This window comes from Ciconia boyciana, chromosome 2, assembly GCF_034638445.1.
Source record: "Ciconia boyciana chromosome 2, ASM3463844v1, whole genome shotgun sequence".
Classification (NCBI taxonomy): domain Eukaryota; kingdom Metazoa; phylum Chordata; class Aves; order Ciconiiformes; family Ciconiidae; genus Ciconia; species Ciconia boyciana.
Window position 1 is genome coordinate 66,123,435 of NC_132935.1, and position 72,089 is coordinate 66,195,523.

Genomic DNA, 72,089 nt, shown 5'->3' on the forward strand with positions numbered 1-72,089 from the left:
ACTTTGTGTATTTAATGATAAAATTATTTGTACTGAATTCAGAACAACTTTTCCACTGGAACTTTCTATCGCACGAAGATTTTACTCAGTCTAGGTAACAAGAACAGTGGATTAAAATGTCAATATCTGTTTGTTTACAGCAATCTTAGCAGGAATTATGAGTGCTGACAATGTGGGAACTTTCCTTCACTGATGTAAAAGCTGAAGCCTGTAGGTCTGACAGAAAAGGCACAATATAATTGTGTTTTCTGTTATTTTTCCCCTAATGCTCAGGAGCAGTCTCATAAGAACTCTATACTTTACAATATATACATAACAGAAAAGCAAAGCTTGAACTGCAAAACTGTCAATTAATCATCTAAGGAAACTAACAGAGTCAACGCTCCCATCCAAATCACTGCTGTGATTTTCAGGATGCTTTCCCTTAAAACTGATTTTGTTTCTGTACCCACTTTTCCTGCTTACTTGTCTGTAAAACAGTCTAGTATTCTTTGGTCACCTTTCAGGCTACACTGTTCAAAAGACAATATTTATTAAGAAAGCAGAAGCATGAACAATGAGGACTAAGGCAGCATTTCGGATGGAGAGTTGCGATCAATGCAATGTTAGCATTAACTTCAGCAAGGCTAGGGTTGCACTCCTGACATCCTAGAAAAGAGTAATGTCTGGCAACGAGACACAATTCAAAAGCAAAACATCAGTGGTATTCAAAAATATTTCTTGTATCTCACCATATGAAGGAATTCATAGTGGCAAATGCAGGTGTCAGCAACACTAAGGAAACCTATAGAGACTTCTATTCATTTTCACGATATACTCAGAGCACTTCCAAAAAGTCCGCAATATCTGATATGTTCTAGAAATGTTTAACAATGTCCATTCTCAAATCCCTTACAGAAGTAGAGACTAGTAGGTCTGCATGGTAATCAAACACGTCAACAAAATGATAGAGTATGCACATAAGGAAAAACCCCCACAAGACTTTTAGGAATCTTTATGAGTTTATTTTTGCTTAATACATTGGTAACTTCTAAATTGAGTTACAGCAGACATAGAAAACAGTTCAGTCCAAATAAAGGTTCCTCACATCTGTAGCAACTGCATTCTGCTCTCCCATTATGTGTGCCTTCGGATGTAATGGACCAGACCATACACAAGTTTAATTAAAATCTGGATCTGCAGAAGTCAATAGCTCTGCAGGCAGCTGCTGAGGTGCCTCCGCACAAGGAGCAAAAGGAAAGGCAGAAAAACCCCGTCAGATCGCGGACTGCAAAATAAGCGAACAAAAGCTCATTGCCTTCAACAGCACCCCTGAGCAGTGCCGTTCGTCCCCGCTGCTCCCACAGGAAAAGGGCTGCAAAGTAGCACCGAGCTCTTGAGCGAAGGGGACTCTCTGAAAGAGCCGCCTCTCTCCCTGCCCCTGCCCCTGCCCCTGCCCCTGCCCCTGCCCGTGTGCCCAGCCTGCGCCCGGTGCCGCAGAGGGGCTTCCAGCGTTCGCGGCCAAGATCCCTACGGAAGAGTGATACAACCCCGGCAACTGTAGCTCGCTGACCGGCAACGGGGAGGCTTTAAAAACCCTCCGCTCTCATTTCGGCACCTTTAAGAACAGCCTGCGGCTGCCCGGCTCCCACCCAGCCCGCCCGCCCTCAGCAGGGCTGCGGTCGTGCAGCCGCGGCGTTTTGAAACGGGCTGCGGGACTGGAGCCTGAAAAGCCGCCGGACTTTCTTTTCCCGTATTTTTTTGGAAGGAGCAGCAACGTCTGCCACCTTTTGTCCTGTGAGCTCCTGCATATTACGGAATGATTAATGAAAACCTGGGAGCGAGGTGAACAGAGAGAGCATAGGCGGCGTTTAGTCCGGACTAACTCTTGCTGCCGGCTACCTGTTGAGGTGGGTTTTCCCAGGCGCGTAATTATTTCTGTCTTTCCAAGGAGTTTATTTAAGCCAAGCTGGACCTGCCCAGCGCCGCTCCAGCCGGGCTGGAAGACGCGGCTTCAGAGCCTCCCTAGGAGCGAAGGCAAAAAGCAGCAAGAAGTTTTCTGAGCTGGGGGCCGGGGCCGGGCGGCTCCGCTCCGCTCCGCTCCCTGCCCGCGGACCGCCCCGCGCTCCGGCTGCCGCCCCGGGCCCCGCCGGGCAGCCCCGCGGAGGCAACTGCAAGCTAAACCGGGGGGAAAAGAAAAGGGGAACCCCCCGCGCCCCCGCTCCTTTCCCCCGGCAGACACCCGCGGGGAGCTCAGCCCCCCGCAGCAGCGGGCGGGCGGCGGCCAGCGCGGGGCGGCGCGGAGGCTCCGCCGCGGCGCCGGGCGGGCCCGGGCGCAGCGAGGGGGTGCGCGGCCGGGGCCGGGGCGCCTTCCCCGGCGGAGGAGGCGGCGGCCCCGCGGCCGGGCGGGCGGAGGGCGCTGCCTGCCAGGGGCCGGCCGGGGCTGCCGCGCCGCCTCCGCGCCCGGCGGCGCAGGCTGCGGGCGGCGGGGCACCCTGCGCGGCCGCGCTCTCCTCCCTCCTGCCCTCCCCGCCGGCGCTGGCGAGGGGCGGCCGCCCCTGGCTCGCCGCGGCCCGCCGTGCCGGGGAGCGGCGGCTCCGCTTTCCGCCCGCGGAAAGTTTGGCCGGCGTGCAAGGGGGAGGATGGAGGCGGGGGAGCCCGGGGCGGCGCCGCTCAACCGGTCCCGAGCCGGGGCAGAGCCGCCCCGCGGGGAGTTCAACCTCTCCGGGCTGCCGGAGGCGGGGGAGAAGCCCCTCTTCGGCATCGGCATCGAGAACTTCATCACCTTGATCGTCTTCGTCTTGATCTTCACCCTGGGGGTGCTGGGCAACTCCCTGGTGATCACGGTGCTGGCGAGGAGCAAGCCAGGCAAGCGCCGCAGCACCACCAACATCTTCATCCTCAACCTGAGCATCGCCGACCTGGCCTACCTGCTCTTCTGCATCCCCTTCCAGTCCACGGTCTACGTGCTCCCCGCGTGGGTGCTGGGCGCCTTCATCTGCAAGTTCGTCCACTACTTCTTCACCGTCTCCATGCTGGTGAGCATCTTCACGCTCTCGGCCATGTCGGTGGACCGCTACGTGGCCATCGTGCACTCCCGACGCTCCTCAGCCTTGCGCGTTTCCCGCAACGCGCTGCTGGGTGTGGGGCTCATCTGGGCGCTTTCCTTCGCCATGGCCTCGCCAGTGGCTCACCACCAGCGCCTCTTCCACCGCGACGCCAGCAACCAGACCTTTTGCTGGGAGCAGTGGCCCAGCCCACACCACAAGAAGGTCTACGTGGTTTGCACGTTTGTCTTCGGCTATCTGCTCCCGCTGCTGCTCATCTCCTTCTGCTATGCCAAGGTGGGGCAAAGCAGGTAGTGGTGAAGGGTACGTGAAAGGGATGGGGGGGGGGCAGTGGTGGCAGGTGTCCTTGAGCCATGGGGGCATCTCTGGGCACGTGGAGGGACGTGGCACTGTCAGGAGGCAAAGGGGCAGGGGTGGGTTTGTGGCGCAAAGGGAGAGGGCAGGTTTTGTAGCTGAGGGATGACTGGGGGGGATGTGTGTGTGTGTGTGTGTGTGTGTGTGTGTGTGTGTGTCACAAAAAGGTCAGGGCAGGGATTGCACAGGGTGGGGAGGGGGGTTGGTTCAGGCAATTACTGGGGTCCCCTCTGCCAGATTTCCTTGTTGCAAAATGTTAAGAAGCCCCAGTGCTCTGCTGCTTTCTCTGTCAACACAATTCTCCTATTTTCTTACAGTGCTGTATGAGGCGTTTAACTCCAAGTACAACAAAGCAACAAGTTGTTCAGGCTTCAGATGAAGCATTGCGGTTCTTTAAAATGCAGTGCACTTAAAAATTACACAAATCCACCGGTTTGGTCTGATCCAGTTAACACATTAAGAGCAAAAGGTGCATCACGCTGCCTGGTCCCTGTGAGCCCTGTCTTGCCCCAGTTGAAGTGGATGGGAGATTTGCCTCTGACTTCAGCAAGGGCAGGTGGTGCGAGGGAGCAGTGCATCAGGACCCGGGTAGGAAAAAGCAGTAAGTAAGGGTGCCTGAATAATGGTACTTAAGGACTTTTCTGCTCAGGCAAACTGTCACATTTTTCTGTGAATATTAATTGCAGCCTTCAGCGTAGGGTCCACCGCTTACTGCTGGACGGGATCTGGAGCACCGGCTGCTGCCTGCTGAGTTAGGCAGAGATCCTCCTGTTTCTGTGCCAGCAACCTTCAGTAGCAGGATTTCTCCTTAGGCAGTAACTTACATTCGAGAGGATAGGTCTGCTCTTGCAAATAAGGACTGCTTAAGTGTCGAAGTCAGTTCTTTAATTGGAAAGTTAAACAGATGTAATTAATGTATTCAATTTGAACAAATAATTTTATGTTCTGCTTGGTTTTATATGTATTACATCAACTTAATTGTGATGTGCAAATTAAGGATAGAATGGCAGCCAACTCTGCTAAAACTGAATTATGCAGAACTCAAAGGACAACGTTTCTAAGTTACCGTTTGTAATGAAACAAGTCTGACCTGGCAAATGGAGGAGAAATAAGTGTTATCATACATAAACTGAATTCTGTTTTCCCTAGGTGAATACACTGGTATTTCATCTACAGTGGTGAATATGACTGAGCCATGAGAGGGATGAAACTTGCTGTAGCCATAGGTCATCAGAGTTTTAAGAAAGCATTGCATATTTCAGGGCGACTGTTACCAAGTGTGCAGAAGGAGCTTTTCAGCTATTAAGAATTCTTACTTGTATTTTTCAAAGCCAAAGCATCTTCAGTTTCAGCATAAAGCACCGGCCTTCAAAGTCTAATTATATGACAGAAGATTGAAAACAAGTCTTTCAAAATTATAACAGTCCTGCCTAGTATAGGGGGGAAAAAAAGGAAATATGCTTAAACAAAATGTAAGCATAGTAAATATCACACACCATGTTGTTACAAAGCACCGCTACAAAAGTAGATATCTCATATTAGTAGCAATATGTAGTTTAAAAAAGACCAACCCAAACAACAAAACAACTCTGTGAAATACATGCCCAGAACAAGTTAATAAAATCAAGGTCACTCAAAGTTACAACTAAAATCTTGTGCTTAAATTATTGCCAAGGCTAGGATCTCACCCTTGCTTGGTGATGTGTTTTGAGCCTGTATGTGCGATCCTGCTTGCCATGGTGTCAGGCTGGAGGACCCAGCCTGAAGGGATGAGTTCTAGGAGTCACCTAGGGGATAGGTGGTATTCCCATCAGTGTCAATGAAGGTGAAAAATGCCGTGCCTTGTACAAGGCTATTCGAGGTATTTGTACCCTGCAGCATCGAGGGTCGTTCCTGCCCTCATTAGGAGCCACTGGCAAATCCCCAGTTGCAATATTTTGGCATGTGGGGCAGAGTGAGGAGAAATGAAGGGTGATAGGAGCTGAAAATCGGAGCTGAAGTTTTAGATTTGTCAAAGCCGTTGCTACTCGCCCAGGTCTCCAGCAGAGTGGTCACTGCGAGCTTTTATTGATGTCACTAGAGTACTATGAAGTACAAGTATTTTGGCTTCTGAATGCACGCAGGGTTAGAGGATCGCTGCTGTATAATAGCCTCAGAAGCATCATAAAAATAAATGCATTGGTTTCTTATGGACTCCACTGTTTTTCATGAACTGTGGATCAGCTAAAGAGCGCAATCTTCTGAAACAGTAGATTAAGACAAAGGAGACTCATTTCTCTATTTGAATATATTGCCTTTTCCAGGCTCCTTTAAGGCAGTTCTGTTTCTCTTATAAGCAAATTGCAATTGAACTTTCAGTTTTGAAAGTCTCATTTTTAAGGCACTCTAATAGGGAGCAGAGTTCTTTCTCTCTCTCACTCTCTCTTAAATTATGTTAGGGGAGATTTGTATTTTCCCCAGTGGGCAGCAAGACTGTTACAACCTATGGAAGTGCTGAAACAGTGCTAGGTATTTGGGAACAGCGTCCTCCCACAAAATCAGAACTGGAAATCTCATGTGATGTGCTCTGAAGGCAGAGATTTATGAGATCGTGCTCTGTGTTGTGGGTGTACAGCTACCTGTTTCCTCTCTCCCACAAATAACTTTGGGTCAGTTTCAATCAAATTTGATAGATGAGTGAAAATATCAAAAGGAATGGTATTTCCCTAGTTTTGTGAAAACAGGAGTCAGTGAAGAAGGTGGAGAGTATCCATTTTCTCTCTCCTTTAAGGAGTGAGTTTGCACTCAGCTGTTAAACATCAGACAAGCCATAGGGAGAAGAGGTCCTATGTAGCTTCTACTTATGGAGGAGACACATCTTTTTGGGAAGACACAGTCAAGAGATCGCAAATCCATAGGAAACCAGCTTTTGTTGGCCCACAAAACTACTCTTGAAAGGAGCTTACTACTCCAGCCAGAGGAGCAGTGAATATGTAGTTAGTAGTTGAGCTACAGCGCTACATACTTCTAGGCAGCCTGTATTCTTATTTTTTTTATTGCATATCATATTACTTATCGTATTTTTTTATAGCTGACTTTTTACATGTTTTGTAACATTGCTGCAACGTTTGCTCACTAATGTGTTCTTAAAGGGCAAAGTGGTAAATGATTCCCAGGGAGCTTCTAACAGTTGACATCTGCCACGGTAGTGCAATGTGAAAACTGATTTTGGGTGCCTCTGCTTTTGAGTACCCAATTATGAGGCTTCAGTCCTTGAAAGTCAGGCCTCCTTCAATCAAACCTTTAGGTTGGACACCTAAAATCACTATCAAACTTTTCCTTTTATAGATGTATAAAGTTAAAAGCTTTTTTTAAAAAAAGATTTCTTGCCTTAAGAATGTTTCCATTATTATCTATCATTCTGAACATTCTGAATTAATGGAAGACATGTATGATTCATAGACTTGGTTAAAAGTAAGCCATAAAAAGTAGGAGCCTCAACATAAAATACAAGCTCATATGGTTCTTTGCTTAAGATATTATATCTTAAATTTTGCTGAGCAGTGAGGGAAAACTTTATTAAACTACACTGAAAAGAAAAAGTAAGGGTATGATACATTAGTGACACACTATTAAGCAAAAGAGGGTGAAGGATCTGTTGTAACAATAGAAGTAGCACCTTTACTTTAAAAATGGATTGCAGGCAATGGCACTCAAATTTAAATCAGGTTCATACCATAAAATAAGGTTCAGAATGTAATGCTCGCATTATGGCTCTGTTAAAGCAGTTCATTCTTCCTAGGTAATGACCTTGGGCAGGCTTTCCTGCTGCATGATTTTCGATGGCTGATAATGAAGGTGTAGTCAGTGGAATGATTATATACAGCCAGACAGGAAATATGCTTTGCAACAAGTGCAGACTTCAAACTTTTATTTTGTTTGGTAGACCTATACGAATAGGCACAGATAGTTTAAGCTATTGTATTCTCTCTCCCTTAATGGAAAAATCCCTTTTTCAACTTGATTTGGTCATAGTCCATCAGCCTGGGCTCCCAAACCATCTGGAGGTAGTCCCTGAAACACCTGCAAAAAAAATATTAACAAATGGATAGTCTGTAGGCAAAATGTAGGGCCTCCCAAATGCCTTCAGTGGTAGTTGTGGTAGTACAGTCTGGACCAGCTTGGACCTTCTTATACTTCTGTGATCCTACAAGTCTCCTTACACCCTCTTTCACAACACCATAACTTTCTTCCCACAGCACCCCACCCTCATCCCCAGAAAAAAAGGAAAGCTATTCCTTCCCTGAGAGCCAAATGCGCTCTCTGATCAACAGGTACATGAAAGCTGGAGTTAGAAAAGTTTCATGTAGAGAGTTACTTTTTCCACAGAGCTGAATTTTTTAAAAATGTAACACCTCATTGGAAAAGGTTGTGACCTATTTTTTAGCAAGGTATTTCATTCCATGAGTTAAAAATGCAGATGTAAATTTATTAGTGGGTATTTTGAAAGACTTTCCTTAGAGAAATAACCTGAGACAAAATGAGAGGCACATGTAGAATTATTATTCATTCACGTGAAGTGACAGTGGCTGTTAGAGGAACAATTGATTATTCATTGGCCCAGAGAAAAGATAATTTGAAGAGGGCAGTGAGGAGAGGTGTCTTTAATTTGCCTTGTAGTGTTTGTGCATAAACATGGCTTTTAATATCCCTCCACAGCATTCTGTATAGGTCTCCGAGTGCTGTTCCACTGCTGTTGATAGGTAATTAAATTTTGCCTATTTCTCTTGCTGCTGGTTTGCATATCATCTGGTATACTACCATGTAGAGCCAGCATGTTTTCACTGCAGAGGCTTATTTTTCTACTGGGCTGTCCAGTAGAAACAGCCCATCGTTGTCAGTTATGTGAAGGGGGGACGATAGGTGAAGCAGCAGTGATGGGAAGAGAACTTCACTGTATTTCTCCCTTGTTCTTTTTTGTTTTTACATTTTTCACCCATGGACTAAGCAATTCGGCTATCTTGTACATGGTGACGGCAGGTGAATAAAGAGTGTGTGAGCCAGAGAATAGTCTCCTTGGTCTTCTGCTGGACCTCAGGGGCTCTTCTGTCCTTTCCTTCTCATCTGCTTCATCCTGGAGAAGGAAGGGCTGAAGCCAAAACCAGACCTTCTCAGAGAAAACCCATTTATTTTTCTCCTGCCTTTCCTGAGCTCAGGTTAGCCCTGGTAGTGACCTGGCTAGCGTTTCAGAATAGGGAGAGCGTGCAGGGCTGAGTCTTTCACGCACAAACATGTTAGTGCACAGATAAGCACAAATGAACCGCGCTTCCAATGTTAAGTGGTTACAAGTAATTTTTATTTTTATTGTTGTTTGTGGTTCACTGGTGGCTAAGAGTACATACTTAAAAAGTGGAATCTGCTGATGCGCTACGGTTATTCACAAATACCATCTTATTTATTTTAATTCATTATGTATGTTTCTAAGACTCAAATGCTGGAGTGGGATCAAGTCTATAGGTCATCTTGTCTGGTGTCTGTCCTGGTAGTGGCTAGCCATGCATCACAAAGAAAACAGAGAAAATGCCTTCAGATGATATAAGAGAATTTGAATTTATACCCTTTTCCCCACCTCAAGAAGTCTCCTTATAAGCCCTAAAATTTAGGTTTATATTCCTTAAAAAAAATCCTTATAATGCTGGATGATCTTACCTATTAAATTGTTCTCAGTTCATCTTAGAGCTCTGTAAAGTGCAACCTAGTGTCGTCGTCATCATCTAACTGAGCTCTACACTCTGACCCTCTAAAAAATTCCTCTTACCATATTTTAATTAAACCCTCGAGTTTAATTAAGCATCTCCTTTTTTTAATTCTGTATGGTTTACAACTGGTTAAACACATTCAGCTGAAGAGCATATTCCCTGCCCCCCATGCCTACAAATCATGCCACACGAATATATTAGATTCAGTTAATAATGACTGCAGATAAAGTAGGGCATGCACCTCCATGCATCCACTATCCAAAATCTTATGTGTAAATCTTTATGTTAAAATTCGGACCCTGCTCTTGGATGATGAGACTTTTTGAGACATATTTAAAAAAATTATGTGTGAAAGGCACATGACAAGTATCATCGAATTGTTGATAAATGTCATGCCTCATGTGAGATACATTTTAGTATAAATTATTTTTGAAAGCCTAGGTTTCTTTCGAAGATCAAATAGCACCATCATCCTGATTATATTAACCAAACATCCATCTGAAGAAAGCAAATTATGGTGACTCAGAAAAGCTCTGACTCAAAACATACACTTTTTATGTTACATGCAGTAAAGGTCATTCTAAATTAACAAGCATTGACATTTTTATGGAAGAAGAATGATTGCTAATTCTAGGTGCATGATAGGTTTCCATTTGTTGCCTTGTTCATTTGTAATATGTGTTTGTTATGTAATACATCTGAATTTTTATACAATAATTCAGTTGTGGTCTGCTTCATATTTGTTGATTCACACAGATGCAGATATGTAATTCCTTTGCATTTTATACTGTGCACTTTTGAAATGTGTAAATTGGATCAGCGATGTTTGTGAGCAATTTATGCAGTACTGGAGAGCATACTCCAAACTATATGGGTTTGGATTTTAGAAAATGGTGAAATACAAGATGCAAATTAATCTTTTCAGGTTCTTAATCATCTGCATAAAAAGTTGAGAAACATGTCAAAGAAGTCAGAAGTGTCCAAGAAAAAGGTAGATTGCTTTCATTACTAATATCTATTTGTTTATATTTTAGTTTTATGGCTAAGCTAATTTCGTATTATATTGCTTGTTGCCAAAGATGTAATGGAGAGAAGGAACTGTATTTAATGAGAAGAGAAAGTATTTAATGATGTATTGTGTATCTCTGAACTTAGCAGGATTGGAATCTTTTCTGATCGAGTTTTCCGTCGCAGTGCATCAAGCCATTACCTGAGCGCCCCATATTTTGAACTTCAGAGCATCTGAAGTTTAGACATGGAGAGACAACCTGTCTCTAATGTTAAATGTTTTTTTTTTTACCTCACAGGCATTTTTCCCTAACTTGTAAATCTTTCTTTTTTAATTTATTTTTTATTTAGCTGATTTTTTTAATGTTTTATGAAGAATTCCTAGGTTATATGATGAGACTTTAAAATAAGGTTTATTGTGCTTCCTGACAGGAGTCTACTAAGAGACTTTTAATGATTCTGCAATTCTTCTATTGATTTTCCACAAAACGATTTTTTCTCTTATGTTCAAGACTTAAGTTATATAATGGTTACAAGTAGAATTGTGAAAGGTTTTTAAAGCAGAATATAAGCTTTGAGATTTAAAACAATATTTGAAAGATGTGTTTATATATTGAATTTGTCAGTTAATATAATATAGTTCTCATTTTTGAGCAGATTTGACCGTGGTAATCATTTGACTAACTTCTCAGTTTATGAATGTGGAGTCAGAAAAACCCCTTAGGCTATAGCTCTTCATTTGATCTGATCACTATTACCATATGGGCATGCAGACGGTCTGCAATGTAAATGAGATATACATGGGCTCAACAGGGAATAAGTAATCTATTATTTATGCATTCTCTATTTTTTTGAAAAATATCCTAGTCAACAGATTTTAATTCCTAGAATTAAAAGCATTATGGCCCTGATTCCGTAAAATACTTAACATATATAGTTGTGCACTTAATGTCGTCAAGGCCAAAGGTGTAGTTTTCAAAGCCATTCTGTACATTGCCATCTCTACTCTCATCTAAATTATTCTCAAATTGGAAATATCTGTGCATTTCCTCTAAACAGTAACTCTTAAAAATTGCAAGTGAAAATCAGATCTGGCTAGGGACCAGCTTTCATAGCTTCAGGGAAAAGCATTACAGATATGCCCAAGACTGCTTGGACGTATCAGGGTTTGGTAACCAAAGGGCAGAAAAAAAAAGCAGCCCAAACCTTTTTTTGCCTTAGAAAATAAGTTTCTGATCCTAAGGCCTAATCCTTTTTTTTAAAGCAACTCTATTTTCACTAGTGTGCTGTCTCTCTCTGGTTACTGTATCTTTCTTCCTTTCCTTCTGCTGTTTTGTTAAGAATGCTTTTCAGGCTTAACTACACATTTCTAGCTTTATTCAAACCTTTATGAAAATTTCAGTAGTAGAATCTTAAAATGAATTTGCTATATGTGTGGAAAAAAGTTAATGAAAAATATGAATGTGCCTAAATGCTATTTTTTGTGCTTTTTGGTCGCAAAGCATCGATATTAATGTCATGTATTTCAGGTGGTTTTTATTTGCCAGTGAGAAACCCGAAGCAAGCTCCCGTTAGGTAAACAAGAGCTGCCCTTTAGTGTTACCTTGGTTGCAAGGCATAGTGATGATTTTGGAAAGGTAAGCTCTGAAGTTAGGCTTAGGAGGAAAAATGGGATAAAACAGATGTTGCGAGGTTTCCTAATGCAAAATTACTTATTCGACAGATATGAAATTCCTTAAGTAAAATAGTTATGAGACACACATGGGCAACCTCTGCTTTCAGGTGCATCTATGCAGTCTATTGAAAGTCAGTGATTTTCCTGGTGTAATTTTTTTTAGAATTTTGAACAAACTGAAGTAATATGCCTCTTTGGAAGTAATTACGCATGTGGTATCCAGACAATCTGTTTTCAGGTGGAATATCAACACATTGAAGGGATCAGAGAATGACCTGCTCTTAATTTATACTTCCTTGGTAGAGCATATTCTCCTGATGTGGCTTGAAAGAGAAAATATTTGTGTGGCTGTTTGTTAGTGGCAACTGACTTGAACTCCATAGGGCTAAGTAGAGGAAGGGCTTGTGAAAAGGGAAGAATCCTTGAGACTAAACAAATTATATTTACTACAGATATAATGTCCTTTGGTTTCTGTTGTGAGATTTTGCTAAGCAACAACAGTATCTGGTGTAAGTTATTTTGGCCTGTTGCCACAGAAATCAAACTTTTTTTTTTCTGTAAGTTTCTGTAAGTTAAGTCATGTTGTGATTAGGTAGGTCAATCTGAATTATTACCGAGCATTAATCAATTCAAGCAGTATAGACCAACTTCAGGAAACTAGCAAAAAGTCTGGATATTCTCTGTGCTGCAGTATTTATCACTCTGTGGCCACTTCTTCTGTTGCCTGTGAAGAAGAGCCTAAATTATCTGAAAAAATATGTTGTGAAGTGTTAATGTAGTAATTATAATGGTCCATAACATAATATGCTTTGGAATTAATATTAGGCTTTTATGGGGAGAGTGCTTTAGTTGAAAGAGGTACTTGTTAGAGGAGCAGATATTAATTAGTTGAGCAACTGCAAAGCACTAACTGCTGTTTCTGAGGTAAGTGAAAGCTAAAGAAAACACTGACGGTCAAACTCCGCTGTGCCCTGGCAGAATACCTTCAGCACCTGGAAGGGTTGTACTGACTGATACTGTAGCTGTCTGGATGGATCTAATGAACTTGATGGCCCTTCCTCTCATAAGTAATGAAAGTGGAGTCAGGAGGCAGCACTGAGGATATTCTGTGTTCCATTTTTCTGAATTCAGTGTTTGGTGGTGAGCTTTAATTTCCAGATTGGTTTTGACAATGTGCAGTCACCAGAAGTTTCAAGCTCCTCACTTTTCTCTTTTTTTCCCTAGTTGTATGAGATTTCCCAAAGACCCATGTTATCATTAGTTTACATCAAGCTAATGTCCACCTCGGAAAAGGCGAGGCTTTTGCGTAGGGAATCAGGAACATAATTCGTTACCTTTGAGCAAAGTTATACATTTGCCTTTTACTGTGGCATTTTCAAGGCTAAGGTTTTCCTTGCAGTAGTTCACTATGCAAAATAAAGCTCATATAGGTAACAGAGTAAAATCAGTAATAAATATTCCAAAGTGTGTTCTCTCTCAGTATACCTTTTTTCTCCCCAAATAATGGTTTTAAAGCAGGTTAAAGCTGATTCTTCAAGTGCTCATCAGCCATCTGTGTTTTCCTTTCCCTGTCTCAGACAGCACAGACTGTGTTGGTGGTGGTAGTGGTTTTTGGCATCTCCTGGCTGCCTCATCACGTGATTCATCTCTGGGCTGAATTTGGAGATTTCCCACTGACTCAAGCCTCCTTTCTCTTCAGAGTAGCTGCACACTGCCTGGCTTACAGCAATTCTTCCATGAACCCGATTATATACGCATTTCTCTCTGAAAATTTTAGGAAGGCCTACAAACAAGTCTTCAAATGCCAGATAGGTAACGAGTCACCTCTGAATGATGCTAAGGAAAATAAAAGTCGGATAGATACACCACCATCTACCAACTGTACCCACGTGTGAACTTTGAGAATTCCTGTATGTTGGCTCTTCATTTGTGTGAACTAAACACCTAGAAGACAAAGCACAATGAGCTTTATCCTGGCTTTATCTTGACAAAGCTAATTGGTATTTAATGTATCGAAGTTGCGTTTGTAGCAAAAGTTTGTGGAACTGGTATGAAAGAAAACTGGGCTGATCCTTTGCATCTTAGATGGCTTTGTCACATGAAGCTCTTGGACCTTTAAAAGATAACTGAGAAAAAAATGTTGGAGATGATATGTCTGTATTCTTACTCACTAAGCGTACGGTATGTAAACATTCAAATATGCAAGAAGGATGTAAATGTTGATATGGACAAGTAACTTTCTGACATCTTACTACATCAAAATGAAGAGATGGCTAAATTTTCTGTCTTACAGATAATAAATACTGTGGTACTATGATTTCAGAGAGGAAAACTTTTCTTCTCTCTTCAGATTGCTTTGACAATGCCTTTTCTCTTTTTAAAGTAGGGATGGGCTCTGATTTGGAGTCGAAATAACCTGTGTACAACTTGAGGCACTTGCTTTAGAGAGGAAGTGCTAATTTTATCTGTTTAGCTGTCTTTTTAATGTAACATACGGAGTAATGATGGACTTTTTTCGACTTCATATGCCTGCCTCACTGTATACACAGAACTTTTGTGTACGCTATATAAGGTTCTGTTTACAGCCTGTATGTAGTTGTACCAAAATGAGGATTTGTGTCTCTGAGGGAAGCTTTTCTTCATGTGTTGCATGTGCGCGCGTGTGTATGTTTTGTTAACTTTATAGACTTTGAGGTGCAGATACAGTTTTAAATGTGCAATATATACGTATGTTTTAAAATACTACGTTCCATAAAGCAGCTCTGGGCAATGCTTAAGTGTTTTAAAATAGCTTTCCCTTAAAAGTTGTAGGAGGGGCTTCATATCATGTAGCTCTAAATTGGAAAAATTCAGAAGGATGCGTTTAAATCTATACAAAGTATATAAGGTAAACGGTCCAATTCTGCAAATTCTTAAATAAGATGAGTAGTTTCAGCAGTCTTATAAAGGTACTTAATATGTCTTTAAGTGGTAATCCACTAAAGAAATAGTGGAAGGGCACTCAGTCCTTTGAGAACATTATTGTTAGCTGGAGTAAGATATGCTTTTACCTTTTTTATTAATGACCCATAGACTGATAGAGTAAATTAAGCTGAAGGAACCTCTGGGCATCCTCTCAAGGCAGGGCTACACTCAGAGTTGGATCGCTTCCTTGTCTAGGCAAGTTTTGAAAATTTCTAAGGATGGCGATTCAACAATTTTTTGGGGGCAACCTGTGCCAGTGCCTAAAATCACCCTCACTAAAATATTTTTTCTTGTCCCCAGTGGGATTTCCCTTGACGTAGCTTGTGACCATTGCCTTCTGTCCTTTTGCTGTGTACTGAAGTCTTCTCTCTGACTAACAAATATGTAATTTAAGACGGCAATTACATTTCCCCCCAGCCTTCTCTTCTGAAACAATGCGTCACTCTCAGTCTCTCCTCATCTGTTGTGCTCCAGCTCCCTGGCCAGATTAGTGGCCTTCCCCTGGCCTTCCTCCAGCGTATCCATCCCTCTCGTGAACTGGGGTGTTCAACACTGAACACTGTGTTCCTGATGTGGCCTCACGAGCCCTGAGTAGACTAATGGCTTCCCTTGACCCGCTGGCCGATTCTTGCTAATACAGCCCAGTATTGCAGTAATTTATTGCTGCAAGGGTACACTGCTGACTCATATTTAATTTCTGCTTTACAAGCACTCTCGTGTCCTTTTCTGCAGAATCGCACTGAGTCCCAGTCCAAGTTTCAGGACTTTGCTTTTGGTTTTGTTGAACTTCATGCATTTGATAGCCGTTACTTCCCTTCTTCCGGCTGATCAAGGGCCCTCTGAAAGGTAGCCCTGCTCTCCAGCATATCCACCACTCCCCCAGGTTTGGTATCATGTGCAAACTTGCTGAGAGAGTCCTGCACCCTTGTCTGGGTCTTTGAAGATGCTAAATAGTGTTGGCCAGATGCTCTGTCAGATTCCTTTTTCTCCACAAACTTGCTTTAAAAAAAAAAGTTCAGAGTGGCGGAACCACATCAACTATGGAGGGTTAGTTCACATGAAAATGTCTACGCTTATGTGTCAGTATTGTCTGCTTGGAATCAGTAAAATAATATTGAAGACATGCTATTGCATGCATGGTGTTTGTGTCCATTCTTTTATATGAAGAGACAGTTTGATGATATTGCTAGGAACACAAAATATATGAAACCCCCCCCCCAATTGGAGAAGAAGGGTTTATCTGTGCAGGAAACCATTTTCTGGATTAGGATTGAGGTTAGGAAGGAAACGCAGCCTAGAACAATGTTGAAGATCCTTTGAGTTTTCAGATCCTCATCACCCACTAATCACTCGAATTATTGAAGCACTATCAGACTTCATCTGAATTTATAACATATTAGGAGATTCTACAGCTTTGAAAATATTTTCCTTTTTAAAAATTGCTTGTGATGTTATTACTTTGAGTAAAAAATTACAATGTAAATATGTAATTGTATAAAGTTAACATGCTGAACTTATTGTTTCATCTGGAAAAGGCTTTTTTTTTTCTTAACTGTACATAATTTTAAACCCAGGTGCTTGATAGTAATGGAGCTACATCTGTTTGAAATTTTAAGGATGAGGGGGTGGCTCCTGGTGAGCATCAGGAAAACTTCCACCTCCCTTTTCAGAGAAACCTTAAGAAGCGGCAGGCACGCCAAGGCTCAGTTTCCTGCCTAAAACACGCTTTTGTTGATCAGTGTCTCTAGCGTGGCTTTGACGTACTCAGCTCTGACATGGAGGCTGTGAATGTAAAACCAGTGTTAACGTATGCTGTGAACTGTGTCTAACCCCTGAGCAGGAAGTTGTCGTGCCACAAAAATGGCTAATTGGGGCAGAAAATCAGGGAATGGGCACTGATGATCCCTCACAGCTGAATGTCTGCTTTCAAGTTCTGAACTTGCTGGCAGGGATCGTTGCTTCTTGGAGGACGAAGCAAAAGTTTCACCTCACTTACTTGTCTAATATGCTTTTTTATATCTTTTTTAACCAGAAAGGTTAATTTCAGCGTACACTGAGGTTAAAAAAAAAAAAAAAAAAAAAAGATTTCTCTGGCTAGGGCTGAATTTTCCATTCATAGAAAGATAAATAATCCCACTGAATTCCACCCTGTTGTGTGAATTTGAAAATATTATTCTGTACAAAACAAAATAGGCAACAGGAATGGCTACTCAAATTCCTCTCGAACTAAAGCAAGATATGTGTGTGTAATTAAGCAAATACTTGCATTTCTCTTAAATTATATTTCTCATAAGTTGAGAGAATTGGAGAACCCCAACTGAAACTGCTACTCACGTATTTTTTTTATAAACTCCGTAAAATTTTGTTGTATGTATACTGCCAAAATGCTACCTCTTTGTGCTGCTTCACGGGCGTCTCCTGATGTTTAAAACATACAATGCACTTTCAACACTGATGATAGAAGTAGTGTACCCCATCAGACCAAGTAGTAGGAGTTGTTCAGTCCATCTTAAAACTGCGTTTTAGTGGAGAAACGTAGAAGTCTTTCCCTGTCATAGTTTTCTCTGCAGAGTGGATGAAAGACATGTGGAGAGGTAGTGTCTCTGCAGCACCTCGTGCTAACGTGAGAAGCCCTCCTTTCTTCCAGGCTCTGGAAAGGACCTCACTTCTGTCCATTTTCTGAGGTTGTATTAGGACATTGCAGCAGGTTTCTAGCCAATTTTGCATTTTATATTTTGGATTTTCTCTTTTTTACCTTTTGCCTTAAAAAGATGCAGAAAACTCGTTAAAACACTGCACCAATGGAACTTTGAAATTGTAAAAACTAGTGTTTAAAGAGGTCAAGAAATTAGTCATCAAGGTTCTTTGTGCAATGTTAGCCCTGCCTATTTGTGGGTAGGTGTTTGAGGTATGACACAAAAGATTACGGCAGTGCTCTTCTTCAATTAATAAAGCCTAAAATACATTTTGCATCCTCCAGGATAGGTGTGGATCCAGATGCACACCATGCACTACTATACATAAATCTGATTTAGGATCCATATCCAAAATAGCACTTAACCACCATACCGTTCATCACGTGCAAACACCCTGAAAAATGGGACTGGCTCACCTATATATTCAGCTCTGCTAACTTCACAGGTGGTTGTATCACCCATTTAACTAATTTTGAAGAAGGTAATCATTTTAGTTGAAAGTGAAGCTAATGCTTAGTGGCCGCTTCTGAGTCGTTAAACTACACATAGTGTACAGTCAGAAGCATGTACTAAACATTTGTGCTATGTAAACATTCTGAATTGCCTAAAATTTCTATCGTGTATAAAAAATGTAGAATTTCCTAGTATTTTTCGTATGTCTAGGGTAGGTAACAAAATCATATGCTATAGTAGATTACAAAGATATGAACAAATTGTCTGAAATTATATGTAAAAAATTATTATGGCTGTATAAGGAGCAAACTTTAATTTTGTAGTTGAGTGTTCCCATCTGCAATCTTAATATTTTTCCAATATTTTGTATGATGAAATTAATTGGATCTTTGATTATTTACAAATTCTTCTGAAGTCTTTTTCTAAATTTAAACATTGAAAAAAATATTTTCAAAACCATTTAATTTTTGGCAAGATAAAGATCTTTAATGACATGTTTTAAGTTGCAGTCCTTTGAGCTTTGTATTCACTTTCACTTTGTATGCATGCACCTCTTTCTTAAAACCTTAACTTTATTATTTTCATAATCTATTATATCTTCATTTAAAAAAGAAAATGTCACTATCTCCAAGAGATAAACGTTAAGCTTTGTATATTTAATGTTGCAGTGAAGTAAATTTTACATTAAATCCCACCTTGTAGGGAGAGGGAGGGATCTTTTTATAAAATAATGTTGTGAATGCATTGTTATAGGCATTGTTATCTTCACGGTTGCTTCACAGCACGACGTCTCACGTTGAACCTAATCATATCTGTGGTATTTGGGGAAAGGATAAAAGCAGATAAAAGAACAGCTTCTAGCTTACAGAGCTTGTGTTAGTGTTATGTCTTCAGTACAAGTACGAATGTTAAAGACCAGAGAATTAAAATTCTGTGTTTGTTTCAGTGTATAATGAATGTAAAGTAACATGCAGTTGTTTTAAGATATACTGTACTTTGCATGAATTTTCAAGTGATTTTTTCAATAGGTCTCTACCATCTCTGCTTATCTCTATAACATGAAATACAAACTGCTTTTCTTACAAAATGTTTACGTAATACTTAAAAACAAGCAGTGCCCTCAGGAAAACTTCCGGAAAAAATAGTGTACACAAAACTCAATAGAGTTTCGTGGCTAGATGTCATTCTGGGTTGAAAATACCTTTTTGAAAATTTAACTGATATAAAAAACATTCTCATTTTCAAGTACTTAAGTGCAGGAGGCATGGTCCTCCATTCAGGCTGGTAAAAGTCAATTGAAATTTATGGAATTCATTGATATTTCTTATTCAAGTGCAATTTAAATCTCTGTAATTCATGTGTTGCTTAAGAGACATACAAACAGAGCTAGATCCATGTATTTGAATATGAAAAGAAAGCTCTCCAATGATGTGAAATCCAAACCTATTTTATGATATGAAAGCCTGTATGTGGCTCCACTTTCGGAAGGAGGCAGTCAAATCGGTGCATATTTGTGTGTAGATTTGTGTTAACATTGACCAATGGCTATTTCAATACAGTAAAAATAGCTAGATGAGCATGAAACCAGAATACAATCAGTCCTAATGAAATGTACTTTTAAAAACAAAAGTAAATGCTACGGCATAGATTTAAAAGGATGCGCACTTTAATCTCTCAGTTTTACTGTGCGGTTCTCAAACAATCATTTGTATATGCGTATGTACTTGACATTTGTAGATACATTGGTGCACTTTGGCCAGATACATTTACTGGATGCAGACTGAGGTCTCATTTTATAGAATTGGTTCCTGAAGTGCAGCATTCTCCCCTCGGAAAACTTTGTACCATTTCCATTGCATGGTTGTTCCATTCCCTGACAAACATCTAACTGTATTTAAAATTTGCTGAGAAAAATAAAATCTCTCTTTTAGTAATAAATCATCTGAGCTACATAGATGTTTCTAGCAATACTTGTAGAGAATTTATCAGCCTGGTTAAGTTTAATATAAGGATTCTCAAAGAAAATACAAAGTTCTTGCTGATGGCTTGTAGATGTGACATTTGCAGATGAGGTGATGACATGACTTATTGCTTTACATTGAATTTCACAATTTAGCACAAGCAAACTCATAGTTTTAATATAATAAAATGAAAAGCCGTACATTTAGGAATGAAGAACATGATGGAAACTTTAAGAACTGATTATTACACTGGAAAATGATGATTCTGAAATTGTCAGTTTAATTGAACATAACCTCCAGCTCTGTGTAACTGAAAGGACTTGCATAACCCCTGGAATCATGAATTCAGGACGTGGTGGTACCTGGGGTTGTGTCACTGGAAGCACTGCTGCAAACAGGGAGGCTTTTGCACAAAAAATCCCAAAACGCCCAAGCTGAAAAAAGTCAGCAATTCAGCTTAGAGGGATATGGTTAAGAAGTGGCTTAATTACAACATAGCTCTGTAGCCATACAGAGAAATACCTGATGCTCTGCCGCTCTTAAATGAGTGGATGAGTTAGCAAGATCCAGCACAGTGAAATTAAACTTTAACAGTTAAATCTGTAAATGAAGTGGAAGTCTTTTCATTAAGCCATGGGTATAAATAACCCTAGAATGCTTAATGAACAAATGTGATGTATTTGTCTTGCTTCAAATCACATTTGGGTATTTCTCAAAAGATTTTACGTATTTAGAGCTCAAAATATGTACTAGGTGGTAGCGCTGCTATGAGAAAAACCATGCAGCCTATGTTACAGAGTATTTAGACCTGCTGATCACAGTGGTCCCTTCTGGCCTTAGTCTATTAGCATTGTTACTCTTATTTTTGTAATTAATAGTATGAGAGCTATGCAGATATGAAGAAAAAACATCACAAAACTGAGCTATTATTCAGTCCATAAGTGATCATCTGAAGATGTATCTAGAATAACTCCACAAGTGGGCCACATCCTGAAACAATCTTACGATGATTAAGAAATCAGATTGAAATCTCTGGCATATGGATTGCCATTGTTAGAGAAAGAAGTAAAACGATGCTGTGTGCTCTTCTCATTTTACTTAATTACTTTTTGCCATGATTACTGTCGTGGTTTAACCCCAGCCCAAAACTAAGCCCCACCCAGCCGCTTCCTCACTCCCTCCTGGTGGGATGGGGGAGAGAATGAGAAGAGTAAAAGGGAGAAAACTCGTGGGTTGCGATAAAGACAGTTTAATAGGGAAAGCAAAAGCCACGCACGCAAGCAAAGCAAAGCAAGGAATTCATTCACTGCTTCCCATGGGCAGGCAGGTGTTCAGCCATCTCCAGGAAAGCAGGGCTCCATCACGTGTAATGGTTACTTGGGAAGGCAAACACCATCACTCTGAACGTCCCCCCCTTCCTTCTTCTTCCCCAGCTGTATATGCTGAGCATGATGCCATATGGTATGGGATAGCCCTTTGGTCACTTGGGGTCAGCTGTCCCAGCCGTGTCCCCTCCCAGCTTCTTGTGCACCCCCAGCCTACTCGCTGGTGGGGTGGGGTGAGAAGCAGAAGAGGCCTTGACTCGGTGTAAGCGCTGCTCAGCAGTAACGAAAACATCCCTGTGTTATCAACACTGTTCCCAGCACAAATCCAAAGCATAGCCCCATACTAGCTACTGTGAAGAAAATTAACTCTACCCCAGCCAAAACCAGCACATTACACTAAATGTAATCACTCTCCATTGCTTTTGCATCGCATTTTATCATTTGCATGAGAACTATGAGCTGACGGTTGCTGGCACATTTGAAACATCTGGTGGTAATTGTGTTTCACTCCATAAGTCAATGTTGAAGGTTTTTAGCAACCTGTTGTGAAACTGTATGGGAAATCTTTGCAAGCTGGAGGCTCTCACAATAATGTTTTCATTTCAGCTCGGCTTAAATGAAACCTTGTAAAACAGTAATACTATACTGAACACAGATGATCTGCCAAGGAGTTTCTAATAGAGCAGTCAACATTTTGGGGAGATTTATACAGGCTGGGTGGCAGATAAACCGGACTAATTCTGAGTGTCCTGTGTGAGTTTTAAGAAAAAAAACAGCTTCAGAATTGCTCCTGTCCTGAATTCTGCTCACTTGCAAGAGTTGTACAGTGCTCCAGTCATGGCATCCTGTCACTTTGGAGGGGTGTCCCCTGAACCTGCTGTCAGCAGTGAGGCTTTGCTGAGCGTGGTACATGGTCAGGCCATGTACCATGTTTTTGTTTTTAAAATTTGACATCCCACTGATACGCTGCTTCCCAGCTTGCTTACCTGCCATGCAAGGCTTCATGCGGGGTTGCAAGGTGGGAAGGCTGATGTGAAAGTGGGCTCTGCTCTTTTCAAGACTCTTGGGTACTCCCTACTAAAGTGTATACAGGGCAGGGTTTTGTGTTTTGTTTTGTTTTGTTTTTCCCTCACCCTCAGCGCTACAAGAGAGGAGCAAAGAGATGGTTTTGTCCTTCGACAGGAAGCAGCCTAACTGGGATCTTGAGCATCAAGGAAACCACTTCTGTACTTTTAACCCTGAAATCTGTGATCCTGCAATGTCACAGCAGTGACAGAGAGTGTCTTTTCTCTTCCTCCCCATGTTCTGCTATCTGCCACTTTAGGTGAAATTAATCTTGCTCTAGCTATTCAAGTAAATGAATCCCACAGTTTTATGTCTGCAAAGACAAAATGTGTTGTTGTAGATTCAAGGGTATCCTGATAATATGGCCTGATGTACTAGATGAAAAGTAGAACCTAATTATTAACATCAGAGGAGAAGGAAGGGTAGGAGGAGAGGGAGTAAATGTTGAAGACCATCAGTGTCTGTGAGTGGAATATATTTAGGGCTGCACTTTTCAACCTCTACCTAGGCAATACTTAGTAGTTTGCAGGCAATTTGTCAGTATAAGGAAAGAGTAGAATCTTCTGGACTTGGGTCATTATTTTTTACATCTCTCCATGTCTATAATCAACCTTGCAGAATCATATTTCTATTATGTTGTCCTTTGTTGCTCTACAGAGTTGTCCAGAGATGTGTTTTCAACTGTTTTTGCATTCATATGGATGAAGATTTAAGTATTCTTTTTAACTCTCATGGTAATCCTAAGAAAAAAAGGTTCATTTTACCTCCAGTTCTGCAGACACCTAACTGCAAGGCACCATTTATATGTAAATCACTATTAAACATACAGGGAAATAACCCAGTAATACTTGAAATGATTCTTGGGGGAAAATGAGACACAGCAAGTAGGTTCAAATATAGACTTAATTTTCACCCGCAGTATTACAGCTGATGTTCATGTGTGAAACTTGTTTGGAAAGAATACTTATACTATGATCCCATGCTGGAAAAAGTCTTAGGCTAAAAGTAATGCAGAATTATACTGTGACTATGGACAGAAAATATTGTCCAGATAAAGGGCTCAAGACCATTTTGCTATGGGTGAAATAATATGAGGATGCTTAGGATGGTTTGTAATCACAGAACCCTCATTAAAATGTTTTTGGTGTTTTGCTAATTTTGCCACATCCAGAAGCTTTCTATAATGACAAATGAAATAGAATATTGTATTTAAATTATTTATTCAATAGTTTCCATTAGTATATAAAGGCAAGAGTTTGTTCCTCTTCTTATAAGACAACAATATTATCAATGGTTTAGTTGAGTACAAATGGAAATAAATGGACGTTCCTACTTCTAATGTGAATCTTACAGTATTTACCCACTCTTAAATATACTATTCAGAGACCTTTCCTACTTTTGGTTGTGAAATACTGATTTTTGTGTGATTTTAAGTGAAATCACTTCCATCAGTGTAAAAGAACATGATAATAAAATGGCTGCTTCATGGCTGATAAAAAGGAAATTATTATGGGAGGAACTATGCTGTGCATATTATTTTGTTTTTAAAATTTGACTTAAAACTTGCAATTGTAATCCTTTTCTTCTTATGTATGAATGACATTTGTTGTATTTAATTCTGCCTGGCTAAAAAGACACAAACAGAACATACTATTTGCTTGGTGACTCAGATTTCTAAAAAAGTGTGTATTAATCAAATTAAAGCTCATAGCACTGAATGCTGTTCATGTCCTGCTTTTCTAATCTGTAAAAAAAACCCCATTGTTACTGAATAATACACTGCTTTTTAAATGACTTCTATCCTTCCAACAATTAATGCATATGAGAGAGAAAGAAGAGGGAGAATATTTTTAAGACTGTATTTCTAAAGCCAAGAACAGTATTACACCTCATTCTAAGAGGCAAAAGGGTAAATTAGCAAAGTGCAAATAAGGGTGAAACTGAGCTATTACTGCTGCATATTTATGGAGATGACTAAGTCAAGTGCATCACTTGTTTTCATTAGAAGAAACAATGAAAACTGTTCCTGTCAACCAAATTCTATTCTATTCTCATTCTAGTTGTATTGTAATTTCTATTGTACTTCACCTGAGCAAAATCAAAGTTATTGTTAAATTAATCATCTGGACTTTACTGAAGGAAGCAAAAGATAAAATAATGAATAAATAACGGTAAAAGATATTGAAAGAAATAAGTGGGATACTGGGGATGCCAACTATCACTGGGCAGTTGGAAAGTTGTCCAGGATGCAGTTTTTTGGGATGGATCACTATATGATTTAGCAGGTCAGTAAACTTTCCTACCAGCCATGTTCTGTTATGATCTGTCACTTATTTTGCCTTTTTAAAAAATCTGATCTAGTTTCTCAGGAAATGAGTGAGTCTTTCCAATTATTTCAGTGGAAATCGGATCTGACTCCCTCTCCCACTGCAAAATAGTGTTCAAATTGCTGCTTCTGCAGTCTTTCTCCATGCTACAGAACAGTGTTCTTGTGAAGACAGAAAATGAAGTATGCTCTAAGGAAGAGGAAAATCTCCTGGTAAGCTTTTGATGTCATGAAATCTGACCTTTATATCAGGAAAGCTGCAATGTCTGTCAGTATGACACTTGATCCCATTTGCTATCTCTTGAACAATACAAAATTGAGGGCTTAAATTCATCCTTGAAACTCCCTTGACTTCCTATTGCTGAAAAAAGAAAAAGGAAAAGAGAAAAGGATGATCTCATCTGTTATAGGCCATGGATTTTTGGATTAATGATATGTCCAGAAGTATCTAGATGATGCATAAACATTCCATGACATGGTTTAATACACACTGAATATAGCGTAGTAAATTTTAAAAAACAGGTAAGGTGATTATTAAAAAAAACCAAACCCTTGCATGTTACCATCAGTAATTCAGTTAAGGAAATAGACAATAGCCTTTTAGAGTGGCAGTCAACACATATTAACCAGACTTTTTGGTCTAGTTGCAGAAAGTGGAGGACATTTTTTGTCTCCTTCCTGTTTTCTATATTTTATCTTAGTATTGCTTCAGGTTTTACTTTGTACTTTCTGCTTACTTTTCTTTCCTTGTATGAGTCATATTTTTATGAAAAGAAATCCAAATCACACTTCTACAGAACTAGTCATTTACATGTCTGATATATTTATATTGTATTAGAAGTATACTTTTACAGGTAATATTAGTAGTAAATCAGCCACATTTGATTTCATCTATCCCTAAATCCTACTGAAGTGGTTAGCAGCTCTAACACTGTGTAAGCAAGAGAAACTATCAGTTTATCCAAAGGCAAGTGACCAGCCTAAGTCAAATAAAGTTTCCACAGAGACATCAAACAGATGTCACCAGAACATCTCATTTTGCAAGCATTATCATCTCATTAGGAGGTCTGAGACATTCTGTTCCATTAAACCAGGAACAGGCGGGCTGGAATAGGTGTCTAAAACATGATGTAGCTCTGTGTGTCTGCTTACTGTACTTGGTCATGTTTAATCCTCACTGCTTCTAACGAGGTTTTTAGTGAAGTTAATTGTGTTACAAGGTTTTGCCTCTAAGAGCTCTGTGACTGCAGTTGCAAGACTGCTTTGGTTAAATCACTGAAAGAAGGTACCCGCTGCATTCTGAAAGCTTTTTTTGGTATAGCTTTCTTCAGAGTTTCTTCTTTTGTTATTGTTTTGTATCTTAACCACTTATTGTTCATCAAAATCTGCTTTTATTGATGTTAAAGATAGTATTCTTTGTAGTTGTAGATGTTCCTGTCCCTGGAAACATTCAAGGTCAGGCTGGACGGGGCTCTGAGCAACCTGATCTAGTTGAAGAGGTCCCTGCTCATTGCAGGGGGGTTGGACTAGATGGCCTTTAAAGGCCCCTTCCAACCCACACCATTCTATGATTCCCATTGCTTTCAGTAGGAGAAAAATGGCAAGAAAATGGTGGTGTAACTAATGCAGTGGACCAGGACTATTGGACCAGTACCTGGATGTCCTTGGATATGACGTGTCCCCTGACATCATCCCTCACTTGTTTTAACTGAGGCACGGTGCTGCTGTCCTCTGAGACCCATGAGGTGTGTCTCAGTGCCTTCTTCCCAGGCTCCCAGTGACAGAGCTCTGGCAGCACAGATTGTTACTGAAGTCCTGGGCAATCTCATGCTCCAGGTGCTGGGATGGCATCTTCTAATGCAGCAGCTGTGAGGGACTTCTGTTAGTCACTGATCGCTCACAGTTACCTGGTGCAGGCCAGTACTTCCTCACTCCCATTATTTTTGGCATGCCTTGAAAATGTTTAGGTGCCTTGAATTTTTTTTCTGTTCAAGTTTAGCTCACAGAACATCCTAAACAGTGTGTCTAATACATTTTATTATTTTTATTAGAGTAGTGCTCCTGAAACCCAGAAGCAGGTTTCCACAGTCCTTAACGCTGACCTTTCAGAGGCAAAAAGCCATGCTCTCCCAAACTCTTCCTGAATCAGTGCCAGCAAAGCTAAGAAAGTTGGGAAGGGAAAGGATTAGCAGTACAACTGTTATTTCGTACTTCAGCAACTCATTCTATGTTTTTGGCAAATGCAAAGTTATTTATTGGTTTGCTAGGCTGTTTACATTTATGAGCTCAGCAGCTAAGTGACAGAGTCAGAGAAGATGACTGAAAATATGTTTTGGAAGCAAATACTTTGACGAGTGCTAAAGAGAAAACTCAAAATGAGATAGGAACGAGGATAGAGGTCAGATTTCTGACATTTAAATAAATGTGTGATAGAGCAAAAAAGTATGTTCTTTTCACAGAGTTCTCTTACTAAATATACAGGTTATTTCAACATGCCATGGTATTTTTTTTTAAATGATACATGGTTTTTAATGTGAGGGTTGTGAGTTAAGAGGCATAGCCTTGGTGAATGCACATACATGCCAAACAATTTATAAAGGTGGCAAATTAATCTCCTTCTCAGATAAACAGAGTACGCTGGAGACAATGGGAAACTTTCGTGGTAGCTTAGAAGTAATGGCAGATGATGATTTATCTGTGCTGTAGACGGGAGTAGTCATCGTTTACTAGCATGTCTCGTTTGTAGCAATCAAACTGTAGGCAAAAAATATTTTTTGCTTTGTTATTTTCCCATTTCCCCTCTGCTCAACATTGCTTCCCTCTTCCCTGACCCCTGTCAGAGGCTACACTCTGGAAAAACTATATGCCTGAGTCTTTCTCACTCCTTTTCTGTTTTCCCACCAAGTCCAGCTGCCCACTTTCATTTGCTGCGTACAAAGCACCTCTGCCTCCATTCTGTACAAAGACAGAAGTGAAAAGTGGAAACAAGATTATTAATTGGACCTTTTATTTGTTATCTCAGTATTTACCTTTTAATCTGATGAAATACTCTACAAAATTTTAGTCTTATTTAGAAGAAATAAGCCTTGGTAGTTGACCCATAGAAGCTTTGCTGGTTGTTTCATCCAGAAAAACACAATGGTATATTATGGAGGGCTGTTACCCCTAATTAGCTGCTATGTAATGCCAAATTTGGCCTTATGGGCAACAGCTCAAGATTACTCTTTCTGAAAGTCATTACGTTCCTTTGAGCCATTACTTAAAGGCATTTCAGCTGAAAGATTTACTGGCTCAATGTCGTCCCTGAGAGTCAGATAGCCAGGGAGTATTCAAAATACTGCACATTCAGCGGAAGCCTGAAATAATGACTTAGAGGAGTATGTTGCCTATTTATTTCCTCCATCTACATAAATTAATTTTAATAAGGTAGGTTTTCCATGATCCAGAGGATTCCTGTTTTGATCATTATAGTTCTCTTCCTCTCTTCAGTGACTAGATGATAGGAAATGTGTGTTCTTCCAGGCATGTATTTATTTGAGACCTGTTCAAATTCATAGCTGCATCTTCAGCTCTGGATTTATTAGGTTAGAGTAGAAAGGAGAGTACTTGAGGAATAAAGTATCTCTGTGGTGAAAATATCAGCTCAGTGTGGAAAAAATGTCCATGGCTTTCTAAGAATTCTGTGGCCCGAAAGGGTATTTCCTGAGATTTTGTGTGAAACCGTTGAACAGTTAAATTAAACAGACCCTTTCCTTCTTAAATCTAATTGACACATATCTTTTGCTTTCCCAGATATTGTGTATTTCATCTTAACTCACTCCTCCTTTCCTCTGCCAAATACAGACGTTCCTATGACCCTAATTGTAGTAGCTCTAAAATCAGAGAAGACAATTAAAACGATAATCTGGCAATCAAGGAAAATAAATATTAGAGCAGTACTAAACAATGCTGGGGTCAGACGTATTTCAAAATGTCATTTTGTTCACCTTTTCTTTTGAATCGGACCTTTTCCTTTAGGCGGATGACATGACAGAGCTGCTAGCTCTCTCACTAGCACTGGAGTACAACTAATAACCTAAAAGCTGAAAGAGTGCCATGTTATGATCATGAATATATAGCTTTTTTTGTTGGCTGGAGAGTAAATTGGCACACAGAGAAGTCTAAAAAAGGGCTCTAAGAGGGAGTTGTGCAATGTCTCGTGCTAACGTCGTGAACAATTGACATAAAGCATTCATCAGGTGAGTATCCGCGAGCCCATCGTTTTAATTAACATGCCAAAGCCACCACCTTAAAGGATTCAGGAGAAATTTCTGCTCATACTCCTCCTACCAGACCTTAGTCTGGACAGGTTTGGGCTTCTCCGTTTGGTTCAATTTGGGGTAGGTTTTGACCCGCAACTAAGCCATTTTCTGAAGTGAATCAGTGAGTAAAGACACGAAACACAGCATTAAGGCTGAGATGGCCCCGTAGGTGGTGGGAATGGAGGAGAGCAGCTATTCCTTACAGCTCCTCCTTGACACGTTTGGGTGCACCATACACTTCACTGTAGATGTGTCTATGCTAGTGTGGAGGGTTTCTTCTTCAGTTGTGAGCGTGCCTCGGGTCTGTCACGCCGAGCACACTGAAATACACGGGGTGCAGCTGACGACGTTTTCCTCCTGCCGGGCCACCGCTGAAGCTGTGCCCTGGGACCCACGCAAAGGCCCCTTCTTCCTCCCATGGAGGAAAGTGCTTCTTCTCCAAGGTCCTCAGGCGAGAGACTGTTAGTAACAGCATGGCAGTGTGGGAGGCCTTAGGGATATGTGCTTCGTGTCGCCTGCTAGACACAGACCCCTCCTGTGTGCCTGGGGTGGGCAACTGCGGCACCTTTGGTGCTCAGTCATGGCCAGGCAGGGCCATGGGGACGGGGCCAGACTGAGGCCGGGCCGGGACATGGGCCTGTGGGTGAGCCTGGCTTGGGGGTCCATGGCCAGGCAGGGCAGGGCTGTGGGGAGCTGGAGACCGGTCCTTCTCCATCATCGTTGTGGCGGGGACTGATGGCCCCGTCGGGCTGATGTGGCGTCCTGGGCCCTGGGCAGGTCAGGGGAGTCCTGGGGGCGGGCAGGGACAAGCAGGGCTGTGGATGCTCTTGGGGCCCTGAGGTAAATAACTGACATTTTTATTTACAAACTCATCAATACTTTAACCATAAGATGGAGCCAGTAATTAACATGTACTAATGATACGGAGTTGACTGGACAGCTTCGGAGGAATGTCATGTAAACCCTGTGCAATGGTGACAGAGCACATAAGTCTGGTGTATCCAGACAGTTACATATTACATATATTTATTCCATATGAAATTTCCAAATATTCATTGTCTATTAGGAGCTGAGAAAAATTTTTTAGGGAGTTGAATATATAAGACAAGACTGTATTTTCACAACCGTAGCATATAATAGACAAATAAAATACACTATATTGTACAAGGTAGTAAGTATTTCCCGTGTAGTCCATAAATATAGGGATACTGTAAAATGATGTCTGTTTTTGCAAAATGTACCAGACTATATCACTATCCATTAGATCAGCCTAAGGGCATGTTTCTGAGGAAAATATTTTCCTAATCACCTTTGCAATATTTTTGTTTGTTTCCTAGTAGGAGCATAGGAAGTAATAAAAGTTAAATAAGGTTAATATGAGAGGATTATGGATTGTTCAACTTCTACCAGTTTGGGTGAGAAATAACAAGATTATTAATAGAGCTAGAGCTCTAGAGAGCCAATAGGTTGCTATGCATCCAATTTTTCTACTATGGTGCAGATAATAATAGTAATTTGGGTTTCATAATGTGTTATATTTATCTGCAATGATGACTTACACACCATGTGAAAACACATTTTCAGCTGTGTTTTTATAACAGCAGTGGTTTGAATTTCTATTGCTCGGCATATACATTTTGTCTCATGAATTTCTGGTGCAACTGGAATGAGGTATTTGGAATAGTGCATGCTATTGTAAGCATAAAATAGATATAAACAAGGCCAGCTGATGAGGTAGCTGTGGGATCTGATGACAAAATCTGGTGTTAGGCTCATAGTCCAAGATCAGAAAGTCCATAGCCTCATGATACAAAGCACTGATCTGATATAAATGCATTTTGTTGTCTCTGCTTCAGAAAAAGTTGTCACTTAACTTGTTACTAGAAAGCTTTGTGCTGGATAAGGTCCTGCAAATTCTGTAAAACACACATAAAAGTATAAGCTGACATAAACTCCATATTGTGTGCTCTAGCATTTCAACAGATATGCAGTTGTATGTTCACATCTAACAGGGATCAAACTTGTGTTGCTGAGTGACTGAATGGTGCCCAGAGGTGAATAATGTCAAGCAACCAGGGAGTGCCGTAATAGGAGACATAAAACAGAAATATTGCCTCTTCAAACCAGAAAAGCTCACAGCAAAAGAAGACCATTGCAAATTCTACTGACAGCAATGGCAGCTTAAGACAACATGCTCTCATAAAAAAATCTTAGTAAAACACTGGCTAAAGCTCATATGCTTTGCACACCAAAGCTGTTGAAACTTTGTCCTCCTGGTTGATCCAACAACACAGCATTTCACAAAAAAGAATCCAAATGATGTGACAGTCAAATCTTCTATAAATTGCATACTTAAGGCCTGATGATGCCCTAAGCTTGTATAGTATTTTATATTTGCTTAATGTTAATGCTGGTTCTAGTGACTTCAAATGCTGTATAGGTAATCTATGAAGGGACAAAATGATGCATCCGCAATTAGGTAGCTGGCTTGCATGCTGTGCTTTTTTGCATTGCATGTTTGCATGCCTCTATCCAAGATTACAGATATTACCTTGCAAAACAACAGTTAACACTTAAGAAAAGAAAAAACCCACGACTACAGAACTAATTTTAAAAATAAATAATAGGAAATTCTAACTAGACAATACAGGTTTTTAAATCTATTTACTGAAAATTCTGAGTATGTGGTTCATTCCCAAGCTGTTGGTGTTGAAGTTTTGATATTTGAAATGGTATTTGTTTTGACAGAGCTCCTTGTTTTCCCGCTTTCCTTGCCAGGATGCCATTAGAACCAAACATTCGTTATTATTCTACTGTGTGAGAGTGAGAAGTTCTTGCAAAGAAATGAGCAGCTTTGTTTACTATTAGACTGTTAATATTAATCTACAGTTATTAACAGGTAGAAGGAGAGTACCAGCATTTTAATAATGACTAAAGTTGTGCATTTGATATTAGATAGAGCATATAATGTTGTTTTGATTGAATATAACATTTGTTACTGTGTACAGCTAGAAAAGCTAATGCTAATTATAGACAAATACATTTTAAGTTCAGAGGGGATCTATCATTTTCTTTTGACAGATCTCCTTTATGGCACCAGTCATAGGCTTTCATCCACCTCAGCTACAGGTTTCTCAGCGAAAGGGCAGGAATGGGAGAAGAGCAGAAAGTTTGCACCTTAGCAGTGATGGCTGTAGTTATGCTCCCAGCTGATATGCGGTGGCTGCAGCTGGATGCTGATGGTTTAAACTGGGATTGCATCCACATGCTCTTCTGTTGAGGTCAATAACTTTGTATTTGAGTAAAATCAATTGTCGGGAATGGGCATCCAACCCTGATCTGAAGAAATCGAATCAAAAGACCAACCTTTGTCTGAAGACATCAAAGGATGTACCATCCACCTCCTCCTTGCTAGTTTGTGTATTTCTAGTTTAAATGTGTTTGGCTGCCTCTTCTACTTTTAACTCCTTTTTGCCTTTCTCTTCCAGTTGAAGAATGTCTAAGAAAATACCAGTGACTCTTGCTCTGAAGCAAGCATGAGGACACTGTCGACTGTGATCAAGTGATCTTGAAATCTCAGACAGATTGTAGGTAAAAGTAACTGCTGCTGTTCAGCAAAGTATTTTTTTTAGAAAATTTAAAATAGAAGCATTTTCTATATCAGATTCTACTTCAAATATATGTAGTGATAATGGAGCAGGCTGACAGCTACTGTGAATCTGCCTGTTACCATTGACGTTGGTAGCACCTCCCCATTTTATGCTTCTTGTGAATCTGCTCTAGGCCTTATTTGTTTGAACAAAGACAATGAGAAACTAGGAAAGAAAAAAATGTAAATAGCCTTTACCAGGAACATATGTGAAGTAGAAAAAGAGGATGTACAGCAGAGAAAATACCTTGTGCTTCCTATAAAGTTCAAACCTTTTTTGAAAAAGCCTTTCTCAGATCTTTTCTTCATTTGTAGAATGGCAAGTGTTGGCAATTACAGAAAGGTGTGTGATAAGCAAATACATAGATATACCAACTGCACAAGAGAATAAAAAATGAGCCTTTCAGAGAGGAACAGATAGATTTACAACCACATTAAAAAAATGATAGATATACATTTTTTTATGATAACTAATATATGATAAAGCAAGAAGATTTACTTTTCACAACTCATTACAGATGCGTATACATTTCATTTTAGTATTTGCTGGCCGGGTTCTCTCTCACTCAGTCAAAACTGTAATGGAAGTTTCATGGCCACCTTAAACTGGCATATCCTTAATCAGATTCTTCATGAGCTTTAGCATATAGCTACCTGACTGCTACTTGTGCCAGTAGAAACATGGGGTGATACTAGACGGGGAGTGAGCACTTGCGGGCAGGAGATACAGACTGTTTCTTTTGACAGCTGTGCCTGCTTTATGTAATTGTAAAGTGGTTGTGAAATTACAGCTTTTCATTAGATTTCGTAGATGTCTTAGAAATGTCCACTAGCAAGGGCAATGATTAACGTTAAATCTTCCTAGCTCGTGATGATTTTTTTCTTACCTTCCTCGTCTGCATTAGATACAAAATATATCTATCCCTTATTCATCCCAAGGGACTGCTTTGCTTCTATCCTCAAACCTGAAAATTCTAAAAGAAAATAGTCCAGCTTATTCCCATTTAACTCCAGCAACAATCCGTTCTATGCCATCTCACTGTCCTGTCCTTTGTGATGCAGAAAGAACAATTTCCATCCATTTCCAATCCGTTTCCATCTAGGCGATTCAGTGCCTTTTGCTTTATTCAGACCAAGGGTTCCTTAGCATTCAGCAACAGCATCTCCTGCCTGGTTTTGCATTTATCTGGGTCTGCAAAAGGATGTAAGAGTCTAACACAACCTTTCGTCTTACATGGGGGCAAGCTGTCAGTATACCAATGGTCACAGTCCATAGTCTGGTTTGTCAGGTTACGCTGACAGACTGTAAATACTCGTATCTAGCTCCTAGACCAGATGAGGAAAAAGTACTGGCATCAAGTGTACTGCAAATGCAATAACTAGAATGCTGCTTATATGGATATTTGAAGTTAATCACAGCTGATGGAAAATGCTTCATGCAGGTATGTTTTCTGATAACGGGGATGTTGTATTTCTCTATTATTTCTTATTCTGTTGGAAAAGGCCTTATTTTCCCCCTCCTTTTTGCCTGCTGTTTATTTAGGCTTTGAACAACAAAGTAACCTAGCTATTGAGTTATTTGATTAGCACAAGCGCTAACTTTGACAAACACAGACAAAACCATAGTACAGAATGTTTTTACTGTTGTCTTCAAAGGGGCAAGTTTGAAACATCAAAAACATATCCTGAAAATACGGGCAGGTGTAAAGATGGAGTACACTTTGTGGCTGGAGCTGTTAGAGACTTGCTAGGGACAGCTGGTTGGTGCCCAGTGAGCAATGCAATTTGCCTTCTGCAAAGTCTTCTCTTCGAGTGCACCGGGAATGTTTAACCACCTTTTCACTCACCATGGAAAGTTCACTAAAAGAATTTAATGTTACTCCCAAATCCAGCTTGGATCTTGTCACAATCCAGATTATAAAACCAAACAGAAGTGTAGGTACAATGTATGTACTAAGTAGTCTCATAACTTCAGACACCTTCTAGAACATATTACAAAAAACCCTCACCCAAATACAATGACTTTACTTGTCCATATTTCCAGAGAACCACCACCAGGACATTTCACCACTCCATCCCTTGCCAGTCACAGTCTTAATTTTGAGCAATATACATACAATGTATACATACAGAAAATAGTTTCATTTACACTGGAATTTAACTGTGTTTTCAGAGCCCATTAAAAGTTAAAATGGAAATGACAATTTATTAACTTTTAAGTGTTTTGCAATTAAATTAAGTTGAATTAAAATAAGCTGAATTTCCTGGTAATTTTAAAGATATTTCTTAATAAATGCTTAACACTAAAGTTTTAAAGAGAGTCTCACTGCTGAACTAGAGCCCATCTCTGTTTAGATTGCTGAAGCCAAATTGTATTGAGGTTTTGCAGTATTTTTGAGTAGCAACTAGGACTAGATGTAAAAATCCCTAACTCAGTGTATTAATTATGTCTAATGTAATCTGAATCTAATTAGATTAAAATACTATTGATAGTTTATGTTTTTCTGTTTTGTGTCATATATTTAAGATAGTTTTATATTACTAATGAAGAATTTTGAAATGTCAATATGAACTTTAATGGACTTCCAATTTTGATAAAAAATCAACATTTATATAAATCTATTAAAAATGGTAGCAATTCTGTATAAGAAAATATTTTAATTTTAAACTTATTTTAAATTTGTATTATTAATTCATGCCTTTAAATACCTGATATTTTAACAGAAGTGTAGCATTATCCTTAGGTTGTTCAAAGCATAATTTCATACCTCATGAGGTTCAGCAGGACCAAGTGCAATGTCCTTCCCCTGGGTCAGGGCAATCCTCAGTATCAGTACAGACTGGATGATGAATGGATTGAGAGCAGCCCTACTGAGAAGGAACTGGGGATACTGGTGGATGAAAAATTGGACATGAGCCGGCAATGCGTGCGCTTGCAGCCCAGAAAGCCAACCTTATCCTGGGCTGCATCAAGAGAAGCGTGGCCAGCAGGTTGAGGGAGGAGATTCTACCCCTCTACTCTGGTGAGACCCCACCTGCAGTACTGCGTCCAGCTCTGGAGCCCTCAGCACAGGAAGGATGTGGACCTGTTGGAGCAGGTCCAGAGGAGGGCCACAAAAATTATCAGAGGGATGGAACACCTCTCCTATGAGGACAGGCTGAGAGAGCTGGGGTTGTTTAGCCTGGAGAAGAGGAGGCTCTGCGGAGACCTTATTGCAGCCTTCCGTTACTTATACAGGGGCTTGTAAAAAAGATGGAAAGAGACTTTTTACCAGGTGTCCTGGTTTCAGCTGGGATAGAGTTAATTTTCTTCCTAGGAGCTGGTATAGTGCTGTGGTTTGGATTTTAGTATGAGAATAATGTTGATAACACACTGATGTTTTGGTTGTTGCTAAGTGGTGTTTACACTGATCAAGGACTTATCAGCTTCCCATGCTCTGCCAGGGGCACAAGAAGCTGGGAGGAGGCACAGCCAGGACAGTTGATCCAAACTGGCCAAAGGGCTATTCCATACCATATGACGCCATGCTCAGTATATAAACTGGGGGGAGTTGGCTGGGGGCAGCGATCGCTGCTTGGGGACTGGCTGAGCGTTGGTCGGTGGGTGGTGAGTGGTTGTATCACTTATTATTATTATTATTATTATTATTATTATTATTATTATTATTATTATTATTATTATTATTATTTCCCATTATTAAACTGTTCTTATCTCAACTCATGAGTTTTCTTACTTTTGCTCTTCCGATTCTCTCCCCCATCCCACCGGGGGAGGAGGGTGAGAGAGCGGCTGCATGGTACTTAATTGCAGACTGAGGCTAAACCACAACACCAGGGCCTGTAGTGACAGGACAAAGGGTAATGGTTTTAAACTAAAATAGGGTAGATTTAGATTAGATATAATGAATAATTTTTTTATGATGAGGGTGGTGAGACACTGGAACAGGTTGCCCAGAGAAGTTGTGGATGCCCCATGACTGGAAGTGTTCAAGCTCAGCTTGGACAGGGCTTTGAGCAACCTGATGTAGTGAAAGATGTCCCTGCCCACGTCCGGGGGTTGGACTAGATAATCTTTAAAGGTTCTTTCCAACCCGAACCTTTCTATGATTCTGTATTATTCAATATTGTGCTTTTTAGGGATTTTCATATAGAAATATAAGCTCACAAAAGAATAATTATTTACATTGTTTTGCTGTTTATAGATTTAAATAATCATCTAAATTTATGTAGCTGTAAGTGCATATTTTGTCACCTTAATTTGTTTTCCATCCTGCGTTGCCAGAAGCTAAGATATTGCACCATTGCTGGATGTTTCTAAGGTTGCCATGCTTCCCTGGTTTTCAGAGAGGAAATGGGTTAGTATTATCACACTGTTAGAGATAGCTTGAGTCTGCCTGTTTTCTGCTTGAAAAGGAGCTGTGCAGTGCCTTCTTGCCTACTTCTGGCCTGCAGGCTTTTAACTTGAAATCTTTTTCCCTAGTTCTGATTTTTCACTCACTCACTCACTCACTCACTCACTCACTCACTCACTCTTTCTTTCTGGGTCTCTCTCCCTCTTTCCCTTCCCCCAGCTTACTCTCACACTCTTTTTTGTTTGTTTGTTTGCATAATCTGGAAGGTTGGGGTTTTTTCTCATCCACTGGAATGTTTGTGCCTGAAATTTTCATTGTGACATCATGTTTAGGTAGTAGAATTTTTTGGGTTTTTTTAATTCTCATGTTTAACTTGATTATATTATGCTGCAAGCAACTTGGGGCATAGTAGAGATGTACTAAATAAATAGACGTATATATTATTTTATACATTTAGATATAGATTATATATTAATTTATTTATTTAAACTCATTGAAGACATATTAAAAATTATTAAGCATTCAGGGATGACTGAAGTGCCATAGTAGTTGCAGAAGTGGTGCAAGAAGCGTAGGGATACTCAAAGCAGTTAACAAACACTCAAGGCCAATACCTTGTAATGATCAAGCTCTGCCTTTATCTGGGTTTCAAAAACAACTGGGGATAAATAAATTACGTAAATGTATTCAGGAGCACAATCCTCTAGAGTAAATGTCAAAGCAATTGTAAACCGCAGCATCTTTAGAATTAACAGCTAGTACAAAAAAGCATGTGTCTGATGCCTGGAAGACCAGTCAGTTGCTTTTCAGACATAGATCTGGGGGTGGAAAGTGAATCTTTAAATGTCATTTGGGGAGGGCAGAATGGGAAGGAGGAACTGAGAAAAGTCACACATGAAGCAGAAGAGATCTTCAGTGTATTTTGGGATCTTGACAGATGTACTTATGATTAAGCTTGGCTGTGAACAATATAGATGTCATTGCTGTTTTACTAGTATGAGACAATAAAATGTCATTAACTCGCAAGTGATTGCATTTCTTATCAGACAGCCAAGAGGATAACATAGTCTTGCCTAGTTCCACTAGTAATTATATATGTAAAGACAGCAGTTTTAACTTGCTCCTATGGAATGCAATCAAAAATCGATCTGAAGTTGAATCCTGTAAATTTATTGACATTAAGTGTCTGCTCATAAAGCATTTAGTAGGAATTAAGTGTGTGTTTAAATAGTTTGTTGCATAGTGACAAAGCTATGTTGAAATATACCCAGCGCATGGCTACACTATAAATTGCAAAGCTCTGGAATAACATCAGAACAAGTTTCAAATGAGATGGTCCTACAAAATGGAGGCAGCATAGCCATATGGGCTGTTTATATGGCTTGGCCAAGGCTGAGGACTGTACTGTGCTATGTAGGCATATAATTGTTTTAGCTAAGCTGGGAATCTAAAATAATGCTTTATTGTTTATTACAGATATGAAACACTGCTTTTTTTTTGTTAACACAGTGAGCACTGGACTCTCTAGTAGTAATAGATGTTTCCATTAATTCAGGAGGGCTAAACAGAAGAGTGAAGACCTAGTAATAGGTGTTTGCAAACCCAATGCTTTCTGAAAATGGGAAAGATATTTCTGTAGTAGTATGTATTGCCTATTTGAACATGCAGGTTTAAAGATTTAGAGTACCTGAATAGCAATAAAGGGGTACTATTGTGCAGAGATAAACTAGAATCTGTCAATCTCCTGCCTTCCTATAAAATAGTTACGTAAGATGGATTTGAAGAGGATCTTGTCCACAAAGATAAATGTTGCCTTTATGATAGCAGAGGGGGAAGAAAGAGTATTGAGTTTATCAGCTTGCCTGACATCCCTGATAATGAAAACCTTGAAAATACAAGAAGGAAGAAAAATACATGCTGTCAGTTCTTTCATATTTCACAGCTAAGGAAAAAACCCTACTTTTAAGAAATGCAAGTACTTAGATTTTGGCTAGTCATTAAATAAAGCAAAAGATCTGGGCAATGATCAATTTTTATGTGAAGAATCTGAGATTTTAAAAACTAACATTTAATTAAATTCTTGATTGTAGAATTTTTCCCTGTGGTATACTGTGGAAAGCAGCCTGAATTAATAGTAACTGTGGGAGCTGTGGAGAAGCTTACAAAATTTCCTGAGTCCTTCCTGACCATCCATAAGCTTTTTGATTAGCCAGAGCAATTGTCAAACTGTTGCCTGCCAGAACAGATGAAACATTTCCTTAGCAGTAGCTTGATCAATGCAAATGCACTGGTTCTGGAGAGGTATTTGCCTCTGTGCATTGGCCTAGCAAGCCAATGCCCCAGCAGCACCAGCAGCTAAGGTGAGGATGGAAGACTGAGTGATCTTGGTGAGACCAAAGGGCCACTTAACCTCGTATCCCATTTTTGACAGTGGCCAAAAGTGAATGCTTAATAAATAATATAAGAATCAGGACAGGTTTATGGTAATTCCTTCTGGTAGTCTTGCATCCTCCTCCTATTTTCAGCTCAGGGACTTGAAGAGTTGGATGTGGTTTCCATGTACTTTATAATACACAATTATTTTTTCTTCACTGTATTTGACCGACTGCAGCAAAGGCTACTGGATCTTCAATTTGTTCTTTGGCCCTCTGGAGATCCCTAAATTGCAGATTACCAGAAACAGGGACAGTAAAACAGGGATGCATTGCCCTCTTACTCTCCAAAACACTAAGGAAAGCACAAACCTCAATATGCTCCATAGCAGTGCAGACTTGTCGATAAAATTCAAGAGCGGCAAGGGTGGTCCTGTGTCATGGAGCTGTGTACTGCTGCAGGCTTTCTTCATCTTCAAGTAATACGGCACATTACTGGGGATGACAAGTAAAGCAGAAAGCCCTTGGTTTCGTTTACGTTAAAGAGGCGATCCCAGAAGGTGCTGTCGGCGAGTCCTGAGCTGAGGAGTGTCAGTGGGAAGAAGCTGTCCTGTGCTTGGTATTTCAGAGGTCTGTGGAACAGGAGCTGCCTGAAAGTATTGTACTGTGCCAAAGGAAAAGACAGTGACCTTTGCTGAAAAACACCTTGCAGAAAAGGCTCTTTATGGTCCCTAGCATCTTCCCCTGTGTCCCTGCCTTTTCTATACACTCCTGAATCATAGCAAATGTTGCTGGTGTGTAAAACCCCCAATGTGTCAGCTTGCTGATCTTTCTAGCCTTGAAATTCCCCCCGAGCCCCCCTCCTTTCCTGAGTCATTTGCCCTGCTTCTTCTGTCTGCTGCTCTGTGCTTCCCAAATAACTCTTCTTTTCTGTATTTTCCATCCACTCCACCCCACCACTACCTCAGTCACAGGGAGGTTTTTAACAGCATTCTGCTAAAAGGCCGGCTCAAGTGCCGTTCCAGCTGAACTAAGAAAAAGTACATTTGTTAATTGTTCGGTTTCCATGGCACCAAAGACTTCAGGCTTTTTCTCTCTTGTTTTGACAAGCCATCTTTATACTGAGAGACCATAGAGATTGCAAGTGGGTTTTATGCTGAATCCTTTTGAGATATCAGCTCCTTTGTAATCAGGAAACAGCAAATACACAGCTAGTAGGACTGCCAGACATAAGGGTCTAGTGGTCTGTCGCTCTTCTTCGTACCACAGAAGTGGGCTAAGAGAAATTTTGACTGTATGAATGACAGGAAGATATGAAGAGCTGAAGATAGGTTGGTAATTTCTCTGTATGAGTTTTTTTCCCATTGAACAAGCTGCCTATCTGTGTGACCCAGAAGCAAGTACTTGGTTAAGAATGATGATAGAAGTGCTGTAAAGTAATCGTTTATGTTATTCCTTAGAAAGGGTCTCCCTGAAGCTTTGCTGAGTACATAGGTGCCTGTGCCGGATGGAACAAGGCAGCTCTATTAGCTAGGAAATATTTTATATCTCCTGCCAAGGTACATAAAAAGCTATTGTGTGTTTGGCATAGACTGCATAGCTCTTGGGGCTAGGACTGCCCTGTCTCTTCCCCACCTTACTGTCTATCTGCACTGTCATGTGTATCCAAAATATTCTATTGACTGCTGAAAAGTGAAGCTTTTGATAGGAAAAAAATTGTTAGATGGAATTCTTTGTAATAATGTTTTTGCATTCAATTATTAAATGCTATAGAATATACGTTCAGCGATGAATCTACTTCATAGAGTTAGGTAGTATACTATTAGTACAATAACAACTTGATCAGAATCTGAGACAGATACTTTAGATGATATGTATTACCACAATAGTGAGGTTTTATTCAAGTCTGGTGCATGGAAAAGTGATGGAAGTTAGTTATTTTGAAGAGCTGGTGGCCTAACTAGATTGCCTTGGTGAGTTATCATGATGAAGCTGGAAATGGAAATAAAAGAAGAAACCCTTGTGGTAAGTTATAAATCAATCAGCAGCCAGTCTGTCAAATTTTGCATGCGTTCATCCTCGTCGGTACAAGAAGAAGATGGGGTCGTCACTTTTGGGCAGCCGTGGGACAACCAGACAGTAGCTGTCTGGAGACAAAGACATGATTTTTTCACAGTAACAGCGAGGCAGCCTCCCTTTTCCCAACCCCTTTGTGCTGACTGTTTCAAGAGGACCCTGGATAGGATCCTTACATCTGACCAACACAAAAGCACTCCGCGGGCGCGGAAAACAGGGATGTGTACTGCTGTATGTAGTGGAGCTTTAGTAAAAACAAAAGTATTCCAAAACAGAGCCTTCTCAGTCATGTCTTCTCCACACCACAGGTTGTCAGGTGCACATCAATCTCTATCTTCTACCTTTGGGAATAGTCCCACTGTTTGTCTCAGTGATGTGTCTGTCTCTGTCTCTTTGGGAAATTTCACTGTGGAGAAAGGCAGATTTATCAGCATTTGTTTTTCACCCAGAAACAGGAGCATTTTTCAGGATCTATTTAAAAGCAGCATTTCAAAGGATGGGCAATCACAGTTTTATTTCTGCTGCTTTTTCTAATCAGATTTTGAAAAGGAAAACACAGCTATCAGTTTAATGGAATGCTTGCTTTTCTGAAACTGATCTTTGCCACGGCAAAAGACCAAAGCATACTATTACCTTGGGTACTTATGGATGTATTTCCTCAGCTGTAAATATATTTCCTTATAAATTAGACAATAAGGTATTTTATCAGGGAAACTGACTTCTTGTCTTTGAAACTGACTTCTTGTCTTTCGATATTGCTGTATATTCTGCCGTTGCATTTTATTTCTTAGGCTGGTTATATAAAGCCTAAAAAGGAAGAAGTGACTAGTTTGCTTCACCCGGGGTGTTAATTTTTAATTTGCACTCTGTTTTGATTTTTTTTTTCCTCGTTTTGCAGTGATCTTTAATAGGAAGATGCAAAATTAAAATAGGGAAAATTGTAAGACACTTCTGTTTAGCATCTTTATAACCTGAAGATTATTTGAAGCTTCAAAAGCCTCATCACTGAATTTCAGAACTGTTCTTGTGGTAGTTTCCTCCTTTTCTTTTCTTTTCTTTTCTTTTCTTTTCTTTTCTTTTCTTTTCTTTTCTTTTCTTTTCTTTTCTTTTCTTTTCTTTTCTTTTCTTTTCTTTTCTTTTCTTTTCTTTTCTTTTCTTTTCTTTTCTTTTTCTTTTTCTTTTTAATAAAACATGGAACTATATTCAAAACTAAGTGAATGAGGCGATTCAAACTCTTTTTCTGCTCAGGGGATGTCTATGGCAGATTATGTTTTTTTTCTCAGTGGCTTTCAGTTCAGAAATTAACCCAAGTTGTAAGCATTGCATATTAGAATGGATTTCACTGTGTACTAATTTATGTGATTATTTGAGGGGGCTATTAATGTACAGATTACTAGTGAACAGTGGCATTATGTCTGATACCTTCTATTCATTGCCACTACCTATTTTAGTTCTAGGGGTCAATTATAGTAAAGCTTACGCCTTTTCAAAAGCTAGAATACTTTTTCCCAGTTTATTTCTGTGGTTGAATATTACAGAACCTTAGCCAATGTTTAGGGCTGCACATGTACTCTTGCATTTGGATAAGAACCAGGTAAAAATCAAGGATAAAATTATAATATTATTAAGATAATTATGATAATTTGCCATAGCGGATCAGTAGAGAGAAGCTAGGAAGCTGTTATCAAAGAGCTCCCAGCAATGCATTATGGTTGTTGCTTCCTGATGTTGTCCTTGAGACAGCACATTTCTACCATACCAGAAGTACTGGGTTTTGCTTATATTGGCACAATTAATTTCTGATTCCTACATTTTTGTATAAAGAGCTATTTTTTTGGCATGCTATCACACTGTCTTCTGAAATAGCTGTTAATGGATTCTTTCAGTCACTTCTTACAGAGATGAACTGAAAGTCTCAAGGGAAAAAGGGAAGAAGAAGAGAAGAATTAAAAGGGTGGGGGAAGAAGAAGTTGCTTCGATTAGTTCCAAAGGGAATAATTTGTTACATTTCCAGCTCAGCATGCTCATCAATGCAGGTGGAGAATCTGCAGTACATGCTAAACAGTTCCTTTCTGCTCTGTAAAACTAGGCATGATTCCCTGCAGTGCACAAGAAAAACAATTCCACTATCAATAATCTACAGAAACACTTCTACCAGACACCTCTGTTTTTAGGAAGAATTCCATCTGTCTAACACTTCTGACTTACTAGGAGTTGATACATCTTTTTTATCAGTTTCTTTTTCAGAAATTGATCAAGACCAATCTCAGTTATAAACCTCGAGATATTTTTTAGGTTTTGTCCAGATAATTTCTTCCTCACCATTCCTAGAAATATTATCTATATAACCTTCATAATCTATATTTTTATATCTATATAGTATCTGTAGCTACATATATACTTGATTTATCTTTATATTGATACAGCAATGTCTAATCTGTATGATTGAACACTGGGATATACTTTCTGGTAACAATAAAAAGCACAAACTTCAGGATTCACCTCCTTTCATTAAAACTTTATGCCTTCTTTATTCCTACATATTTCAACATCTGGTTTAGAAAGCCCTTTCTTGCTCCAGCAGTAATGTAAAAACACCTCATGAATCAAAGACACATGTAGCTATGCAGAAAGAACCCCTTTTCAACCCCTTTTCTTCTAGTCATACAAGTAGATGATACAAGCCAGTATAAAGGAAGACAGAGTATACTGCACCTTAAGACTGGTGAAAATAGTATCCTTTGGAAACTCATGAAGCTTCAGATAGTGAATGAAACTACATTTTGAAATAATAATAAAAGAGACTACTGGCATAGTAGGGTATAATTGCATAACAGGATGTAGAAACTTCAGATCTGGAGCTCAGAGACATGATCTGATCTTTCTTGACTTTCAGAGAACCATCTCCCCTCCTAGGGAATACTACCATGCTTTGGCAGATGCTTGACTTTTGCTATGGAAGCACCAGAGGATCCCAAAAGGTACTGAAACCATGTTGTGACAGGCATAAAACACTCTGACTAGGAGACTTTCTCTGCCAAGGACAGTCTAACTAACTTAACTTTCAAGCTAAACTGATTCCAGATACCCATTTTAGATATACTCAGGCTTTCTCAGAAGACTAATCTGTGTGGTTTATTTAGCAACAGAAAAAGGTTTGGGTCCATCACTTATTTTTAAAAATCATGGCAACACTCAAGTGTTCTTCCTTACTTTCTTTCTAGACCATGGACATTTTTTGGGGGGGGAAAATACAAAATCCAGACAGGTGGCTTTGCTGAAGATGAATAACTGTGGCTCTCTTCAGAGTCTGTCAGAATGACTCCTTCAGAAGGCAGGTATCGATCATCAGAAGTTATACCCTTTACTCCTAAGTAAGGTAAGGTATGAGAATATTTGGGGCAATTTCCTCTTCTCCATTACCTCTGCTGTTGCAGTCAGTAAGCATTCAGCCTCCACTGAGGTTATTTAGTCAGCCTCTTTAGGAGCATGTTCGTTAGGTAGTCACCCATTCTTCAGTGCTCCTCAAAGACTGTGCGTGGCATCTGTTTAAAACTGCAAGGCTTATTGGGCTTATGAAAGCCCTACCGTGCACAAATGTCTTGCAGCAGGTACCGCATTTCAGGACACCGTTCTCCAGTTCAGTGTCTAGGCTACAACACCACACAAGTGAGAAAATGCTCAATGAATATCTTGATGCGTTTACTCTTCTGTTGATCCTGGATGAGTAGCATGTTGCGTTTATCTAATTTTTCCTCTCAGAGTGAAAGATACTGTTCCTCAAACTAAGACCTTCTTCAAAACCTTTAGCTTTGCCATTTAGTTCTTGTCTGAGCTGCATCACCAGAAAAGATGGAAACTGTGTTTTTATCACTAAGAGCATTTCACTGCCTAGGATGCATGATGTTCCCTCTTTTCTGCTGTACAGTTAAAGTAGGCCTAGGGGGAGCAAAGTTGCTGACCCTCACTCTGAAAAAGGAACAGAAGTAAGATCATGCCCCCCCCGGCTGAATTCAAGTCTGTGGATTTTCAGACCTCAGTTTAAGCACCATCTCTGTAGTCTCCTACTTATTTATTGATATATTTCGCTTCAGAAGGAGAATGCATTTGATGTAGTAATTTGTTCTATCAGTAAGTACCAATCTCTTTTGGTATATTCACTCAAAAGGCTTGAATTTGGTATCAGTTGTAAGTATTTATTGTATATTTATTGTATTTTACAATAGGTACAAAATATATTTACAGTTAGCTCGATTTGTTGTACTGCTTAGATAGCATGGGACCTTAAGATAACTTCATTTTGGTGACTGGAAGGCCATTTCTAAAACCTAGCAAGAAAAAATGCATATAGATTTTTCAGGCATGAAATTTCAATAAAATGACCTTTGCAATATTATTTGAATGACAAGAACACAAGAACCTCATTGGAATGTGACATTTACTTTCAAATATTTCCATTTATTCAGCCAGTGGGTTTTTCATGGGATTATGCTTTAAAGTTTGGTTTTCTATTAGGTTTCCTTTACATCTCTGTTTAAACTTGTGCATTTGAGTTTGCTGTAGGTAAGCAAATGGAGTTTCTAATGAAAGCTAGCCCATAAGACTGGTATGCCTGCACAAGCTGGAAAACTGAGCTTGTAACATTTTGTTTTTCTTCACAGCCAGGCTGCCACTTTTTTTACTTTATTCAGTATCTTAACTTCTACCATCTCTGGAAGCAAATAAAAGAACAAACAAATCAACACTTGGAAACTACTCATATTGTGAAAAGTATGATACGAACTGTATCTTATGTTTTTTCTCAACCCTAGAGACCTTGAAGTTTCCCTCTATATGTCTGACTACATGGGCTTGTCTTAGTCATGGGTTCATCAGAGTGTTTCTTTATCTCACTAAGTACTTGTGAAAGGTTTTTCTTCTCTCTGTGCAATGACTGGTGGCAACACTGACATTTTCAACTCGGACAATTTTTATGCTGGTATTTTTGATTTAGCTCACATGTTAAGTTTTAAACAATATTGAATTTTTGATTCACAAAGTTGTACAATTTCAGTTAAATCAGTATAACTCTGTGGAAAGCTCATTCCCCAGAGCAGCTCAGGATTGCTCTTTTGGCCCTGACTGATGACTCCCAAGGCAAATGTGCAGCAAGCATTTTGTGTCTCCAGGTGGGAATGGACACCGAAGAGTTGGTCTTGGGGATCTAACAAACTCTATCCTAGGAACACTGCTTGGGAAATCCTTAAGGCACCTGATGTTGCAGCATCTAATGGTTATGTGATAGAGGATTGGTATCCTTGAAAAATTGGGGCAGGATGCCATAAAATGTGCTGGCGATGTATCCCCTTGACTATTGTTGTTGCTGAGCTGAGCTGACCTGATCTGCATATATAGACTAGTTGTGTGAGTTATTAGTTGTATTGGTCAGGATTTTACTGATTTCTCTTTTTTTCTAAGTTTCTGATATGCAAAATAACAAGTGTTGCTGAAGCTAGACAAGATGTGAGAATTATAACAGAAACCTCAATTTTAACACTAAGATTAGTGAAGGCCTGAATTGCTTATGTGTTAGGCAAGTAGTTAAACAACATCTTTACAGATGAAGTCAGGAAGGCTTCACTCTATAAAAGACATGTCTTAACTAACTTCTGCTAGTGCAATGGGTTAACTAGTAAATTATGTTTAATAGTCTACATTTGATTGCTGCTTTTTCTGAAAAGTCTTGAAAATCTACCTTAGATAATGCTATAAGGAAAATTAATAATCAAACTGTAAATTCAAAGTTCTGACAAGTATTAAAAATATTAGCAAGTATGAAAAAAGTGAAAAGGGCATCTGATTTCTTAAAAAAAGGTTAACAGCAGTGACTAGTAAGGCCAAACTGGTTTAATATAAATATTGATTATTTCAATATCGAGTAGATAGTTCATTATATATTGTTGCAATCCTAATTGTTTTAAATTAATTAGAAAACTGGGCAAACTCTCTGTGGGTTATACTTTAACACATTGTAATTTTAACTTTATGAGAATTTTCTTTTGTGTTAGCTCATAAAAGTTATTTTCTGCCTGTCCTGGTTTCGGCTGGGATAGAGTTAATTTTCTTCCTAGTAGCTGGTATAGTAGCTGTGGTTTGGGTTTAGGATGAGAATAATGTTGATAAAACACTGATGATTTAGTTGTTGCTAAGTAGTGCTTACACTGGTCAAGGACTTTTCAGCTTCCCATGCTCTGCCAGGCGCACAAGAAGCTGGGAGGGGGCACAGCCAGGACAGCTGACCCCAACTGGCCAAAGGGCTATTCCATACCATATGGTGCCATGCTCAGTACAGAAACTGGGGGGAGTTGGCCGGGGAGCAGCAATCACTGCTTGGGGATGGGCTGGGCATCAGTCAGCGGGTGGTGAGCAATTGCATTGTGGGTCACTTGTTTTGTACATTCTATTATTATTTTTTTTTTTTATTATTATTATTATTATTATTATTATTATTATTATTATTATTATTATTATTATTATTATTATTATTATTATTATCTCTTCCTCTGCTGTCCTATTAAACTGTCTTTATCTCAACCCACGGGTTTTCTCACTTTTACCGTCCCGATTCTCTCCCCCATCCCATGGGGGCAGGAGGGTAAGCGAGCGGCTGTGTGGTGCTTAGTTGCTGACTGGGGTTAAACCACGACACCACCTGTCGTGGTTTAGCCCCAGCTGGCAACTAAGCACCACACAGCCGCTCTCTCACTCCCCCGGTGGGATGGGGAGAGAATCGGAAGAGCAAAAGTAAGAAAACTCGTGGGTTGAGATAAGAACAGTTTAATAATTGGAACAAAATAATAATAATAATAATAATAATAATAATAATAATAATAATAATAATAATGAATTATAATGAGAAGGAATACAATGAGAGAGAGAAAGAGGAACAAAACCCAAGGGAGGGAAAAAAAAGGGAAAAAAAAATTAATAAAATAAAATAAAATTATATAACCGCTCACCACCCGCCGACCGACGCCCAGCCAGTCCCCGAGCAGCGATCGCAACCCCCCGGCCAACTCCCCCAGTTTATATACTGGGCATGACATCATATGGTATGGAATAGCCCTTTGGTCAGTTTGGATCAACTGTCCTGGCTGTGCCCCCTCCCATTTCTTGGGCACCTGGCAGAGCATGGGAAGCTGGGGAAAAAAAAAAAAAAGGTCCTTGACCAATGTAAATACCACTTAGCGACAGCCAAAACATCAGCGTGTTATCAATATCATTCTCATACTAAAATCCAAAGCACCGCACTATACCAGCTACTAGGAAGAAAATTAACTCTATCCCAGCCGAAACCAGGACAGTATCCACCCCTTATTCTATACCATTTACATCATGCCCAGGTTCTACCCTTTCTAATACAATTAATCACCACCATTTTTTTTCCTGTCTCTTGATATATATATATATGTACACACAATTATCATTCCCTTGGTCTATGAGTCATCCTTCTAAAATGTTTATTAAGTTCATTTAGTTCATGACTTTGGGCTCCATCTGTCATAATAGTCCTTCAGGGCAGAAGAGATGGTGCGTGGTGCTGGATTGTTCTGAATCTGGATTGTTCTGGATTGTTCTGGATGCTGAAGGCAGTTCTGGTTCCATCACTTCTGCACTTTGCTTGCTTTCATCGAAGTTCATTTTTCACTAATCTGGGTGATCCTTATTGAAATACCATTGATATGGTATATAATAACCATAAAAGTGATGACACACAGTATTATATAGCAATTAACATCATACCATTTAGTTCATTGGCTATTCTCACCCAAAATCAAATCCCCTTGAGGTACACATCGGACTTCCCCATCCTTTCGCATTACCCACCAAGTACACCCGGGTCCTTGAGCAAAAGCAATCCCACGAATGGGCTTGCCTTTGCCTGAGGCAGGAGTAACCCAAACTGTCTTCCCCAGCATGTTTTTTATGTGTACTACAGGGACCTTATCCCCTTCTACAGTGTGTAAAAGTTTTGATTGGGCAGGGCCAGCTCGATTGACAGATCCTCTAATGTTGACTAACCAGGGGGCCTTTGCTAAATGTGTATCCCAATGTTTAAATGTCCCACCACCCAGTGCTCTCAGTGTAGTCTTTAACAGTCCATTATATCGCTCAATTTTCCCAGAGGCTGGTGCGTGATAGGGGATGTGATATACCCACTCAATGCCATGCTCTTTGGCCCAGGTGTCTATGAGGCTGTTTCGAAAATGTGTTCCGTTGTCTGACTCAATTCTTTCTGGGGTGCCATGTCGCCACAGGACTTGCTTTTCAAGGCCCAGGATAGTGTTCCGGGCGGTGGCATGGGGCACAGGATATGTTTCCAGCCATCCGGTGGTTGCTTCCACCATTGTAAGCGCATAGCGCTTGCCTTGGCGGGTTTGTGGGAGTGTGATATAATCGATCTGCCAGGCCTCCCCATATTTATATTTTAGCCATCGCCCTCCATACCACAGAGGCTTTAACCGCTTGGCTTGTTTAATTGCAGCGCATGTTTCACATTCATGGATAACCTGTGCAATAGTGTCCATGGTCAAGTCCACCCCTCGATCACGAGCCCATCTGTATGTTGCATCTCTTCCTTGATGGCCTGAGGTGTCATGGGCCCACCGAGCTATAAATAATTCACCCTTATGTTGCCAGTCCAGATCCACCTGAGCCACTTCAATCTTAGCAGCCTGATCCACCTGCTGGTTGTTTGATGTTCCTCAGTGGCCCGACTCTTGGGTACGTGAGCATCTACGTGACGTACTTTTACAATCAGGTTCTCTACCTGGGCAGCAATATCTTGCCACAATGATGCAGCCCAGATGGGTTTGCCTCTGCGCTGCCAATTGTTCTCCTTCCATTGCTGTAACCACCCCCACAGGGCATTTGCCACCATCCATGAGTCAGTATAGAGATAGAGCACTGACCACTTTTCTCGTTCAGCAATGTCTAAAGCCATCTGAATGGCTTTTACTTCTGCAAATTGGCTCGATTCACCATCTCCTTCAGCAGTTTCTACCACTTGTCGTATAGGACTCCATACAGCAGCCTTCCACCTCCGATGCTTTCCTACAATATGACAGGACCCATCAGTGAACAGTGCATACTGCTTCTCATTTTCTGGCAATTTATTGTACAGTGGGGCCTCCTCAGCACGCGTCACCTCCTCCTCTGGCGATATTCCGAAATCTTTGCCTTCTGGCCAGTCCATAATTACTTCCAAGATTCCTGGGCGATTGGGGTTTCCTATCCAAGCCCGTTGTGTGATCAGTGCAACCCACTTACTCCACGTAGCATCAGTTGCATGATGTGTAGAGGGGACACTCCCTTTGAACATCCAGCCCAGCACCGGCAGTCGAGGTGCCAAGAGTTGTGCTTCAGTACCAACCACTTCTGAAGCAGCTCGAACCCCTTCATATGCTGCTAATATCTCTTTTTCAGTTGGAGTATAGCGGGCCTCGGATCCTCTGTATCCCCGACTCCAAAACCCTAGGGGTCGACCTCGAGTCTCCCCTGGTGCTTTCTGCCAGAGGCCCCAGGTAGGGCCATTCTCTCCAGCTGCAGTGTAGAGCACATTTTTTTACGTCTTGCCCTGCCCAGACTGGCCCAAGGGCTACTGCATGAACTATCTCCCGTTTAATTTGTTCAAAAGCTTGTCGTTGCTCAGGGCCCCATTTGAAATCATTCTTCTTCCGGGTCACTTGGTAGAGAGGGCTTACGATCAGACTGTCATTTGGAATATGCATTCTCCAAAAACCCACAACGCCTAAGAAAGCTTGTGTTTCCTTTTTGCTAGTTGGTGGAGACATGGCTGTTATTTTGTTAATCACATCCATTGGGATCTGACGACGTCCATCTTGCCATTTTATTCCTAAAAACTGGATCTCCTGTGCAGGTCCCTTGACCTTATTTTGTTTTATGGCAAAACCGGCTTTCAGGAGGATCTGGACTATTTTCTTCCCTTTCTCAAAAACTTCCTCTGCTGTATTGCCCCACACGATAATGTCATCAATGTATTGCAGATGTTCTGGAGCTTCGCCCTGTTCCAGTGCAGTCTGAATCAGTCCATGGCAAATGGTAGGGCTGTGTTTCCACCCCTGGGGCAGCCAATTCCAGGTGTACTGAACACCCCTCCAAGTGAAAGCAAACTGTGGCCTGCACTCTGCTGCCAAAGGGATTGAGAAAAACGCATTAGCAATATCAATTGTAGCATACCATTTGGCTGCTTTTGACTCCAGTTCGTATTGAAGTTCCAGCATGTCCGGCACAGCAGCACTCAGGGGCGGCGTGACTTCATTCAAGCCACGATAGTCTACTGTTAGTCTCCACTCTCCATTAGACTTTCTCACTGGCCATATAGGACTGTTAAAAGGTGAACGAGTCTTACTGATCACTCCTTGGCTCTCCAGTCGACGAATCAGCTCATGGATGGGAATCAGGGAGTCTCGGTTGGTACGATATTGCCTCCGGTGCACCGTTGTGGTAGCAATTGGCACCTGTTGTTCTTCAACCCTCAGCAACCCCACAACAGAAGGGTCCTCTGAGAGACCAGGCAAGGTAGACAGCTGTTTAATTTCCTCCGTCTCCAAGGCAGCTATACCAAAAGCCCACCGGTACCCTTTTGGGTCCTTGAAATACCCTCTCCTGAGGTAGTCTATGCCAAGGATGCACAGAGCCTCAGGGCCAGTCACAATGGGGTGCTTTTGCCACTCATTCCCAGTTATGCTCACTTCGGCCTCCAAGACAGTCAGCTGTTGGGATCCCCCTGTCACTCCACAAATACAGATGGGTTCTGCCCTGATATAGCTTGATGGCATTAGGGTACACTGTGCACCGGTGTCTACTAGAGCCTTATACTCCTGTGGGTCTGATGTGCCAGGCCATTGAATCCACACAGTCCAGTAAACCCGGTTGTCCCTTTCCTCCACCTGGCTGGAGGCAGGGCCCCCTAATTCTGGTCATAATATTCATTACCCATTTCTTGTATATATGAGTCAGGAGTTTCTTCATTAAAACCAGAAGTAAGATCAGCCCTTTTACTCTGTCTGGGAAATTGTCCACTGGAAACCGGAGCAGCAATTTTCCTGGAAGAACCCCCTTTGGTGACTGTTTTTCCTTGCAACTCACGTACCCGTGCCTCTAGGGTTGAGGTAGGTTTTCCATCCCACTTCCTCATGTCCTCTCCGTGGTCACGCAGGAAAAACCATAGGGTGCCCCATGGTGTGTACCCTCTGTATCCTCTCTCTTGAGCAGAAGAACGCTGACTCCTAATAGCTGAGACACTGGTCCGTAGAGGTGGGGAGTAGGGCATATCTTCTTTGAACCGTTGGAACTCCTGGGACAGTTTCTCCACAGCTGAGACAAGGGAGGAAGAGATACTTTCTTCATATTCCTGGAGGTTACTAGCAGCTTCATTCACTGTTGGACCGTCTCCGTCTTTCCAGGTCAGTATTGCCAATGAGTTGGCACACGATGGTGGTGCGTTTCGTACCAACTTCCGCCACATAGGTCTTGTGCACTGGACCTCATCTGGATCTGTGGGTGACCGCACGTCGTCCAGGTCACCATAATCATTTCCAGCACAGCTAATTCCCTCAGGTACTGGATACCTTTCTCCATGGTGGTCCATTTCCCAGGGCGATATACAACATCTTCCTTGAAGGGATATCTTTTATAGCTGACAGGAGTTGCCTCCAGAGGCTGCAAGCTGGTTCCCCTTTTCCAATTGCTTTGTCAATGCCCCCTTCCCTAGAAATAGATCCCAGCTGCTTGGCTTCCTTACTCTCCAATTCCAGGCTACTGGCCCCACTATCCCAGCATTGGAGCAGCCAGGTGACAATGTGCTCCCCTGGACGACGGCTGAAATCTTTTCACATATCTCACAGCTCACTCAGGGATAGGGATCGGGTGGTTTCTGTCTCATTTACGAGTTCTTCCTCTTTATCTCCCTGTGATAGCCCTGCTCTTTCATCTTCCCTTTCTAAACGAGCTGACTTTCGCTTCCAGGATTTCTTTTTATGTATAGGGGCGACTGATACTGACACGGGTTCGTTCCCTGTTTGAACCGCAATGCTTGTAACGGAGCTGTCTGGAGCAGCTGCAGCTGCAGTGCCTGTCGCAAGGGTAATCGGAACAGCCGCAGTGCCTGTCGCAGGGGTAATCGGAACAGCCGCAGTGCCTGTCGCAGGGGGGGCTGGAGCAGCCGTAGTGCCTGTCGCAGGGGTAGCCGGAACAGCCGCAGTGCCTGTCGCAGGGGGGGCTGGAGCAGCCGCAGTGCCTGGCATTTTGTCACCGGATCCTTGAGGGTTTTGAATAGTGTTGAACAGGGCTCGGTAGGCATGGGCCAGACCCCAGCACATTGCAGTGATTTGCGTCTCCCTAGAATTGCCAGGGTGACAGCATACTTTTTCCAAATAGTCTACTAATTTTTCAGGATTCTGCACTTGTTCAGGGGTGAAGTTCCAAAACACTGGAGGTGCCCACCGTCCTAGGCATTTGCCCATGCTATCCCACACACCCTGCCACTCATAACTATCCAGCCTTGGGGCAGATCTCTGAATTATATTCTTAAATTGCTTACTAACCTTGGACAAGATCGAAACAATATTCCCAAGCAATACCAATAGAAGTATCTTAACTACCCAAGGTTGTTCAAAATACTGAAAAGTTATTGTAATGAAGGAGGAAGCATTGTAGAAGAAAGTAGTGAAGGTACAATTCTGCATTTCCTCCATAAAAAACCTCTCAGAGGCAGAGGTATAATTGCGAATTGTCTCCATAAGCTGATACCTGACATACAATAACGGTTTCAGTACAGCACTTAGATACCAAAATAAACCCAAGGTCACTGTTTTAATAACAAATCTCACAGGCAAAACTTCACCAATTAAAGCAGAGCACAGCAAACTGCAAAAACCAACACCGATCTTTAACATGTACAGCAAAAAAATGAGCATGGTGCAGATCAGGTAAACCAATGCTAGGAACAGATGGATCAATATCACGTCCCACAACTACTAACAGATCTGAATTCCTTAATACACTCTGGTTAATCTGTTATTATCTCAACCCTTCGGGCCCCACGTTGGGCACCAAAAAGGACTGTCGTGGTTTAGCCCCAGCTGGCAACTAAGCACCACACAGCCGCTCGCTCACTCCCCCCTGGTGGGATGGGGGAGAGAATCGGAAGAGCAAAAGTAAGAAAACTCGTGGGTTGAGATAAGAACAGTTTAATAATTGGAACAAGACAATAATAATAATAATAATAATAATAATAATAATAATAATAATAATGAATTATAATGAGAAGGAATACAATGAGAGAGAGAAAGAGGAACAAAACCCAAGGGAGGGAAAAAAAAGGGAAAAAAAAAATTAATAAAATAAAATAAAATTATACAACCGCTCACCACCCGCCGACCGACGCCCAGCCAGTCCCCGAGCAGCGATCGCAACCCCCCGGCCAGCTCCCCCAGTTTATATACTGGGCATGACGCCATATGGTATGGAATAGCCCTTTGGTCAGTTTGGATCAACTGTCCTGGCTGTGCCCCCTCCCATTTCTTGGGCACCTGGCAGAGCATGGGGAGCTGGGGGAAAAAAAAAAAAAGGTCCTTGACCAATGTAAATACCGCTTAGCAACAGCCAAAACATCAGTGTGTTATCAATATCATTCTCATACTAAAATCCAAAGCACCGCACTATACCAGCTACTAGGAAGAAAATTAACTCTATCCCAGCTGAAACCAGGACACCACCTCAAAATCACCACAGAGCAGTATGCTTTCATTGAAATGTGGATAGTCTGCAGTTCTCAAAATCAGGTCAGTATTTAGAAACATAAAAAATAATAAAAACCCCTTAGACTGTTGACTTTTTAAGAGGGAAAAAAATGGACCTTTATTACTTCATCTCATTCAAATAATGTTATTTCCCCAAAATTGTTTACGAGCAACATGTTAGATGTCTAATAGAGGAATGACTCAGCAAACAGCACCTTTTTATTTTGAACTGCAAACATTACTTTATTCAGCTCTTAGGTTTTTTGGAGATAACTTTAGTTATTCCTTTGCTTGATGTCACATTTTGCAAATAAAAATAATTCAAATTCAGTCTAATTTAAGATGTAACTTGTTTCTGAACCTGTGCTCAGGTAATGGACAAGAAACTAGGTTCAGTTCTTGGCTGAAAAACAGACTTTTATTGTAAAGGTGGACGACTTTGTCCCTTGTTACATGGAAATGCTTTTTACATCCTTTGTCTTAATCAAGAAATGCAGCTTATCTAGGGCTGGAGCTGGCTATCCCTCTGAGCATATATAGTGACTACCTTAATAAAATTCCGGTTTCACTTGAAGCCTTTAAGCCCTACAATAGTATTAAAGTAGCTGTGAACCAGCAGATAGCAGAAGATGAAGGTAAACAACAGGAAAGATTATGCAGATTACCAGTGTTGTTCTTTCAGAAACAAAATTCCCAAAGAATTTCATGTTTTAAAAACAGGATTGTGAGTTTCTAGAAAGAATCTTCAGAAGACTAAATTAGATAATCAACTGTAGGGAAAATACTGTATTTGAAATGTATGACACGGCCCTGCTGGAAACAATGGTATATGACGTGATACTTTAAAACTGCAACAAAGGCAAAGCAATATCAGTATAATTACAGACCCCTGTATGCTGTTATGAATTTTGAACACTGGAATGCACTGAATTATATCCTGGCTTAGATGAACATTATTACCAGTACCAGTACCTGGAGTACTAGTGGCTGCCTTAAATTCTATTTCATAAGTACATAACTTTTGCAGCCATCAATATAAATACCTTTTTAAATCTGTAAAATATTGTTCTAATTAACTACTTAGCTAACCTTATTCTTAACTAATTTGAACTGTTTGCACAATTAAGATACATTAGTGTTCTGATTTTTATGAACAACGTTAAAAGTTGGATTATTGGAATTACTTCTTACAAAGATGTTCTCTGTACTGAAAGAAAAGGATATTCTTGTCAGCAAGCACAGAGCTTTCATGTATACTGTTCTATCGGTCAAAGATGCCCTATAATTATCCTCTGACATCATAAATATGCAAGTATTTGAAAATTTAAATTTCACAGTGTGCTGGTTTTGGCTGGGGTAGAGTTAATTTTCTTCACAGTAGCTAGTATGGGGCTGTGTTTTGGATTTGTGCTGGGAACAGTGTTGATAACACAGGGATGTTTTCGTTACTGCTGAGCAGCGCTTACACAGAGTCATGGCCTCTTCTGCCTCTCACCCCACCCCACCAGCGAGTAGGCTGGGGGTGCACAAGAGGCTGGGAGGGGACACGGCTGGGACAGCTGACCCCAAGTGACCAAAGGGCTATTCCATACCATATGGCGTCATGCTCAGCATATAGAGCTGTGGGAAGAAGAAGGAAGGGGGGGATGTTCGGACTGATGGTGTTTGTCTTCCCAAGTAACCGTTATGTGTGATGGAGCCCTGCTTGCCCGGAGATGGCTGAACACCTGCCTGCCCATAGGAAGCAGTGAATTAATTCCTTGCTTTGCTTTGCTTGTGTGTGCGGCTTTTGCTTTCCCTATTAAACTGTCTTTATCTCAACTCCACGAGTTTTCTCCCTTTTACTCTTCCGATTCTCTTCCCCATTCCACCTGGGGGGAGTGAGTGAGCAGCTGTGTGGGGTTTCATTGCTGGCTGGGGCTAAACCACGACAGTCCTTTTTGGCACCCAACGTGGGGCTTGAAGGGTTCGAAATAATGACAGGTTTGTTTGGAATGTGCTAGATCGAATTTATAGCTGTTATTGCTGTTTAGCTATTAATCGGCAGGCTCCTGTGCTTGCCATGGGGCTTGCTTGCCTTACTCTGTGTTAGAGTCTAGTGCTCATTAGTGGCTGCTTTTTGCTTTTGCTGCTTGCTGTACTGCTGTACTGCTACTGCTGATCATCTGACTCTGCTGTGCCTGGGAATATTTTGAAAAAAGGCAATGGCGATGTGCCTGGGCTGGCAGAAGGCCAGGGCATCACTGCTGTTTCTGTGCTGCTGTACTGGACAGGCTGGAGCTGCAGTGTGAACTTGAGTCGAAGGGACTGTGACCTGTGGATGGGTCCATGTGGGAGCAGGACACCCTGAAGCATCTGTGGCCATGCCAGAGCAGGTACATCTCAAAGCATCTGGAGCCGTGGTTATGTCTGTGCTGCAGCAGGTATACCTCTGAGGGGATTGTGGCCCAAGGATAAGCCCACACTGGAGAAGGTACACCTCGGAGCATCTGTGGTTGTGCATGAGGTCATGCTGGAGCACCTCAAAGCGTGTGGCCATGGATAAGCCCTTGACAGAGCAAGTACACCCCTGGAGGGACTGCAGCCATGGGTAAGGCCATGTTCGAGCAGGTTTACTTCTGAAGGGACTGTGGCTGTGGGTAAGGCCACACTGGAGCAGGTCTATCTCTGAAGGCATTGTGGCCCATGGAGAAGGCCGTGCTGGAACAGGTGCACCTCAAAGCGACTGTGGCTGTGGATAAGTATGCTGCAGCAGGTATACCCCTGAAGAGAATGCGGCTCAGAGATAAAGCTCCACTTGGAGCAGGTACACCCTTAAGGGACTGCAGTCTGTGGAGAAGTCCAAGCTGGAGCGGGCGCAAGGGGAGGACTTCATTGCAATGTTAAACCCTATAACCTAGCCCAAAGCGACTTGGGTGGAGATTGTAATGGAAATACCTTTAAGTTGTTGTAAACCATGATTTGAGTTGGAGGTATAGGAATTACTATAGCAGGAACCACCTGAACCAATGGAGGAGAAGCCTTACAAGAAGCAGTGCAAGTGCAGCAGTGACCCAACCTGAGCTGGCTTTGGTGCCCAATAACTCCATGCAACACACCACCTCTCCTGTCCTGAGTGACCACCATAACAGATGGAGCCCAAAGTCATGGACTAAAAGAACTCGGTGGACATTTTGTGGACGTTTGTGGATATTTTAAAAATATTTTATACGGGTGGTCCATAGACTAAGGGAATGATATCTGTATTATATCGAAGGATGGAAAGGGGGGTGGTGGTTAATGAGGATGTATTGGACAGTGTGGGACCTGAGCATGACGTAAATGGTACAGAATAAGGGGTGGAGAGTGTGCTGGTTTTGGCTGGGGTAGAGTTAATTTTCTTTGCAGTAGCTAGTATGGGGCTATGCTTTGGATTTGTGCTGGAAACAGTGTTGATAATACAGGGATGTTTTCGTCGCTGCTGAGCAGTGCTTACACCGAGTCAAGGCCTTTTCTGCCTCTCACCCCACACACCAGCGAGTAGGCTGGGGATGCACAAGAAGCTGGGAGGGGACACAGCCAGGACAGCTGACCCCAAGTGACCAAAGGGCTATTCCATACCATATGGCGTCATGCTCAGCATATAGAGCTGGGGAAGAAGAAGGAAGGGGGAGGCGTTGAGGGTGATGGCGTTTGTCTTCCCAAACAGCTGTGAGCAGCTGTGTGGTGCTTAGTTGCTGGCTGGGGTTACACCACGACACACAGTATTAAAAGTCTAAGTTATTAATAAGATGTACTACCTTTATTGTACAATGTGAATATCCTATTGGCCAATATATCTTCTCTTGCCAACTATCTTAAGAAACTAATTTGAATGGAACCTTTTCAATACTGAAATGCATTAAAAAGTTTTACTCTATTACCTGATTATCCTATCCCACTTTATCTATTATTCTGTTTCAGTCTTTTGTCTTCACATTAGTTTGCTTTTTCAGCTTTTGTTAAAATTTAATTAAATATCATTTTCTATTCACTTTTCCACCTTACTTCCTACTTTGGTTCAATATGCTTAGTGCAAAACCAAAAATCTTTCAAACCGCTGAGGTAGAATTGTTCTTCACATCTTCTTTTTAAAGCATTAGATAGAAATGTGCTTCACATCTACTTCTTTTTAAAGCATATCTTTTTATGGGTTCCCAAATACAAGAATTCTGTGTGAAAGAAGAAATTACAATTCATGAACTACCCTTTTGTTCCCACATATTTAAGATTTATAGTAGTCATTCATGAAACTGGAAGCAGAATCTGACCAGAAGTACCTACTGCAACTGTAGAAAAGATTTCTTCCATCAAAGAAGTACTTGTTTTAATTTTCAATTAAAGTATTTATGAGGTTTTTATAAAAATTCAAAGAATTATGTATTTATATTAATAATTTTTAATAGACACCTTGTACAGAAAAATATTAAGCTCCTTTAAATTTTCAGGATTTCAATATTTAGGCAGATTTTTATGGAATGACTTCATTATCTTTGATCTGAACGTTCAAATGATCATAAGAGACATTTTATTCGAAGCTCAAAATCACATCAAATCACCAAATCACATCAAGTGGCAGTAAATTTGTCTTGGTGTGATTAATCTCATCCACACAATAAGGCATATATCTAGCACCTCGAGGACTTTCTCAAAATATGAACGACACCACTATTCTTCTGGTCTATTTCAAAAGTTGATAGGATAGCACTTAACAGAACAGATTTTATCCATAGTGTCCTGAGGACTAGCGCTGGCATGTCTCTTTTCAATCTAACATTGTAAGTATGTTTTCCTCATCAATAGTCACCTTTTTAATTTTAAAAGTTTTAGTTGTAGACAAATTCTTCTTAGCTGTAGTCTTCATTATTCATAAGACAGTGTCAATATGACATACAAAGCAGCAGTACAAAATGTATTGATTACTGTCCCCTCTGTATAATTTCATTATACAGTGAAATTTCAGGATATTGATGGAAATTGTATTGAACTGGAACTAAGATTTTGTCCCAGATATTTTATTTTTCATTGGACATGGGGAAAAATATTGCAAGCTAGAGAAAAGAGGAATCTAGCTCAAGTTTCTTTGCCGTTTTATCCCCAAGAACTGGAAAGCTTTAATGTCACTGGTATTAAAATTGTTAAATATTAATTGAATCAATGAGATTATAATTTTCAAACATGAAATAATGTGTTTTATTTTCAGAATAATGGGTGTAGTTAAGAAAGAGGGTACTCAGATTTTTGGGTTGATTTCACAAAAAATAATTCTTCACACTAATTGGGACAGTTTATTAATTTTAATTTTGTTTAGTTCATGGCTTTTCAAGACAATGCTATAAATTATTTACTAAAAAGTCACTTCTTCAGGCTGAAAAAGTCAATTAGATGTTTCTGAAAAACAAATTAAGATGTGGCTTAAATTTTTCTTCCCCAAATTACACAGGAACCTAGAGCAATTACAAGTACCAGTCCTGTGCAAATATATTCTGCTCCCTTTGCTATAATTGCCACATGACCATGATTCATATTTTTCCCCAGTAAATTAGAATGGCAAATAGTGGTAGACTCTTCTAGGGTTTTCGAAGAAGTTTTGTATTTCTTTCCTAGCCCACCATGTCTCATTTCAATAGATTTACAAGAAATTTAGTACTCCATGACAGGAACACACGTTTGAAAAAGGGCACAAATACTTAAATACTTGCAAAATGTAAGGAATTTATATATTTCAGATTCCTTCTTATAATTACAGTACAAACTGCTATAAACATTTCTACTGTAAATATTTTGCTGAAGCTATTTCTTTTGACAAATTGACTGACACATCAAAATGCAATATAACCTGAAGAAAAATTCTGTCTCATACTTGCTTATAATATTGTCATCATAATGTTGATGTATCTTTCATACCTTGTTTGACTATTTAGTAAAAGGATGTCTTGCATTCAATCACAGATTTTTTTAAATCAATTTTAAATATCCTGCACAGTAATTTCCTTAAAGAAACTATTTTATGCACAGATTAAAATCTCAAATCTAAAGACCAGAGACTATATCGACAACTTTTTATTTCATTGGCTTCAAAGGGAGTTTTCTTTTGAATACAAATGGACTAATCTTTCCCACTACAATGTCACTTGTGCTTGAATAGGAACAGAATAAAATCCATGTAAAAGCCTGATGATTTCATCTACACTGCCTTATATGTAGTTTATTTTTTTTTAAATGACCATGATTTTGATGCCTCCATTTTTGTATGCTCAAGCTGAGACATTTCAATGAAGTGTGGCACTCAGTACCGCAACTCAACATTTCCTAAAGGTGTGTCACTGACATGATTTTACACCTATGTGCCAATATAAGGGAGTATTTGCAGTACTTTTCCATCAACAACGTTAATTTGGGGAGTAACTGAGTGACAATGTGAGCAATAGAATTACTTGCGCAAAATTACTGTGAAAATACCTGTTGCTAGCGTTTTGGAATTATGTTTAATTTTACTACTGTGAATATCATAGACCATAACATCAAGAAATTGATGCCACAGGATTACCTAAGTAATTGGCTTCCCAAATCATGGTTATATTCCACATTATTGGAAATATGCTCATTGTTTTGTGTACCTTGTACTACTGCATCTAATTCTACGAGGGTCAGTAACGATATGCCAGCAAAGTCCTGGACTCTTTCCAGAAGAGCATATTACAATAGCCTAGTGAAACCTGCCTTCTCTGTTCCCAGAAATAAGCCTATGAAACCGATTATTCATCTAATTAATGAATTCATTAGATTTATTAGACTAATTATTAGATTAAGATTCACCACAAAATTTAAAAATACCTGAAAAGCAAGATGAAACGTAAGATTTTAAGGTGATGGTTTGCTTCACAAGCCACAAGAAAACTGATGAGGTTGCTACCTGACAATTTGGTTACCATTTACCAACAAAAGGGCATGACAGACAAAGTCCACTTCAGTTTTACTCATATGATAAACAAGCAGAATGAAGTTAATTATAATGAAAAAACATGTAGCAAGACTTAGTACAGGATTTGATGTAATTTAAAGTGGTTCCTACCTGAGGAGGTATAAATGACTGGTAAAACAACACCAGCAGATTTTACATTTGTCCCAGGAGTAGTATTTTAAAAGCAGGCTTAGACACAGTGTGATTAGTTTACCAGAAATTGTCCTTCACTTTGTCTTGTCTTCTAAATTTTTGTGTGGTATCTGTTTTACCATCACATTTTTTAAGACATTTCCGATGGAAGGAAATAAAACTTAGTTAAAATGAAGTCTGACTATAATATACATTCTATTCTTATTGAGCCAGTTATGAAAAGGTCTTTCTACTGAGACCTTTTCTCTCTACTGCTGAGCTAAATATGGGAAAATTCTAAACTTCTCCTGTAGCTACTGAAAACATGTTCCAGATTATTAGCCTTGCTGAATACTTCCTTCATTAGTTCATTATGGATTTTCCCCTGAAAAGGTCTTTTAAAAAGTAGCATTACAAATTTCCATCTATTGGCATTTAAGATCTCTGATCAGTGGTTCAGAAAAATGGATTAATGAAATTTGTTTCTCCTTTCCAAGTTCAGCAAATAACCAGTAATGATTCCAATAATGTTGTCTGAATCTGACAGATGAAGAAATGTTTATTTTTACAGTTACAGTATGAACTGAGCATAGATAAGAACGGAAGCAGAACCTCTAAAAAAACTTTGGTTTTAGTTATTGGCTTGAATACTTCTCTCTCTGAAATCAGTTGATCTATTGCATTGCAAGTGGAGAAAGACCTGGCCTTCTAATGCTTGGCGATGTAGTCTATCTTATGAGTTGTGCATATGGAAAACTTCTTGAGTAAATTAAAATTTTCTTGACTAAGAAGGTAGTATTGATAAATGGGTATGATTAGGGACTGAAGGTCTTAGACCTAGAACATCTCTGTAATGGGTTTGAGTTCAAGAGCAAACATAAGACTACTAACACTGAGGGAGGCCCTACGCCAATTTAACTGCTAGTAGTCTCTCTCTCACTACAAAGTATGCTACAGGCCAGTCTGTTATACATGAAAACCCCATTTTGCTGAGATCTGACAAAAACTGAATAAACCAATACTGCTACAGAGGCAAGAAAAAATGAGTTAAATAACTCTAGGATGTCTAGGATGACCTATGGCTTAAGGATTAAACATGAAGTAGTATTAAGTAACTATAACATATGAAGGATATTCAGTACGTTAAGGGATATTTGACATACATGAAATCTTTTAAAGGAATTTAAGAAAAAGAAAGGTTAACTGCCCTAGATAATATTTTCTACAATTAGTTCATATTAGAGAAAAAACAGACGATAGTGAATATTTTTACTATTTTTTAAAAATGGAAGAACTCATGAGCCTGAGGAGTTTATAATTTATAATCTCCAAGAACTGGTGAGAAGAACAGAGAGAGATTATCTGTGATCTGTGAACCAGTAGTTTATTTGTCTACCTTAGGTTCCTTTAAAATGTTCTTGCTGACAGTTTACACATTTAGCCTCTATTGAACATTATTAAGATAAGGAGAAAATGGTATTTCTGAAATAGTTAGTAGTATTTAAATATACTCTTTAGGCTTCTTTTAGGAAAATTCACTGTACAGTATTTCTTAAATACATATAAATACCTAAGCTGCTTAGCTGCTGTTGCAAACAAATAGTGTGTCTAACCAGAAGTATATTAACATTTAGAAAGGCAATATTAAAGGTGAGGCAGATCATAGAAATATGTGTAAATGGAGGTAGGAGATAAAGAGAAAAAAGAAGGGATCCACATTGACTCTCAAATCCTTGGTCCACTAAGTAAGTATTTGATCGTATTAGAGCCTTGAACTGAAGGGAACTGTTTCTAAAATGGTATTTGCAATACTAGGTTTCTTTAACACCAGACACATTCATGCAAAAATACAACACAGTACACAGCAGTAAAGTATTGGAAGGCTTTATTAGATTCAGCACTCTCTCACCGTGCCTTCCTGGACAACTGTATGCCATTAATTTGTGTTAATAGGATGAGACTGCAAATGTTAGATTAACGTGTACTGGAAAGTTCTTGCCCTTTCTTACAGGGCAATCAATGTATACAGCCAAAAATAATGCAGTGGATGTCCCTTCAACATACAGAATATTAATCATTTTTGCAGGTAAATACAGGACATGTAGTTGATTTACTCTATTTGCCACCAACACAAAAATAAATTTTAAAAAGTTCACCATCCAATCTTATTCCCATTCAAATGAATATGACCACTTAAAGAAGGGTAGATTAGGGCTTCTTTTCAGATGGACACATTGCATACTTATTTCGAAATTAAGAATGAGAAAGGCATAATCTAGTTTATCCCCCAGGCAGGTAGTTATATTATATAACAGCAACTATATAGCAGCTTTGAGTGTGGAAAATTGCTGTAGTGTTTCTGACCATGGCCAGAGCCATAGGCAAAGAAGTATTCAAGCTGTACATAACTACAAAAACTAGCCATTAATGGAATGTCAAAACAGATCAGCGTTTGCCTGTCACAGCATCTGAGACAACAAAATGATCACTTTTCAATCATTAGTTGCCACTGGTAAATTACTGACAAATTACTATATCAGATCCAGCCATCAGTACTGTACGTTATTATGATGATTTTTGACTAAATCTGAAAAGAAAACCCAGCTACAGATTCATTAAGATATTTTGGATTGTTCAATATTTTCTAAGTGTGTACACAAATATGCACATACACAAATATGCATATACACAAATATGCAGAGACGATGGGCTATAATAAAAGTTTAAGACAGTGTAATTTCCTTTTTTTCTTGTAGGTCTAGTGTGCTATACAAAGCCAGACTTGAAACTGTTCTGGGAGTATATAATTTAGGAAACATACATAATAAGCAAGTAGCTATGAAGAAAGTGGTTTATTTCATAGTAGGCTATGAAAGAAAGTATGACTGCAAAATAATTAATTTGCAAAGTATAAAGGTATTTTGATGTGTAAATGTGTTCTCCATTTCTTCTGTTCAATGCTGTATAATACTCTCAGTGAAAGAATCTATTCCCAGCCACCTTGTCTTGTTATCAACATCAGGAAAAGGCACAGAAAGCACCCAGGAATGCAGGTTTGCTTAACAAAGCAGAAATACAATCTTTTCTACAGAATTTGGAAATAACTGTTCAAATAACCTATTTATAATTGGAATGTTTTTTGGCATACTTAACAATGAAAGTAGCCCATAAACAGTCAATAATAAATTGGTTCCATATGCCTGCAAAGCCGTCTAAAATCTCGGGATCCCTTGTAATTGTTATTCTATATACTCACAGTAATTTCAAGTTGCAATCTACTTATAATGTGTCTCACACCAACTGAAAAATAATTTCAAGCTTGTATAAAGACAAGAACATCTTCTTTTACTTCATGTAATGCTCATGCGTGTCAAAAAAGTGAAACTTGTATGTTTGCGGAACCCAAAGAAAAAAAGTGGGAGGTTTTTGGCTATTGAGAAGCTTGTCTCTTGAAGAGACAAACCCATCAAGCAGTGTCCAGCAAAATTCATTATTCCTCTGATACGACTACAGGAAATCCTGTCTCCCTGTGAGAATCACTACTCAAGGCCCAACTATTTGAAATAAGGCAATAGAAGGCCTTAAACAAACATTACAAATTTTATTTCAAAGTTATAAATACATACGGAAAGAAAAAGAGGAAAATTGTGTTAAATCTTTAAAAAACTGTGAAATATTATAGAACTGATAATCCAGGAATCAAATACCCTTATCCTGAAAGCTTGCAGCTTTCAGAAGCGTAGCACATAAAGTCTGTGTCTTTATCAGGTAAGAGAAAGTATTGCACAAATACTCAGCTAGCTTTAGAACCAGAAGGTGTGTTGTCCTGGCAGTGCCACCACCTTGCACTGTCTGTGCAAGAACACTTGCGTACTGCCTAACGCTATGTCAATGCTATTACGTAGGTAAGACCCTTGTGTTTTTACTACTGTAATGATATCCATTTTTTTTCTGCTGGATTAAGATGTTAATGGACTAAACAAACAATATGGTATTAATGACTAAGGCTGATGTTCGAATTGTTTGTTTTTCATGAATTATATGTTTGACATGTCAAAGTGGTAATTTTTGCAATTAAATCATTATTTGTCCATCTATCCTAGAAGCAGCTCTTTGCAAACATTACTGGATTGAGATATAACAACCATTTGCTTAAATAATTAATCATTGGACATATACAGAGCTCATAATAATGGAAAAAGTCAGGTGCTTACAGCATAATTTTATTTGGAGGAAAAGGGAAAACTTTAAAAAAAAAATCTGTTATTTTAAGCAAAAATAGCTAATTGTGTTATATCTAGATTGCGATATAAACTCAATCCCTTGTCATGACTTTAAATGAAATAGAAGTCTGCACACCACTACTTCATATACTCCATACAGATAAAACTAAACCAACTCTTCTCATCTTTTGAAATTTCTGCACCTTGGGAAGAAGGAGAGAAAGGAAACTTGTACTCTTACCTGAATTCTGTTGATGTGAGTGCGAATTTACAAATTCAGAAGTGTTGCTACTTAATTTTACAACAAACTACAGTTCTGAATCTCAACACACCCAAACCTGGAGATACAGGATCAGTACTGGCACATCTAGTTTATTTTTAAGAAGCTTTTTACAGAGTTAGTATTTGTTAGCTGCTGAAAGAAAACAGTGTTCCTTCCTCAGAGTTCAGTCCAATCAACTTAACACTGAAATGTTCCCAGTCACTTAAAATGGGGGGAATAACTGAATTTAACATCAGATTCACTCCTTGTAAAAACATGCATGGGTCAAAGGAGCACTTCTTGCTAATACTCTGTGTGATCCACAGTATAAAATACCAGTATGTTAAAAAAAAAAAAAAAAAGACCCAGTATGGCAAAGTGGGAAACCATGAGAGAGGTTTAACCCCACTTTTCTCTATCATCATTTCCCTTACGACTCTAAGCAAACATAAAAACATTTCAAAAAAAAAACAACCCACCACCACCCACCCCAAATACTCTCTCTCCTGCTGGTATGTTTGAGAGTTGTCCATAAAAAGCAATACATATCTTAGGATTTTATGAGCTTTCAGTTATTTGGGAACATGACTGAATAAATCAAGTGGTAAGTTTTCTGGCTTAGCTTTCATGAGAGTTCACGTTGATGTTTCTAAGCCCAGCACTACTGCTGAGAAGCTTTTTGGGCATGCTGAGAATAGGTCCTGTAAAATATTACGGCAATATTTTAAGATGCTGTCATATCATTATGGCCCTTCAAAAAGCAAAAAATAATGAAGAGCTGTGTTTAAATGTGGCTTTTCTTTATGCGTGAGTAGCTTGTTGAGGCCAGGAGGGAAGCAGGGCTCCTGATCTAAAAGCAAGTGTCGCTTCACTTTGCCTAGCCCTCTCCTAGATCCGAATGTTGTCAGTGATCTCACATGTTCACTTACATGTCCCAGCCAGCAGAGAGGCAGGCGGCCCCACGGCCATAAGGCATGAGCAACCTATTACACAAGCATGGTGACCTCCCCCACCCTAACTGACCATGCCCCAGAGGACTCACAGAATCACAGAATCGTATAGGTTGGAAAAGACCTTTAAGATCATCGAGTCCAACCGTAAACCTAACACTACCAAGACCACCACTATACCATGTCCCTAAGCACCTCATCCAAACGTCTTTTAAATACCTCCAGGGATGGTGACTCAACCACTTCCCTGGGCAGCCTCTTCCAATGCTTGATAACCCTTTCAGTGAAGTAAAATTTCCTAATATCCAGTCTAAACCTCCCCTGCCGCAACTTGAGGCCATTTCCTCTTCTCCTATCAGTAGTTACCTGGGAGAAGAGACCGACCCCCAGCTCTCTACAACCTCCTTTCAGGTAGTTGTAGAGAGCAATAAGGTCTCCCCTCAGCCTCCTTTTCTCCAGACTAAACAACCCCAGTTCCCTCAGCATTTGCTGAGGGACTCAATGCATTGCTCAGCAAGGCCCAGGCACCCAGGGGCCAAGTCTGATGAAATGCTGTGGAGGAGGCTTGTGCACCCCTCGCTTTGCCAGCGGCATGACCCCCCCCAAGCCTGGCCACGATGCCGGGTGCAGGTGAGGGCAGTGGAAGTGGTGGGACCCTGCATTGCCCGGCGTGCTGGCTGCCGCGGGGGCAGGACGGGGTGCTAGCATGCTCCGAGGTGGGCGTTGAGGCCACAAGGCAGCTGGGGGCAGTGGGAGCGTGCAGCACTGGCAGGGGCTGGGCTGGGGACGCTTTCCCCTTCTGATCCCTGCAGCAGTCTTTCCCTTGTGTTGTGGAAGTTCATCTCTGTTGCCCGCAATAGTTAATTCCCATAGCATTAAAGTCCTTAAAAACAAGTCAGCTCTGGAAACAGAGAAACTAAACACATTGTCACAGTTTACACATATTTAATTATAGTGAAATGACAGCCCCCCCTGCCCTTCTGGTTTCTCAGCCGGCTCCATGAGCTCCAGTCCAGGCTTAAAGGAGGCAGACATAGATGCTCTACCAGAAACCGCCCTGCTAGGCCACTCTCGCAAAAAGTAATAGCCAACTGGGATAGGGACATTAAAGCAGATAAGCTTATGAAAGAGGAAACAATGTCACCAGGATCCATTTTTAGAACCATATTACTGCATTGTTTATAGTTATAGGGAGCGATGGAGGGCCCAGAACAGAAAAGCCAAGCTATTTGCAATTAGCCAGGCAGAGCTTCAAGTGTTTTTATATCTCACAGTGTAATTTTATCTCGAGCAGAATCTTTCCTATAAAACTAATTCTTACCCTTTTTTATGTTGGAGAGCTCCTTATTAAAATTAAATTTCAAATATTTCTTACATAAGTGCAGTCAAATCAAAAGTTCGTCTAGTGCAGTATCCTGTCCTATATAGTTGCCAAAAGCAGATAGCTGTGGAAAAGTACACATGATAGCCTTAATATTCGCCTGGCATCTAGCCTTATTTGGCCCGGGGCTCATGAGCTGATTGTGGTGTTGATGTATTTATAGGCCGTGAATACGCAGGTTCCTTTTGACCCTGTGTTAGCTCTTAGTTTCCATACTATCCATTGGTAAGAAGGTACAAAGCTCGATAGCTGCAAACTCACTTGGTAGCTGACAGAAAGCACAGGAAAGTTGCATTTTCAAATAAATGGCTCAAAAAAGGCATCAGTAAAGTCTGGTTTCCTAAACACCCACACTGTTCAGCATATTCCTGCTTTATGCAATTTTCCACAGCATTGCTGAATTTTTGCAGTAGATTGTCTCTGTTAAAATATCTACAATATTGCCTATGCAGCTATTTTCTGGTGCACTGAAGTGTGTTTCATGAATTGGAGTGCAACTCTTCCATAAAGCTGGTTTCAGACAGCCCTTGAATAATGGGCCACAACAAAATCCTGGACTTAAAAGCATCCTAACATAGTCCTAGCACAGCTAAACATCCAGATTTGATTTTCATGTTCTGGACAATCCTAGAGATAGCAAAGATTTAGCTCTATACTTTATATTAACTCGTTTGGCAGTGTTACTAGAACATTTTCTGCTTGGCTCAAGGTCTGTTGGGGACCAGCTCCCACATAAAGCTTGCAACTTTCTAATGAATTCCAGAGGTTATTTTAATGCCTTAGGTTTACAGGCTACACTGGTAGCTTAAGAAGTCAGTCCCCTATTACAGTTAATAGAATATAACTATTGTTTAAATTTCAACAGAAATTGAATTTGGTCCTAAATAAAGTGATTATAAATTTGCAAATCTCTTCATGCAGTTGTTTAATCAGCTGGCTACTGGCATTTTTAATGAACTAATGAACTGAAAATGCAAACTCTGTGGTGGGTCAATGAAATCAGTTTAAGAAAAGGAAAGTAGGCAATTGGACAGAAGAAAAACAAATACATAATCATATTTAAAAATGCTTCCTTGCTCTGCAGATAATGAGTCTCCTGTCACAGATTCTGTAATGTCTTAGCATGAGAATGGTCAAGCATTTAAAATTGCAATGTAATATTTTAAAAGGCTAATTCTCGGTCTCTGGAAATTATTCTCATATTAAGTTCCTAAGCAATAGTAAGACTGTACATTAGCTATATCTGAATTTAGGAGGATAGTGTGTGTTTCAGAAATGAAGACAGCTATTTCTATTTTTTCTAATTATTCTGTACCTTTTGTGCATTTTAAAAAGTTATTGTCAATAACATGTTGTTAATAATATGAAGAAATGACTGAAAATTTCCTGTCTGGGTTTGAAAAAAAAAAAAAGACTGTGCAATCGAATTTAAATAAAGTATCTTATAAAGGAGATAAAGAGATGTCCATTGACAAGCACAGTTCAAAAACATCTCAAGACAGAACAAAAACAGCTCAGGGTTTTATTTTAGATACTTGAAATTCAGCATTTCTAGAACTTTTTGTAAGGCAAAACATGAAGATTCATTAAAAAAAGAAAATCTTTTCTTTCATAGGAGGTAAGTTATTTTTGATTATTCAAAGTCATATTATGCCCAAGAAATGTGATCTGTCATTTCAGACAACAGTATATTATGTTCCTGCCCATTCAGAGGGCAGTTTTTAATTATATTTTGCTTTGTCTTTTTAAAAATAAGTATTATAGGTACTAGGGCCATATAATGTGTTATAGCACATTGCAAAATTTTTTTAGTTTTTAAACAATACAAATTGATTTGTTTTCAGGAAGTTGTTTGTTTTTATGGGGTTAGATGTGTCTGAAAAGTACAGCTTTTCTTTTCCTCTTTCAACTCGAAATAAGTGAAAAGCTTAGATCTTAGACAACACTTGTTGAATACAACACTTGAAAGTACAGGATTTTATTTTTTAATATATTGAAGTGAAAAATTACAATTAGCATCTATTTTTACATGCAATCTGATATAGACCATTAAGGGTTCCATTTCTGAACACAGTTCAGTTACTTTAGCTGTGTATTCTGCCTGCAGTTCAGGCACTTAGACATACAAACATCCACATAAAATTGTCTTTAGAGTTTTGTGGGTGGAAAACATAAACCCAGCTGAGTGCACAACCTCTTTTATCCCTTTTTGTGTTTATAGGCCATTTTGTCTCATTTTGTCAGTTTACATAATGCATCAGACATTTGCAAATATTTGTAAGTCTTTTTAACAAGTAGCTATTGTACGGTGCATGAGATTATTCCTGTTGGTACGGTAATATTGGCCCTAAATGTAGAAGACGTTCTGCTGTGATTCAATTTCTATTGATTTGGGTTGGGATTCTATTTGAGAATAACGTAATTAGGATCAGCACATTCCCATCTTTTGCCAGAGGTATCCCAGTGCTTTATTTCAGGCAACGTAGCTATGCCAGTCTCGTATATATTGTATGTTTGATAGCTTTGGTGAGCATTTTCCCCTTTTATATCAAACTTAGTAACTTGGTTAACCCAAAGAAGAATGCTGCTGAGAATGCCTTCAGGATTCAAATGCTGCATCAAGCGAGATTTACTACAAGTAATTGCCGAATGCAGAAGGACTACACCCCTGCAATCTGGACTCGTAACTGCTATATTTTGTAACTTGTTGTAGCCTTGGCAACCAATGGTGTGGAAGAAAAATGCTAGCATCCCCTGAGTAACCGTGGAAACCAAAGCAATGTTTAGGGGTAATTGGATAATCTGACCTACCTACATGACATAGGAGATACTTTAGTACCTGGAGATACTATCTTGACGTTAATCATTTGGAACAAGTGATGTCTTATCACTGTAAAGCATGAAGCAAAAAGCTACGTCAAAAGCATACGACAAAGAAAAATGAGATGTCTCTTGTCTGTAATAAACAAATTTAATAGAATTTTTATTAGCA

At 40.0% G+C, this 72,089-nt stretch overlaps 1 protein-coding gene across 1 annotated transcript; it reads left to right on the forward strand.

Annotated features, from left to right (window-relative positions):
• The first annotated feature begins 2,621 nt into the window (after positions 1 to 2,621).
• Positions 2,622 to 13,735, forward strand: GALR1 (galanin receptor 1). Its single transcript, XM_072851326.1, has 3 exons — positions 2,622 to 3,323; positions 10,065 to 10,130; positions 13,400 to 13,735. The coding sequence occupies exons 1-3, from the start codon at positions 2,622 to 2,624 to the stop codon at positions 13,715 to 13,717; spliced, it is 1,086 nt and encodes a 361-aa protein (XP_072707427.1). The 3' UTR covers positions 13,718 to 13,735.
• Positions 13,736 to 72,089: the final 58,354 nt, after the last annotated feature.

What these genes read in the sequence shown, in the direction of transcription:
- GALR1 (XM_072851326.1), top strand. Translation starts at nt 2,622, where the DNA reads ATGGAGGCGGGGGAGCCCGGGGCGGCGCCGCTCAACCGGTCCCGAGCC. An exon ending in TCTCCTTCTGCTATGCCAAG is followed by an intron (nt 3,324 to 10,064) that starts GTGGGGCAAAGC and finishes TAATCTTTTCAG; the next exon opens with GTTCTTAATCATCTGCATAA. An exon ending in CAGAAGTGTCCAAGAAAAAG is followed by an intron (nt 10,131 to 13,399) that starts GTAGATTGCTTT and finishes TCCCTGTCTCAG; the next exon opens with ACAGCACAGACTGTGTTGGT.